The sequence below is a fragment of the Phacochoerus africanus genome, chromosome 6 (genome assembly GCF_016906955.1).
Source record: "Phacochoerus africanus isolate WHEZ1 chromosome 6, ROS_Pafr_v1, whole genome shotgun sequence".
Lineage (NCBI taxonomy): Eukaryota > Metazoa > Chordata > Mammalia > Artiodactyla > Suidae > Phacochoerus > Phacochoerus africanus.
The window spans coordinates 70,436,575-70,508,663 of NC_062549.1; the positions used below are offsets into that span (position 1 = coordinate 70,436,575).

Below are 72,089 nucleotides of genomic sequence, written 5' to 3' on the forward strand. Positions count from 1 at the left end.
CTTAAGAAAATACCATCTAGAATGCAAAAAATCTATTGCATTAGTAAACATCAAAAATTTCCTAAACATCTAGGAAGCTTAAATTTTCAAGAAAAACAGTAGACACTAAATCTATGAGAACGCTCATAAGAAAGTTACTGTGTCTCCCTCCCAGGGTTGAGTTTTATTCCATAAGCCCCCCTTGTGTTATGTCAGCTCCAGAAAGATGTATGTATGAATGCATTTGCATGAATGCCTGGGGCAGAGGTGATAGTGGTGATGTATGAAGAAGAGGAAGAAAAGCTCACCCCATTATGAAACTACCTAAGGTTCATGAACGGAACAAAAATCCAAATAATCCTGCTCAATTTTGATTCATGAAAAAGGCACTGTTGGTTCTGAGTTGTCAAGAAAAGTACTGTAGAATGTGATTTTGGCATGATTTGTACTTCATCTAATAAAGATACTGATCCCTTTCACTCAGTAATGCATGCCAAGAAGCAGTGCTGTGAAGTGCATTTTTATAAACTGGATAATATTTCCTCATTGCAATGTTATAAGCATAGTTTTCTCCTTAATCAAGTACTCAACACCCAACAAATCATAGATTTTATACATAATATGTCATAAAAGCAACTGTAAAACAACTATAAACATCTATAAAAATGCAAAATCATAAAAATAAGCTGCTGCTGGTTATATAAAAAAGCATAAATATCCAGCCCACATTCTTTATAAAATGGACCCCGATGTTCAATAAAATGTACATATGAGATTTAGAAGAAAACTCTAGCACTTGGTAATTTGACCCATAACTAATAATGTTGTTAAAATAAATAATAAGCATATTAATAAAAAAATTGACATGATTATAATAATCATTTTGCTTATCTTAATATTTAGAAGATACTTTAGGAAATAATTTTGTTGAGCTAAGTTTCTTTGAAAAATCTGTCAAAGGATATTTGAACAGATTCTTTGTTCTACTCACAAATGTCCTGGAAGCTAAGGAAACATTTTCAATTATTTCCATTTTAGAATTGTCTATAGGTAGTAGAGTGAGCATGTTAAAGTTGATAATTTGAGGGATGTATTCTGCTTAGAATATTATAATAAGCCAAAAGGAACCTTAATAAATGGATACCCTTTATTTTAGCACTTATGTTGTGCCAGATAGTTATTTTTTCACTGTTATCTCACTTTACTCTTTTATTGTCTTCTATGTTTGCAAATTATTTGTGTCTCTGATCAAGTAATCTGAGACCAAATTAAGACTCCCAAGAATAGGAGTAACAGTTGTGGAAGTAGTTTCAAGAATAAGAACCATTTTCCTTGTATAGGAAAACTTGAAAGTTCCAAAACGTCTCCCTCCTAATATCAAAAGTATTACCGAGTTCCCATTGTGGCTCAGTGGAAAATAATCTGACTAGTATACATGAGGATGTGGGTTCAATCCCTGGCCTCACTCAGTGGGTAAGGATCTGGCGTTGCCATGAGCTGGGTGTAGGTCGGTCACAGGCGTGCTCGAATCTGGCATTGCTCTGGCTTTGGCATAGGCCAGCAGCTGCAGCTCTGATTTGACTCCTAGCCTGGGAACCTCCATATGCTACAGGTGTGGCCCTAAAAAAAATTAAAAAATTAAGAAAAAAGTAGGCATATGTATCACCTTAACTCTGCATGTGGCATTAGAAGAGCGCCCACTGGAAGGAAAAGTCTGAGGTTCATTTGGAAGTGAGCTGTGGTGTGTTTTAAAGTGCTTCCATTCTCATGCTCACCATACATAATAAATTATCTACCAAAACTACACTCAAATGCACCACCATTTAGCAGCACCTTACTACATTAAGAGAATTGTACCTTACAGAAAATATTTAGTTATGAGCATAGGTATCTCCTATTTATCTATTTGTTATGCATGAATTATTTATTTATTAGTATTGACCTCAGGGGCAGTCATCCTTCAGAGAAAAGCAACCCTCTGTCTATTTCACTGTCTCTATAACATCAGACTAATTTATTTCACAGATTTGGAAGTAATCAGTCAAAATCACTGGATTTTTATATTTATCATATTAGGATATGTTGCATGAACAGGGAAGATTGGAATGCTTTCCACCTGTTCTTCCATAAATGAAGATCTTGAAAGGCCCTTTTCAGTATCCAACACTAGTCACCTTCTGCTAATGGCAGTGTTTTCATAAAAATTCCCTCCACTTGGAAACAAGTTCCTTTTTCTTGTGGAGTCTCAAGAGCATCTTGACTCTTGAATATTTGTTTTTGCTTTTTTTCTCAGATGGAGGCCATCTGTGACCCCTAAATATTCAAACTTATAACTTGGTGAGAAATATGGATAGAAAATCGAAGTTGGTATATCAAGTGAGGACAATATTTTCTGAAAATAAGTCTTTCAGAAGATTAGTGATACTCAACTCCATAATGCTATATCCATAGTATTTCAACAGAATAAAATGAAATAGATGTTTTATCTTCATCGTGTTTGGCATTATACTTGAATAGTTGCAGGGTTTTTTGTTTTTTGGTTTTTTTTTAAGCCACAAAACTTGGAAATCCATTTAGACTAATTAATACTACACACACACGCATATATATACTGTGTTAATTTGCTCGAGCTGCCATAACAATACTGCAGACTTTGTGGCTTAAACATAGAAGTTTATTTTCTCACAGTTTTAGAGGTTGGAAGTATAGGAACAAGATGTCAACAGGATTGGATTCTACTGGGACCTCACTCCGTGGTTTAGAGATGGCTGTCTTTCCTCTGTCCTCACATGGCCTTTTCTCTCTGTGTGCATCTTTGATGCCTCTTATTCTTACAAGGACACCGATCCTATTGGATTAGGGCTCTATCTTTATAATCTCATGTAACCTTAATTACCTCCTTAAAGACCCTAAATCCAAATACAGTCACGGGGGTTAGAGCTTCAACATATGAATTTTGGACAGACACAATCCCATAGTATTCCCTTCTCTGGACTCCCAAACTTCATGTCTGTCTAACATGCCTAATGCATTCACCCCATCCCAAACAACCCCAAAATCTTAACTCATTTCAGAATCAACTTCAAGTTCAAAGTGTTACCTAAATATCTAAATCAGGTATGGGTGAGACTTGAGGTATGATTATTCCTGAGGCAAAATTTCTCTCCAGCTGTGAACCTATGAAATTGGTCAATTTATGTCCTTTCAAAATGCAATGGTGGGAAAGGCAATTCTGTTGAGAAATGGAGAAATGGGAATGAAAGGGGTCATGGGTTCTAAGCAAGTCCAAAATCTAGTAAGGGAGAGTTCATTAGATTTTTTTTTTGTCTTTTGTCTTTTTAGGGCCACACCCATGGCACATGGAGGTTCCCAGGCCAGGGGTCCAGTTGGAGCTATTGCCACCGGCCTATGCCCGAGCCACAGTGACACCAGATCCAAGCCACATTGCGACCTACACCACTGCTCACGGCAACGCCGGATCCTTAACCCACTGAGCGAGGCCAGGGATTGAACCCGCAACCTCATGATTCCTAGTTGGATTAGTTTCCACTGTGCCATGACAGGAACTCCTCATTAGATTTTTAAGGCTTGAAATAATCTTCTTTGTCTCAGTGCTCTCTCCTCTTGGCCTTTGGGGGTAGAGGTGATGCCCTCATAGGCCTTGGAAGTGACCCTGTTCTTGGGGCTCTGGGTGGCAGCCTTGCAACTGAGGCAGTGAGCTGCTGCAGCCTGGCCCACTGCAGCCTGGGAGAAGACAGCCTCGCCCCTGAGCGGTGGTGCTTACAGGATCATTCTTCCTTTTTCTTGAAGGATAAGACATGTTTGCAGCTGGATAACTTTAAGGTCCTGCCCTGTAGCATCTCAGAAATATGAAAGCCTTTATTTATTTTGTTCTATCTCTGTTTCCTTTAGTCCAAACTCAAAGTATCTCTGCTGGTATAACACCATCTCTGTTCCTGGCCTTCACTAAGATGCTTGATTAAATCCACAGCTACCTCCTCAGAGAGTGATTGACCAGCCACACACATGGTGTTTTTTTTCAAAACACACATCCTCAGTTTTTGCAATATAGACATAGGCTGAGAATATTCCAGATCTTCAAATTCTGGCTTCTTTTTGCTTGACAATTCCTTCATTTTATCTCATGTCTCATATTTTACTATAAGCAGTGAGGAGAAATCAGGCCATATTTGTAACACTTTGTTTAGAAATCTTGGTGAAGATCCCACTGTGGCTCAGTAGGTTAACAGCCTGACATAGTATCCTTGAGGTTGCAGGTTTGATCCCCAGCCTTGCTCAGTGGGTTAAGAATCTGGTGTTGCCAAAACCTGTGGTGTAGGTCCCAGATGCAGCTTGGATCTGGTGTTACTGTGGCTATGGTTGTGGCCTGCAGTTGCAGCTCTGATTTTACCTAGCCTGGTAACTTCTATATGTTGCAGGTGCAGCCTTAAACAGGAAAGACATAAAATAAAAAAGGTAAGTCTCTTTGGCTAAACATCCAAGTTAATTTCCTTTAACTTCTACTCTCCACACAACGCGGTAACACACTTTAGCCCAATGTTCTGCTACTTCATAAAAAGGATCGCCTTTCCTCCAGTTTCCAACAATGTGCTCCTCACTTCTGTCTGAATCAACTTTAATATCTGTATGCCTGGCAATTTCTAGCTCATGGGCAGCAGGAGAAAGTATGTGGGCAGGACGCAATTTCACTGAAAACAGAGAATGAGCTGGGAACCAAAGATGGGCCCTTGATGTGTCAGGGTTCTGATGGTGGCTGGTGAGAGTAACCTAATGGAGTGAACTTAAGTAACAAGAAAGGGATTGGGGTTAAGGGCACATATGTTTCTCATGGAAGCCCAAGCTTCTACTTCAGCTATGAACTAGAAACAGGTTTATCTCTTTGTCTGTTCATTTATTTCATTTTTTAAAAGATAAGAGGTTATTTATATGTACTTAAGAAGAGACTAGTGAAAGGGAAAGATCGAAATAGGTTAAGATAAAAATAATCGGTGGGAAAAGATCCATGAGGAGAATGGGTTCTAGACCAGTATTTCTCAAACTTTAATGTGCCTAGGAGTTACCTGGGGATCTTGTATAAAATCCAGATTCTAATTCACTAGGTCAAGGGGGGACCTGAGATTTTGCTTCTAACGAGAGCTCAGGTATCCGTCGTGCTGTTGGTCCACAGACCACACCTTGAGTCACAAGGATCAGGGGACAGTTGCAGGATTTTCCAAAAGAATATGTACACCTCTTTCCCTAAAACATGAAGAAATTTCTCAAAGAAGAACTGTGCTTAAAATCTGATCAAATTTATTTTCAATCTCTGGGTAAATAAGCATTTAAAGTTATCTCTAGTTGGAAAATAAATTATTATCTTTTAAAAATACACTTTAAAATGTCCAAACACAGGTGAAAACCCAGATACCCACCAGGCAGTTTTTATCAGCAATAATTATCATCATTTTACAATCTTGTTTCATCATCTATTGCAAGCCCTGCCTTTACTTCTGCTACTACTATAGTATTTTAAAGAAATTCCTGCATACCTATCATTGCATCCATAAATACTTCAGTGTGTATCTCTAACAAATAAGAATTTTAAAAAATAAGCAAAATTCATGATCACAAGGTCAGAATCTATAATTATCTCAAAAATGTATTTTCATAGTCAATTAATTTGAGTCAGGAGCCCATAGGCTTTTGCATAGCTTTATGGTGACTTAGCTCTTAAGTGTGTTTTACTATATAACAATTATAGCTTTTCCTTCATTTTCAAATCATTTTTTTGTTTTTGAATAAAGTGGGTTATTTCATTTTCTACAACATTTTCCCTATTCTGGACATGCCAATAGCATCTTTATATGATGTTATTTAACATGCTTTACTATCCCTCATATTTCTTGTAAAATTATAGTGAATTTAGAGGTTTGATTAATCTGGTTAATTATTTATTGACTAGAATACCTCATAGATAATTCTGTGTAAATTACTTGCATCACATCACAAGGCATGGACTTTTTGCCTCATTTTGATGATGTTAATATTAATTGCGGGTTCAGGTGTTGTCAGCTTCAACTATCCATTATAAAGTTCCCCATTAACTTCTCATGTTATTATTTTAACAGCCATTGATGATTGCAAACTTTGATAGAATATTTGAATTTAATTCTCAAAATGACAGTTTTTTCTATTTTGCCATTTCTTCAGTATTTATTAACTGTAATTCTTCTACTGGGAAGAATTTTCTATGACCAAATATTTCACACCAGGAAGATAAGATAAATAGATGATTTTCCTATGTATTTATGAATTTTCAGAATAGTCATTGATACCCTAACAATTTCTAAAAGTGACCGCATAAGTGCAGTAAGCAAAATTCCCAGACTCCGGGAAAAGTAGAATAACATTCCCAGTTTCTTCAACTACTGAATTGAAAGAGGTGAAAATGAAGGTAGAGGAAGATTAAGAAATCATAGGTTAAAAGAGATGGGTACCCAGGTACCAAACTCAATGTCTGAGTCTTCTTTGGTTCTTAACATAAATAAATTTTAAATATGACACTTGAGAATCAATTAAATTTGAACACTGATGAGATACCTGATGATATTAATGAATTATTGCTAATTTTAGGTTTGATAACTGTATCATGGTTATATTTAGAGATATGTATTGAAATATTTGTAGATGGAATAATATGATGTCTGGATTTTTTTTACAAATAACATGAAAGAGGATATAGGGAAGGAACACTGCCCATGAGCTGATAATTTGTGAGGTTGATGATGTCTACATGTGGATCCATTATACTCTTTTTTTGTATATGTATGAAATTTGCTTAATGATACTTTTGAGAATCTATCCTGCACAGGAAAATTAAAGTAGTGGTCAAATTAAAGTCACAGAGTACATTTTCTTTTTCATTTGAGATTCTTAAACATTTGCAAATATTACTTGGATATTCAGAAATAGTTCTCATCATATACTTAATTCTATGCCAGTTTAAGTGTTTCACAAGGCCAGAAGCTGGTTTTTACTTTTGTATTTTCAGCATCTAGCAATATTTCTGGTACATAGAGAGTTCTCACCAAATGTTTGTTTAATAAATGGCTGATGTTTTCCATATCAGCCTCATATGTAATCGGAATTTCAGTAGGGAATTTGCCATTTGAAAAACCACATGCATATTGTCAAAAAAGGCTCAAGCAAAAGAAAATTAGGTAATATTAAAAATTCAAAAACTGAAATCTGTTTAAAATGTCTGGAACTATTGTAACTGTCCCATAGCCTACCACATGAAGACATCACAGCTTTATCTGTTTAACTGTTATCTTTTTCTTTGGGAATGATTCATATGAAATTTTATGTTTACAAATTATGATGGAAAATGATTGCATTTTATTGTTAAGAAATCACTGTCTTCTTGTACTAATCAGAAGTTGAGAATAAGGACTGATTATTAGTTTCTCTAATGCTCAACTTATTCCATGTTTGTTCGCTCTACAATGCGACTCTCAGGGCAGATTGGAACTCTAATTAGGAGTCTAGTTTCCCTTTGATGTTGACGGCAACTCTTATTAGTATTAATGTATATAGAAGAGAGAATAGATCTTTAAATAATTTAAAAACAGCTTTGTGTATTATGAATACAGACATATAAAAGATTTAATGATGTGACTTTTACATATTTATACTGTGGTGCACATAAACACACACTCCATGTATTGTATATAACTATGTCTTGGGGACTAAATGAAGCTCATAAAATCTTGCCATTAATTATGTTGACAGAGGGAATATCCTTTTGTGTTTATTCATTCATTCCTAGAAATGGCTGAAGCTTCTTCTAGCAGTGACCTGCCTAATTTCCAAATCTTCAGCTCTTAAATGAAAACCCTCGTTTAGATTTTCTAAATTGAGGAACACACATCTTTAACAGCCAGGGCAAATTAAAAGAAAGAGAAGCCTCTGCTTTATGTCTTCATATGTCAGGCATATGAGAGTATACATTTCGCAGTAAAAATGTTTCACAATAGTTGACATTTTCTCCTTTTCTGCGTGCTTCTTTTATAAATATTGTTAGCTATAGCCGTAATCCTTCTCTGGGCACAAGTGACCTACAGTGAGATTGTCCTGTATTGTATTTGTAAGTTGTAAGTGCTGCTTGACATGGCAGTAAGAATAGCTTGTCTGTGACTTCCACCGTGAGAGGCACTGGGGTTTGTTGGTCAGAGGTGTATTTTTCACTTATTATGACACAGCTTCTGTATTTGAATGGTCCAGTTACATTTAACCTACACACTCTGGCTTTATATACGGATTGCTTAACATCTAAATTATATCTTCAAGAAACTTTCCAAAGCAGAAAGGAAAAAAAAAAAGAAAAATGCTAAGTAAGTTTGCATTCCAGGATCACAGAAACAAAGCTAAGAACAAATTCCTTCTAGGGTTTATTCTGTTGGTTTAGATGTAAGGCCAGAGCATTTCGAATTTCCTATATGCATACAGAATTTTTTTCCTTTCAAGACCCTGCCCCTGAGAAGCAGCCTGAAATGGTTGCAGGAAAGCCTCTTTTGAAGGACTCTCAGCACAGGTCAAGGAACAAACAATGCCAAGGGGCAAGGTCTTTGTTATGCCGGAGGCCGCTGGCCATTTCAGAGTAGCTCTGGGTGTCAGGGAACCCAGTTGATGACAGATGGTGTGACTGTCCTTGCAAATTTTTCACCTTAAAATGACAGCCTATGTGGAAATACCCTGTAATCATTGGGGAAAGATACTCTAAAAGCCCCTTGAAAATTACATAAAGGGAAACAGTTTTTATTTCAGGTATAGGGCTGGGCTCTTTTGATATTTAAGAAAGCCAGGATGTTTGTAATGAAGAAATAGGAAAGAAGGAAAATGGCTCAGTTCAAAGGGGACTGTTCCCCTACAAACAAAGCAATAAATAGCAAAAAAAAAAAAAAAAAAAGAGAGAGAGAGAGAGAGAGAGAGAGAGAGAGAGAAAAGATAATCGATATCCTTTCAGATTCTGCCTTTTAAGTGCATATATTGTTTGACTTAACACACTAAGTCTGTAACCATGTAACCATATGCTATGTTCTTTGGATGAAAGACAGGTTCTTTTTTTTTTTTTTTTTTTTGGCTAGCTTCAATTATCAAAAACCAGCAGAAACAGAGAAATAGGAAGATTTCCTAGGTATATCCCAGAACAGATATATAACATAAAATTAAGCAATAAACTGCTTTTAGCAGCTTGCTTTGAAAATTGTTGTCAGTGTATGATGGGAGGGTTAAAAATTTCATTTTCCTTTCTCTCTTTGTTCTTATTGAACCTATGAAAGAAGATGAAGATGGGAGAATTCTATAACTTGGGCAACAATTTTGTATTTCCTAAGCATCTTTTAAATGTTTAATTATGCTGGTTTGTTCAAAATCATCACGGAAATATTGCTAAAATTATGAGTGACAGTGAGGGGTTTCTAGCTTATACACTGTATAGATTTCCAGTGGCAGTCAGTATCATAAAATTAAGACATATTAAAAAGGCTTGGTTAATTCTGAATGCAAACATTGTTTTAGGTTAGTTTTAATGAGAAAATCATAGCTGTCATTTCTGCTTCACATTTTCCTTCATGTACTATAATTTGCTCACATAATGCACTGTGGTCTCAAAGTATATGTCAAGGAGCAGAATGAGTTCACAACAAAAGAATCAATAGTTCATTATTTTTTATTCAATTATTTCTATGTTCCTTTAGCAACCTCATTAAAATTAGAAGATTGAAAATAAAAACAATATTGGGATCAATTCATTAAATTGTTGGTTTATGTTCTTAAATGAGATTTTGCTTTAAGCTTTGTGTAAGAAGAATATTAATTTTCTTTCTATAAAATATAGGACAGTAGCAGTTACTAAGGGAGGTGAGCTGTTGATGGGGTGAGTGGCTTTCTCCTGGATCCCAGACTGCCCAGCTTTGAAAATCATCTTTTCCCTTTGTTCATTGGTCCCTTCATCAGACATCCCCACGTTAACTGACGCCTGCTCTGGTTCTCTGTTGGTGTCATGTTTCTTGAGATATGGAGTTCAGTTGTCCTTTGTAGTTTACTCTCTTATTTTTAGGGTAAGTAAACATGGCTGGGTCAACGAACTAAATTTGGAGGATTCGCCTTTGACTGACTACTGGTATTGTGAAAATGTAAAGAAAGAGGGGGAAGGAGGAAAGAAGAAAGGGGGAGGGGTGAAAGGAAAGGAGAGGAAGAGAAATCAAAGGCTTCCTTATGGAGACGGCCAATTCCAGTCTATGTGTTGACATTCTACATGAACTCTCCTCGCCCATGTTTTTCTAGTATAGCCACTTATGATACTAAAATAAGGATAGAATACCATCAAATTATAAGACTGTTCCTAAAACCCCCAGCATTATCTTCAGAAATGGTCCCTTTGTCTTTTTTTTCCTACACAGAGGACTGTGCCAGGGTGACCAAGGACCCTGGGAGCTCACCGCTGACCTTCTTGCCTGTAGCTCATTCCTCATTTTATTTGCAGTGATCTTGTTATCTTTCCAGCACTCTTCCATCGTCTCTATCCAAAGGGTAGTACATGTCATTAATCACTTTTAATGTGTTAAAAGAAATCTCTCCTGATACTTGCTAAGGTTGAGGTGTGCTATTTAGATGAATTTAAACTGTTTGTGGCTTTTTTGTTTGTTTGTTTTCTTGTTTGTTTGTTTTGCATACAGTACCTCTCAGAATGTTTATATGCCGAAGCAAATTCTGAGCATCAAAATTGAAGCTACAGTTTGGGGAATGTCTCAAACTTAGACTATCGAGGTTTCTTCTTCCCCCACCCAGTTCTGGAAACAGCTCATAAGATTCCTGATCCGGACAGGGTTTGGAGGGTAAATTCTGACAGTGTCATAGTGCCCTGAAGTTGCACAGCTAAGATCAGGGGTGCTTAACAGAGAGTGGCAGAGACAAAACCAGGTTTGAAAACCCAGTCTGACTGCTTTCTCCAGAAGAACATCCTGCACACAGAAGGAATACATTTTTGCCAAATGAGAAGCACCAAATCAGGCACCTGTTCATTTAATACCTAGTCACTTAAGTATGGTCAGCTATAGGATCAGCTAATGCTGTCTGTCAGGCTTACTTTACAGAGTCCTAATGAGTAAATTATGTTTGTAAAAGTACTTGGAAAAATGGCAAAGCATAATAGCAACATGAGGAATTATTATCGTTGGATTCAGTCATATAGTAAATATAGTAAAATCACAGGATCTAACTTCCCAAGTATATGGCCCAGGGTTGCAATTATCAAGATATGCAAACTTAGGCAAGTTGGTGACCTTTTTGAGTCTCAATTTCATCATCTATGGAATGGGGATAAACATGCCTACTTCACAAGCCATCGAGAAAGTCAAATGAAGTAACCCGTTTCAAAGTTAAGATTGAGCAAAATCTTAACCCACACAATCCTAGTGGGGTTTCTTGCTGAGAAATATTCTGGGGACTGACAACTCCTGAAACACACTGAGATAATGCTAAATAAAGTTCCTTCTCAGCCAGGTCTCATAGAGACTTTAGTCCCACTACATTTATCAAAGAAAACTCAAAGACATACTAGTGCCAGAATGAGGAGCTAAGATATTTGAAGTAGGGAAATAGATAAAGAGGTGCCACAAACGTGACTGTCTATTAACTCACTTTGTGAAATGCTCTGAAAATTGTCAAATATTCCTATCTGGGGTGATTGTAGCCATGTACGATTATTTGAGAGAGAAGCGCTTTTATTCCTTCAGTGTCCTGTGTTGCTTGCACGAGTTCTCCAAAAGACTAAAGCAGAGGAACGAATATTATTCAAATCAATTACCTAGATATCAGGACGCGATATTAAGCATGTCATGCTTTTGCATTGAGAGTTGACGATATTTCTTTTCGGTAAGCCCCTGGCAAAACACGGAACACACCCTTCATTAGCAGTATTTGTGGCGAACTGGGCGGGGGGGGGGGGGGGGGAGCCTTCTTTGCTGTTCCAGATTCACGTCTTCCACCACACGTCCCTAGTCCCTAGTCGTGAGCAGGAAGATGTGCCCGTGGCCCCGAGCCACATAAAATGCACAGACGAGAAAGAGTGTGTGACTCGTAAACAACCCCATAGTCATGCAGGTTTTGTTTTATTTTTCTCTAAGGAGATGTTCGATTTTTTAAATTAAAAATGTATACATCCACAAGAGTTGATAAATCATTTCCCAGACAACCAAAAAGGGACAACTTATTGGACTTTTTTCATTTCGGATCCTGTACCCTTATTTCCCGTACTGAGAATTTTCTCTTAGATCTTTCCCTGAGGGTTTTCACCTCTCCTTTTTTTAGCTGTTGGCTCAAATGTCGCCACTTCAGCAGGATTTCCTTTGACTATCCTATCTAATCAGCTCCTCACCTCCTGTGCCCTCTGGGCTTTACTTACTGATTATGTGTCCGCTTATTGATGATTTGTTTATTGTTTGTCTCCTCGCTAGGTCTTTTTTTGTTTCCACTTAAAAATTGGTAGACGTTCTAAAAATTGTTGAGTAAAAAAAGTGTACAGATTTAACTAACAAATATAGTGCTTTATGTTAATAACTATTGATAATAATTATTATTTGATAATAATTTATTGATAATTAATAATTATTATTATAATATTTAAATAATATATTGATAATAATTATATGACAATAATTATTGAATATGTATTATGTGCATTATGTATTAGGTGTCAGATGTCATTCTGAGCCCTTTCTCCATACAATTTTATTTAGTCCTGACAACACTATGATGTAGATACCACCATGATCCTCATTTTGAGGCTGCCTTCATTCAATAAGGATAAAGAACTGTAGAAGGTCAAAATCATTGACTAATGACTTTCCTACTCAGCGCAGTGTGATCTTAGCCTCATAACTTAATTGTATGGAGTGTTAAAGTAGGATAATAATATCTTCCATATGGAGCTTCTTGAAGTTTGACTAGACTAGCACTGCATTTTCCAGGACAAATCACTGTACAAGAAAGTGAACATATTCTTCTCAGGTCTTTATTCCTCTACTTTTCACCCAGTTCTCCCTCAGTGGGGTCTGCTTAGTCTCCAGACAGCATGAGCCTGGCTACAATCCTGTTGTAAGACCTCCCTAAGATGGTAGGTGAGATTCAGCTAAGTCAGATGTTTCCAAATGCAAAGCACCCCACACTCTGAGTGAGTCCTGGCCTGAAGTTGATTGTGCCTATGAAAAATGGGGGCCGAGGCGAGAAGGAAGGTCCTCAATACGTGGGGATCTTCCTGAAAACAGGACTTCCAGATTCTGTGCATGGGAGGTATCTAGGAACTAGTAAACCACACTCATGGAAGGGCCAGCAAGAGCCAGGCATCAGGAGGCTTCTGACTCACCTTCCCTAATATAAGTCCTTACAACATTATGTATCTACACTGGCTACAAATTTAGCAACTGAGCCATAATGCTGAGCTCAGATATAAAACTCAAATTGTGAGCCATTAGAGCTAAATAATAATAAAAGTGTATATAGTTAAATATATGTATATTTATGGATAAGTATATATCTATACTTGATATTGCATATGTATGTATATAAACACATATACATATAAGCATTGCAGATATGTATTTAGAAAGAAAAAAAACAAACTTGCCCAGGATTGTGAGGTCAGTTTGTAGCAGATATGGAATTGTAATTCATGTCTATCTGACTCTAACGCTTGCTCTATATCATGCTCTCATTTGTAGTTAATAACTATACAGCACATAAGATAGTCATTCTTTTTTTAAGCACTCAACTGTCATGAGCTATGCTGTATGCCTCATAGAAGCCTCCTAATAAGTCTACAACATAGGGGTTTTTAGATGTACTTTACAAATGAAAAAGTGACTTTAAAAAATTAATCCTAATTTGCATAGCTGTTAAAACCGTCTCAAGCCAAACCATGTTCTCCCTTAGCCAGGCTTTCCTCTTCATTCTTTTCTTTTCACTATGTTGCTGTTCCTAATTTACTAAGTGTACAGTAAATTGGAACTGAAAACATCTTGACTTTTATAATGTTCCCTCCAACATGATGGAACTCACGTACTTGTCCTAATCACTCATGCTGTTTTCTTTCTAACCACATAAGTATGTGATTTATTAATGGTATGGTGGGATAATGTTAAAAGGAAAAAAAAAATCCAGAGGTCAAGCAGTTTCTGTGTAAACTCCACTATCTCTTCACTATTTGGCGACTTTATAGTAAGTGAAATCCATTTTATATAATGAAGCTTGTCTTTATTATCCCATTATGGTTGCCTTAGCAAGGAGTAGCATGTACATACGTCAGTTTGGGGTCATTTGTAATTATAAAAAGATATGCAGGAAAGCCATGTACTTCTTGTATGCTTTTAAAATCTTCTCTTTTGGTTGTTCTGCATGTTTTTACTGTTTTATAAAGAAGGTGTTAGAAAGCTGTGTTTTTATTGCCCTGATGCCTTTAATAGTACATACTGTGAAACTAAGCTGGATACCTGATTGATGCCATTCCTACCTGTCTAGGAAGATAATGATCAAACATCGAGGGGTCTGTTCTCCAGGTGATGTGTGCATGGAACTCCCATTAATGCTAATGGGAATCCTGCAGCTAAGCACAGTGACTGGAGACAAGAGGCTGAAGGTGTGGTAGGTCCATTAATACTTATTCCTTTCATAGCAGCTGGTTGGAATATAAGTGGTAGGCAGTCCTTTGAAGCTAACAATCAGCCATATTTAAAAAAGTGCAAGATACATAGTTGTATTGTCGATAAACTCTTTGTATAAAGTATATTTATGCTAAATTTACTATGCAAAAAATTCTTATGAAATGCTTGGGTTTTTAAATTATATTTCCACTATTCATCTTCCTGAAAATGACTATAATAATTCTATAAGGAATCCTATTAAAGAATCTTGATAATTGGTGGTTAATTGAAAAATACAGATATGAAATTTGAGCCAAAAAAGAAGTAGTTAAAAAGGTTGATGACATAAACTGATTAAAATCTAGGCCAGAGAAGAAAAGGATAATACCCAGAAAAGATGAAATTCCATCCTTAGGCCAAGTCACATTTTTAAATAAGTCAGAGATAAGATACATGTATTATATGTGTGTATATATATATATGAATTAATCCACTAATAAAAAACATATAAAATTTAATCCTTAATTTACTCTATAATATCTACTGAGGTCAGACATTATTTTAGACATTCAAGATGTTGCAATGACAGACTTGGGTCTTTGTTTCATGAGAGTTATAACTGAGGGGGATTATAAAGAAGAAAGGAAGCTTAGAAACAGTGATATCCATACTCTGAATCAATGTAAATTTAGACAAGAGCAAAATAATATGATATTTAGGTAGCATCAATTTGATTAAATATAAGTCTGTTTAAGCAAAAATAAATAAATAAATAAATAAATAAAAGTACTACTGTTCTGATAGATTAAGTTGCTTTTAAAAACAATATTTTACATAATATATTGAGAGTTGCAAACCAAAAAACCAAAACCAAATAAACAGAAAAAGAAATAGTGATATCCAATCTTTATTTTCTGCAGACAGAAACTGACACTTAGAGAGATGTGTTGACTTGCTCATTGTCACTGAACTAGGTGATGATAGAGCCGGTGTCCAAGTACTGGCCATACATCTGACCACGTATTACATGAGCATGCCTGACTGCTGTGTCCCCTACACCTACCGTGGCATTGGGTTTACAGTGCACACCCAGTAACACTGCTCGATCCATAAATGGAAAAGTCTCTAACTTTTTATTTCAGAACTGTGCACCTCTCCATGCAATAAAAAATATAACTCAATTTAACAAGTAATTTTATTATATAATGCATGTTTTTCTCACTTTAGAAATGTGCAAAGGACCTTCTGCTTCCAATTGCGATGGAGTATCTTTCAGTAGACCAATGATTTTACCAAAACTAATTGAAATAGTCATAAAAATCCAAAAGAAAAAATAAAGCCAGAATTTTATGGGTTAGATTTGCAGAGAAGAGCTCCGCCTGCCATCGAAGGCATTTAGACAGAGAGATAGATGGCAGCGATTAGGCTGAATGGTAATGTTGTAAGACTTGAGGAGAACTTGGAAGTGCTGTTACATACCCAGAAAAAGGGACAGGAGGGAAAATAAACAGATAATATCAACAAGTCCATGGGTAATCCAAATATTGGCATTATCAAACATGAACTTTAAATTAAACTATGATTAATATGTTAGAGAAAGTAATTAAGATAGACAATTTGGGTACTACTGATCTATAAGAAATGACCAAATGGCTATTTTTAAACTGGAAAATAATCGAACTAAAAATAATAACTCAATAGATAAATTTAAAAGCAGGTATGGAGCATAGTAAAAGGGTTCAACACATGTTTACTGGATTCTTAGGAGGAAAAGAGAGAAAATGGGGCAGAAGTCATATTTGAAAAAGGTAATACCTGACAGTGTTCCAAAATTCAGAGAAGCTGAGCCATAAATTCAGGAATCACTTAAGCACCCAAGCTGGAAAATACAAAATGTATTTCAGAGTAAATTTGCTAAAAACTAAAGACAAAGGGAAAAGACTAATAGTAGTAAGAAAAAAAAGACAAATTATCTGCTATGTTACAACAGGGCTGTCAACTGACTTAGCTGAAACAGTGGAAGACAGGAAACACCAGTCAAAAATATTAAAGTGATAAATAAAAATAATTCCCAATCTTGATTTTCATAATCTGAGAAGATATTTTTTTAAATGTATAAGCTTTGTAAGAAGATATCTATAGATAGAGAGACAGGTGTAGTGTCTATAGCCACACAGGGAGTGAGGGGAAGGGAGTCTTGGAGGTCAAGTTGCGAAAGAAAGTTGGAGCTAAGGCATTGAATTCTGTGTTCAGGAATGTGAGCTCAATTGTAATAGCACTGAGAACGTGTTATGTGTTATAAACTGAGGCTACACCAGCAGATTAATGTATTTGAGGGGATGTTTCAATGGTTGTATGAGATGGGGTGCGTCAGAAGAGAGCGATGGGCAAGTCATCGATTTGGAAGTCTATGTGATACTTCAGGTAGTGATGCTAAGGGCTTGCAGAGGCAGAAGTGAGGGAAGACAAATGAATTTTAACTGACAAATAATTGGAGGTGGATTTCCAGGATTTGGAAAATGGGAGAGTGGCGGAGAGTTGAGAAACTGTTTTGAGAGAGAATAGCATTTCATGAGGTGTCAAAACTCAAGGTCTGGATGAACGCTCTCAGGTAAAGTGAAAAGAAACCAGGATACTGAGGAACACATGCATTTATCAGGCTTACAGAGCAAGGGGAACAGTCATGTGGAAATAAATTAGGAAGAGTTAAGTATATGGGGTCTTTCGATAATTTACTTCGTGTGAAGAAAATATTCAATCCTTATGGATCTTAATAATAATGTATGAAATTAAAGGATTGCACTCTGTTGTAGTAAACTGTTGGTTTATTCTAACTTTCAGCATTAAGCCACCTGTATTTAACTTAACCTGCAGTAAATAATAAAGATTGCCGATAGTCATAATCTGAGACTGATATATTTTAAATCTGAGGGAATTTATAAGTGCTCTGAAGCACTTGTGCAATGCAGGTTGTTATTGTGAACAACTCAGGATTACCTTTTGTAAGAAGTCATGCAGCAAACTTCATGTTATTTACCTACCCTGGAATGGTGCTATATGAGATATACTCTCAATTCACTTATTCATTTGAAATCTATCAAACCATAAAGATAAGCTATGTATGAATCCAATGGTATGGGAATTTCAATTTTATTGTGCTTAAAAGAATTCAGATAGTATGAGATGATAGGATATGTTTTTAATTGCCATACCCATTTTAAAATGCATCTATCATAAGTCTTGTCACACTGCAAACTAGTAGTTACGATGACAAAATGATAATTTTTTTTTTACTGTCCAGATAAAAAAGGTAATTACTAATTTAGCCCTTTTCTGGCGATGCCATTAGTTGCCTGGGGTCTTAGTGGCTTCACTTCATTTAACGTGAAGAAGTATAAAAGGGGCATATAAAAATTCCCTGGAGGGGCTATTCATAATTATTATATTTTAACTTAGTAAAAGTTTTTATATTAAATAGAAGACCTTTAAAATATCTGTGTTCTTTTCTACATATACACACTAATTTGTCTTATTGCAGAAGACTGTACATCGAATTTACATTTTCTTCTACATGTACCCTTTTTTTGGAAGTCAAAGTATATCATTTTATCTAGTTTTTATCAAATGCTTTAATAAATATTTAATGAAATACTCATTGGGTTCTTTAAGTCACTGTTGTGCTATAATTCACATAAAATAAATTGAATGCACCTATTTTTAAGTGAAGAGTTTGGTGAATTTTGATTCATGTCTAAACCCATATAACCATCACCCAATCACATTATACAGCATATGATCATTCCAAAATGTTTTCATGCTCCTGTTATCCTTTCCTGGGAAGCCCCTCCAGGCCTACCCAGGCACTATTGATCTGTATTCAGTCAGTATAGAACCTCATAAATACATCCTACAGTATATATGCTTTTATACCTGGCTTCTTTGACTCACCATGTTTTTTTTTAAATTTATTTTATTGAAGTATAGCTGATTTGTAATATTTTGTTAATTTCTGTTGTACAGCAAAGTGATTCAGTTTTTACTTCTTTTCCGTCATGGCTTATCACAGTTCCCTGTGCTGTAGTAAGAACTTGCTGTTTACCTATATATAATAGTTGGCACCTTCTAATCCTAAACGCCCAATCCATCCTACTCCCAGACCCCCTTGGCAATCACAAATATGTTTTCTGTGTCTGTTTATCTGTTTTTGTATCATAGGAAAGTTCATTTATGTCAAATTTTAGACTTCACATATAAATTATATATATGGTATTTGTCTTTTTCTGTTTGACTCACTTCATTTAGTATGATAAACTCTAAGTCCATCCATGTTGCTGCAAATGGCATTATTTCACTTTTTATGGCTGACTAATATTCCATTGTATAGATATACCACACCTTCTTTATCCATTCCTCTGTCAAAGGATACTTAGGTTGTTTCCATGTCTCGGTTATTGTGAAAAGTGTTGCCATGAACATAGGGTGCATGTATCTTTTTTAATTAGGGTTTTCTCTGGCTATATACAGGTCATTCAGCATGTTTTTAAGATTGTTTGTGTATCAATAGTTTGTTTCTTCATATTGATGACTAGCATCCTACTGGATGAATATGTCACAATTTTGAACAGCTGTATGTTACTTTCTGGCTATTACTAACTAAGCTATTGTGAATCTTCGTGTTTGAGCCTTTTTGTGGTTATATATTTTTTCTCTTGGGTAAAGCACATAGAGGTGGGCTTTTTCTGGGTCATATGGTAAGTATATATTTTAACTGCATAAGAAATTGCCAAAAAGTTTTCTAAGGAGGTTATTACATTATAGAATCCAAAGATCATATTTTTCTGTAGGACAATTCTAGATGTCCCATTTCCCCTCTAACTCTTGGTATTATTAATTTAAAAAAAATTAGGTAATCTATTCCAAAGGCAATAGTCTATTAACCCCAAATTCCCCATCCATCCCACTCCCTCCCCCTTGGCAACCACAAGTCTATTCTCCAAGTCCATGAGTTTCTTTTCTGTGGAAAGGTTCATTTGTGCCATATATTAGATTCCAGATATGTGATATCATATGGTATTTGTCTTTCTCCTTCTGACATACTTCACTCAGTATGAGAATCTCTAGTTCCATCCATGTTGCTGCAAATGGCATTATTTTGTTCTTTTTTATGGCTGAGTAGTATTGTCTATATATACCATATCATCCTAATCCTGTCATCTGTCAATGGACATTTGGGTTATTTCCAAGTCTTGGCTATTATGAATAGTGCTGCAATGAGATCCTGCTGTGTAGCACTGGGAACTAGGTCTAGTCACTTATGATAGAACATGATAATGTAAGAAAAAAGAATGTATGCATGTGTGTAACTAAGTCACCATGCTGTAAAGTAGAAAATGGACAGAACACTGTAAACCAGCTATAATGAAAAAAATAAATATCATTATACAAACTAAAATAAACAAATAAAGTTAAAAAAAATTAGCCATCCTAGTGGTAGGTAGAGGTATACCGTCACAATTTTAACTTATTTTTTTCCTTATTATTAATGATACTGGGCCCTTTGTTCATGGGCTTACTGAAATTCATATCTCTTTTGTGAAGTATCTGTTTAATATTTTTGCCCATTTAAAAAAATAATTGTAGGAGTTCCCGTCTTGGCTCAGTGGTTAACAAATCCAACTAGGAACCATGAGGTTGTGGGTTCGACCCCTGGCCTCGCTCAGTGGGTTAAGGATCCGGCGTTGCCGTGAGCTGTGGTGTAGGTCGCAGACGTGGCTCGAATCCTGCGTTGCTGTGGCTCTGGTGTAGGTCAGTGGCTACAGCTCCGATTGGACCCCTAGCCTGGGAACCTCCATATGCCGCAGAAGCAGCCCTAGAAAAGGCAAAAAGATAAATAAATAAATAAATAAAAGTTGTAGGAGTTCCCGTCATGGCACAGTGGAAACAAATCTAAGAACCATGAGGTTGTGGGTTCAATCCCTGGCCTTGCTCAGTGGTTAAGGATCTGGCATTGCCGTGAGCTGTGGTGTAGGTCACAGATGCGGCTCAGATCCCAAGTTGCTCTGGCTCTGGCATAGGCCGGCGGCTACAGCTCTTATTAGACCCCTAGCCTGGGAACCTCCATATGCCGCAGGTGCAGCCCTAAAAAGACGAAAAGACAAAAAAATACAAATAAAAAAAAAATAGTTGTCATTTTTTTTTGGAGTTCCCATTGTGGCTCAGCAGAAAAGAATCTGACTAGCATCCATGAGGATGCAGGTTCGATCCCTGGCCTTGCTCAGTGGGTTAAAGACATGGTATTGTGGTGAGCTGTGGTATAGGTTACAGATGTGGGGCGTGGCTTGGATCTGGCATTGCTATGGCTTTATAGGCTGGCAGCTATAGCTCCAATTCGTCTTCTAGCTTGGGAACCTCCATATACCATGGATGCAGCCCTAAAAAGACCAAAAAAAAAAAAAGTTGTCTTTTTAACATTGAATTGTGTTCTACATGTATCTAGGACATGAGGTTTTTCTTAGGTGTTTGTATTATGAATATTTTCTCCCAGTTTGTGTTTTACCTTTACTTTCTCTTAATAGTGTCTTTTGAAGAATAGAAGTTTCCCATTTATCATTTTATTCCTTTGTAATTAGTATGTTTTGTGTCCTGTTAAAGAAATCCTTGCCTATCTCAAGGTTCCAAAGAGTTTATCCTGTTTTTTTTCTAGAAACTTTACATCTTTACTTTTATGTTTGATTCTATTATCTATTTTGATTTTAATATTATGTATGGTATGAGGTAGGGTTTGATTTTATGGGATTTTTCATACCAATTGTTACAGAATAATTTCTGGAAAAGTTTAATTCTTTACATATTGTATTGCCTTGAAACATTTATCCAAGCTCAATGGACCTTGTATATGTGGGTATAGTTCTGATTTTCTATTCTTTTCCATTGATATATATATACATATGTATATATATACATATATGTGTATATATATCAATTATATATATGTATATATATATCAATTATATATATATATATATCTTTATGCCTATTCCACATTATCTTGATAAATTTAATTTTATACTGCATATTGAAAGTCCCCCAAATTGTTCTTACCTTTTCAAAATTGTTTTGACTATCCCAGAATTTTTGTATCTCCATATAATTTTTTTTTTTCTTTTTAAGGCCACCCACACCTGCTGCAAATGGACGTTCCCAGGCTAGGGGTCGAATTGGAGCTGCAGCTGCCATCCTACGCCACAGCCACAGCAAGGCCAGATCTAAGCCATGTCTGTGACTTATGCCGCAGCTCATGGCAATGCTAGATCCTTAACCACTGAACAAGGCCAGGGATCGAACGCTCATCCTCATGGATACTAGTTGGGTTCTTAACCTGCTGAGCCACAATGGGGACTCCTCCATGTAAATTTTATAATCAGCGTATAAATTTCTACAAAGGACTTACTGGCATTAATTGGAATAACCCTGAATGTGTGCATCATATACACCAATTTGGGGTGAACTGACAGCTTATTAATGTTGAGTCTTCCAAACCACAAACAAGGTATATCGCTCCACTTCTTTGAGCTTTATTCAACTTTACATGACACTGTTTTGTACTTTTCGGTGCATTTGGGGGGTTAAATTTGCCATTAAATTTTGTTGTTGTTGTTGTTATTTGTTTTGGCTGTACCTGCAGCATGCATAAGTTCCCAGGACAGGGATCAAACCCACTCCACAGAAGTGACAACACCAAATCCTTAACTGCTAGGCCACTGGGAACTCCCACCATTAAGTTTTTGACATTATTAATCCTTTTACAAATGGTATTTTAAAATTATATTCCTGGTGTCTATTAGCATTGGATTTTTAAAACTTTTGTCTGACTATGTCTCTCTTCTACTCAAAAACTTCTAATAATTTGAGTTCACTTAATAAAGTCTGTAGTCCTTCTGACCTAAAATGTTGAGTACTATGCAATCTTGTCTTTGCTGCCCCATCCACTTCCTTGTACTTCCCGTTCTCTGCACTAGGCACACCGTGCCCCCTTGCTCTTATTTAAACAAGCTAAGCAGTCTATCACCCCAAGGACTTACTCTGGCTTATTCCTTGAAACATTCTCCCACTCATGTTCACCCAGTTGGGACGCTCACTTTCTGTGAAGTCTTCTTTGACCACCGTCTGTAGAAACACAACCCTCTTCTCTGCAGGTTTAGGCCTTGTCTATTCTCTTATCCTTGCTTGGTTTTATACCACTCCACCTTCTCTGTATCTGTTGGGTTGTTTTCCTTTTCTTGTCACTCCCGCCATAATCTCAGGAGAGAACAAACTTTGTTACGTTCACTGCTATAATTATAACAATTCTGAATGTTGCAGTCTGCACTCAATAAATACTAGGCTGAATGGCCTGGTTAGGAGAATTACTTCAACTAGGAGGACAGAGATCAGATTCCTCTGGATCCCAAGGTGGCAAAGCAGTAGAAGAAAGAATGACTAGTGAATACGGGTACTCGTTGGGGACACTTGTTTGAGAGGAGCAACTGGGTAAATGGAAGCTGCTTGGGGAACTAGTGTTTCTGTCCTTGCTCACTGAAGCTCTGAGGGTATTTGATTTCTGGGTTTCAAGAAAATTATGTTTAAAATATGTGTGATACCAACATGGGAAAAAGAATGGATTAGTCCCTCGCATCTTCTGAAATACACTGAATCAGTTTTAAAGATAATAGTAATCATAATACAGTCTAGTTCTTGCAAAGACATCGAAAATTGAAAGACCAAACAAAAGTGTATAAAATGATTCTCATCTTCATTGGACTGAGATGCAGAGATAAAATGGTGTCTTTTCTAAGACACCCTGAGTGGTCAGGCTTGACCTGTATTTTCTTTCTTTTCTTTTCTTCTTTCTTTTTATATTTCAACTCAGATTCAAGAATTTTCAGAATATTCATGTATATTTTGTCCTACAAAACGGTCAACATGACTTCCCATTTTCCTGTGTAATTTGGAGTTAAATTAGCACATTTGGTTGGAGGTCTGTGCTAATGATACCAATCTAATTAGTTTGTTCCCCATATAAACTAGGTAGCTTTGCTTTGTTTTCTATTCCAAATTGCACCCCAGTGGCCATTATGAAATCTTATGACATTTTTACACAAGGATGTTTTACCAAGGAAACGTGGATGTAGTCATGAAACTCATAACCTTTATTCCCAATAATAAATGTGCTATGCTTTACTGATGCTGAGTCAGTCTAGTAATTGTCACATGTTAATTTTATCTAGTTTACTTGTCTGCCGCTTCATGTGGCATCTCTTTGTGGGTACGTCGTGATGAGAAGCTTGTTTGGGTGATCCACAGGCCAGCTAAAGACTCCTTTGTGTTCTATTTAAGAATACAGCTAAAAAACTATTGTGAGAACTCTGTTTCCTGAGGAATGCCATGGCCTATTTACTTTAGAAATTCACAGATTCTGAGTTTTACATTATGGTGGTGAATTTAAAACTTAAAAAACCCACTATCCTTTTATACATTTCTTATTTTGTGGACCTAAATGCTTTTTTAGAATGTAATGGATGTCTAATTGATAACAAACAACCTTAGACTCCTTGTATGTTGCTTTCATTGCTTCATACTTCAGTAAGTGAAAAAGAGTGGCAGTACCTTTTGTAATCTCATCATGATATACTAAAAAATCCTTGCACTCTTATATAGGATAAAGAAGAAAATAACAGTTAAGCTAATGAACAACAGGAAAAAATAAGAGGGGGAACCCCTTTAAAATAGCCCTTGTTGGAGTTCCCTGTCGTGGCTCAGTGGTTAACAGATCCGACTAGGAACCATGAGGTTGCAGGTTCAGTGCTTGGCCTTGTTCAGTGGGTTAAAGATCCGGAATTTCCATGAGCTGTGGTGTAGGTTGCAGACACTGCTCAGATCCTGCGTTGCTGTGGCTCTGGTGTGGGCTGGCAGCTACAGCTCCGATTGGACCCCTAGCCTGGGAATCTCCATATGCTGTGGGAGCGGCCCTAGAAAAGATAGAAAAAAAAAAAAAGAAAAGGGTAGAATCAACCATTTAAAAGTAACCTTTCCTGGGAGTTCCCTTGTGGCACAGCAGGTTAAGGATCTAGCATAGTTGCTGCAGCATCTTGGGTCACTGCTGTAGTACAGGTCCCATCCCTGGCCCAGGAATTTCCACATGCTGTGAGAATGACCCAAAAGAAGTAACCTTCTTACCTATAATCTTAAATAAAATCTAGCCCTCATCCAATATTTTTAGTATAGCACATATGAGCATTTGATATTTCATGGAAACAAATTTTTAGAAAGCAATAATGGCAGCAGTTAGTAGGGTGCCAAGGACTGAATAAACGTGGGATTCTGGCTGGAGGCTGAATAAACAGAGGACTTAGTGAATGACTGGATGTCAGAACATCAGGCATGATCCCCCAGGATGCTGGTGGTCTGAGTAAGAGCATGGATGGAGTTGCCGTTAACTGAGATGGGGAAGACTAGAAGAGGAATAGATTGGGAAGTGGTAAATGATCAAATATGGTTTTCGATAGAAGTTTGAGATCTTGTGAGACATGTAGGTGGAGATTTCTTTTTGGCAGTTGGTTTGAGAATAGATATAGGCTGGCTATATAAACTGAAGACTTCTTGGCAAATGGATGGTGTTTGAAGCTGTAGGAGTGAATGAAATAATCTGGAGAATATGTTATGGGTTAAATTGCCAAATTCCAAATTCACAAGTCTCCAAACCCCCACACATCCCTACAAAAGAACTGTTGAAGTTGGGAGCTCCTGTCGTGGCTCAACAGTAATGAACTTGACTAGTAACCCTGAGGACATGGTTTGATCCCTGGCCCCACTCAGTGGGTTAAGGATCCGACATTGCTGTGAGCTGCATTTTAGGTCACAGATGCAGCTTGAATCTCGCATTCCTATGGCTGTGGTGTAGGCCAGCAGCTGTAGCTCCGATCTGACCTCTAGTCTGGGAACTTCTATGTGCCTAGGGTGTAGCCCTAAAAAATATATATATATAGTTGAAGTCTTAACTTTCAGTGTTCTGTAATATGGCCTTATTTGGAGATAGGGTCTTTACAACAGTAATCAAGTTCAGATGAGGTCTCTGGGATTCTAATCCAATATGATCAGTGTCCTTATAAAAAGGACATTTTGACACAGACACATGCAAAGTAAGAACACCACGCAATGATGACGGCAGAGATGGGTGGTGCTTCTACAAGCCATGGCACACCAAAAGTTGGCAGCAAACCCCCGGAAGTTAGGAGAGAGGCATGACACAGATCTTCTTTGATGCCTCTCAGAAGGATATCTTGATCCCGGACTTCTGATCTCCAGAACCATGAGACAATACATTTCTGTTGTTTAAACCATCCAGTTTGTGGGACTTAGTTATGGCAGCCTCAGCAAACTCTACAGAATGCAGGTCCAGTGAAAATCAGAGATTTCAAAACTGAGTCCTGAAATTCTCCTGTGAATATAAAGAGATCAGAGAAGAGAAATCCATAAATGAGGCTAAAATCGAAAGGTCAGAAAATTAGGGGAAAAAATGACAATCCCGTGGTATCATGGATGCTAACAAACAGCGAGAGTCTCGAGAAGAGATTGATCAACCGTTCTGCATATTAGGGGATAATAATGCTGTGTCATTTGGTTCCAAAATGCTGATTCTATTCCCTGCTTCATGGAGGAGGTTGATCAAGGGAAGAATAAACTCCTTTTTTATAAGTTACAGCCTCATCAGCAAGTTCAAAGTGTGCCTGTTGGGGCTCAGAGCTAAGCTTGTCATCTCTGGAGGCTCTGGACAATGTTTCAGAGCTTTTTTTTCAGTAGGTAACTCCAGTTCTGACACCAGTTCCCATATGGGAGTTTTCTAACCCCACCAAGCATTTCTCCAACATCAGTGGAGAGACCTACAGGTCAGCTCCATTCTGACGCTCTACCTGGAGATGGAGTCAGATCCTGCAGGTGAAGGGCTGAGTCCCACAGGATTGTCCCCCATGCAGAGGCCAATCGCAAGTCTAGGACATCAACTATAAATAAGAAATTCCCAGGACCCCCTTCTTGGGGTTAATTAATTTGCTACAGCAGCTCACAGAACTCACAGAACCATGTCACTTGCTAGATGACCGTTTTATTATAAAAGGATATAACACAGGAATGTCCAGGTAGAAGAGATGAGTAAGCCGAGGCATGAAGAAGGGATGCAGAGCTTCCAGGCTCTCTGAACACACTACTCTTCCCAAATCTTCATGGGTTCACAAACCTAGAAGCTCTCAGATTGCTGTCTTTTGGGGATTTTATGGAGGTGTCATGACGTAGGATAATTGATTAAATGAATGGCCATCACTGCTTTCCAGGGTTGGGACTGAAAGATCTAACCTTCGCATCACACACAAGGTTGCCTCCATGGACAACCATCTTCCATCCTTCAGCTTCCTGGGGCTTTCCCGAGCCACCTCATTAACATAACAATAGACATCTTTCTGCTCTCCTCACTAGGACATTTCAAGGATTTTAGGAGCTCAGAGCCAGGAATGAGGATTAAAAAACAAAAATATATTCCTTATTGTAAGTCAGGATCATAATAACATAGTCACAAAGTTCAAATTTAAAAGTAAAGTGAAAAGTCCCCTTCCTGTCCTCCCCCTCATCCTTCCATTCCCCTCCCATGGGCACCTATGTCATTCTTTTATTTAGTGTCCTTCCAAAGATGCCTTAGGCTTATACACATATTTATGAGAAAATGTGAATATAATGCAAAAAGTGGCATGTTATAAACACAGTTGTGTGGCTTATTTTGCCCTAAACAATGTATTTCAAGTTTTCTCCACCAATATACAAACAACTTCCTTATTCATGTTTATGGCTATATTATATTCCACTTCCTAGATTAATTTATCTAATCAGTCCTCAGTTGATGAGCACTTAGTTTCCTTCCAGTTTCCTGGCAGAAAATATTCTGTCATGAGTGTACATGTATGTTATTTGAATGTGGTCAAATTTATCTGTAGAGTATATTCCTGATAGCAAGAATTACTAGGTCAAAAGATGGTGAGTTTGCAAGTTCCCTTGTGGTACAGTGGTTTAAGGATCGGGCATTTCCATAGCTGTTGCACAGGTTACAACTGTGGGGCAGGTTTGATCCCTGGCCAGGGAACTTCCAACTGCCACAGGTGCAGCCAAAAAAATTAAAAAAGAGATGGCAAGTTATTAACTTTGATGGATATGGCCAAATTTCCTTCTGTGTGGTTTTCAGCAACTTGAAATTACACCATCCAAGTGTAAGTTGGACCCCTTAAATCATCTAAGATTTAAACCATCCCTTAAATCTTCTAAGATTTTTCTCCAGTCTCATTTCAGCCTTACAGATAGTTAAAAAAAAGGGGGGAGGGGACTTTAACTTAATTCTTAAATTACTTAAATAAACTAGAATTTAATGAGAATTAAATAAATTCTTAAAACATATTTGTTCAGTGTAAATAACATTCCAAATGTTGACTTTTTACTTCCCTCTGGTGTGTATTAAATTACATGTAGCCAGCCAATTTCTTTTTGGTGTTATTATAAAAAGATAAACAAATGCTTTGGAAGTAAAATTTTAAAAAGGACTACATGAAGGAGTCATTTGAATTATGATTAAATTTGTGAATTTTGATATGGAATCAAAGTACATTTTGTTTGTTTTTTTGACAGTCTATTTAAAAGATTATATTGTAAAATAAATAATATTAAAAAAAAAAAGGAGAGACTTGCCTAACAGTTTGCTTCATCCTACTCATCTGAAGATAAGAACTTTGTTGTAATGTTCACTACTGAAGAAAGAAAAGCCATTTTAGGAAGCACATTTCCATGACCAGAGTCCAAAGTGGGAGATTAACCATAGAAGCAGAATCACTGTCCTGTGACTCAGGATGAGACAAGGGGGGTTGTGATTTGGAGCGTCTGAGAGAAAAGATGTATTGATGTCTAAAGGAAGAGTTTTGCAATATCTGATAATGTGATTTTTAAAAAATCTGTAGTGAAGTAGAGAATCCCTTATAACCCACCCAACTTCATTTTCCTTTGACAATGTTTAAAATGAAGTGGATTTTGCTTGACATGACCCAAGTGGATAAAAGGGAAGACAAATGACCAGAATTTATATTAGCTAAGACTTGTGTGCTCCTGCCTGTAGGCTTGTATGGAGAAGTGTTTTTTGTTTTTTTGTTTGTTTGTTTGTTTTTAATGTGCTTTTTTTTTTTTTTTTTTTAAGAGTAAGATACTAGGCTAAACACAAATTCCAAACAAATAAGTTCATTAGGTCTCTGTAAGCCTAAAAGCATTGACCAGATCAACCTTCCAAATTAGCTCTTCTTGAAGAAAATATATAAGACTCTAGCTAGGCTTGGAAGCCCGAGTAACACACTGCCATGCATGATAGGAAGGAGTGAACTTGTCCAATGTCCTATTGCTTGACTTTGGCCAAGTCACTCCACTGACTGTAATTCTGGCCACTTATAGAATCAGCACAAAGGGACTCTATATCCATTTTGCCTCAGGGAGGATTTTACAGAGCTAGGCCTTAAAATTAGTTTAAGTTACTCTAAAATTCTCAACACAAATTTCTGACCATACAGGGTCAGTTTGTCTACTGACAGGATGCACTTAACTTCTCCGTTTTGTATAAGAATGTGCAGATTCTGTTTGTGGACATGATGTATTTTGGTATATTTAAATTCATTATTTTTTTTTTCTGAGAAGTTGACAGTCAGGTTACTGTGATTTAAAAAACCGTAATTCCTTCCCCTGCCACAAAATCTCAGTGACAATCAAAAGAATTTCTCTCTGTTAAAAATGATTCCATGTGGAGTTCCCGTCGTGGCGCAATGGTTAACGAATCCAACTAGGAACCATGAGGTTGCGGGTTCGGTCCCTGCCCTTGCTCAGTGGGTTAACGATCCGGCGTTGCCATGATCTGTGGTGTAGGTCGCAGACACGGCTTGGATCCCGCATTGCTGTGGCTCTGGCGTAGGGCAGTGGTTACAGCTCCGATTCGACCCCTAGCCTGGGAACCTCCATATGCCTCGGGAGCGGCCCAAAGAAATAGCAAAAAGACAAAAAAAAAAAAATGATTCCATGTAAACATCACTCATTAACTTCATGGAATTGATGGAATTTAACACTTCATTTGCTACTCAGGCCACAGTTTTTTCCATGGAAGAGAAAAAAAAAAAAAAAAAGAATGAATATTCACACTTAACTTTTAGCTTCAGGCTAAAATGTATTATGCACCATATTTTGGTTTTTAAAAATAATCACCTTGTCACAGTTCAATGGCAAAGTGAAGTCAACTCTGTCAATAGAGACAATTTGAGGGGGAAAAAACAGTCTTCATTCCCTTGAGTATTATTTCATTTCAATGCTCCTGATTTTCTACCTGCTGCTTTTTTGGGAATGCTCCATGGGACAGTATAATGAAGTCTAAAATACCACCCTCGGAAAGCTCATCTTTGCTGACAGCACAGAGCTGACAAGTACGGATGTTCTCATACATTGTTCCTATTTGAACACTATATTTTATGTACGTAAAATGCATGTCTAGAAGGTTCCTTTTAAACTCCACACGCACAGAAAAAACCTGGATCCCCATATGTCTACCAATGTATTGCATGAATACATTAACGCCATCACATCACCAACTGCTTTCATTGTTTTGCTGTAAAAGGAATCATAGTCAGGATATACATCACTTAAAATGGATTTTTCACCATATCCCAGAAGAAAGCCCAAGTGTTTGTTAGGAAAAACTCAGATGAAAAAAATAAAAGTAGTAGACATTATCTCTGATAGAAGAGATTGCCAGTTGAATGTAGCTGACAACTTTCTTTTTTCGAAGCAGAGAGGAGATGGGGTTGTAGAGGAGGTTTGAATTCTATCACTTTAAAACTTACTCTCAAAGAAAGGCCAAAATGATTTCCACAAGTTTCTGTTGATTCTTTAGAGGCCAGGTGCCTTTCAGTTTGCCTCTGTCTAAAGCAGATTAAAAGTAAACGAGGATTATTTCTTTAGAAAATCAGAATGTCTTTCATGGCCAGAGTGGTTCACCTTTCCTTTTCTGCCAATTATTATTATTACTATTATTATTATTTTAATAGAGATCAAAATCTTTACCTAAAGAATTGATTTTATTCTGGCATATGCTTAGATATTGCACAGCAAGTATAAGTAAGTCAATGAATTAATGCATAAAGACAGATAAGATCTGACAAATTACAGAAAAAAAAGATGATTCCTCATATGAGTGCTGATACAATTAATATAGGTTTTTCTTTAATACTGTATGTTTTTGCCCCAGTCTTGGCACCCTGTGAAAATTGCTTTTTCTCTAAGAGCTTGGAGCAACAGTGACCACAGGAATAATGTTGTCCTGTTTCCCTCTTCTGATAGTGATATTCAGAGGTCAGATGAGATTTACAAAATCTTCGAGGTCCTCAGAAGAAAAGCTTAACGTGAACTCAAGTGACCGTCACTGCCAAAACTACATTTCGCCTAGGAAAATCTTTGGTTTGATACTCTTCTCTTAAATTTCTGGAGAAAAAGTTAAGAAAACTCCTATGATGAGAGCAGGCAAAAGCCTGCAGTAAGTTCAAAATGGTTGATCCAAGAAAGAAATTGAATTGAGCCATGGCAAATGAGCAGAGTGAGGATAACTTCAGTGAATTGCATAAAGGTCAAAGACAGCTTTGTAGACAACAGTCCCAAGCTGTCTGTGCTCTGCAGCTCACCAGGGATTTTTTTTGTTGTCGAATCCCATACATGTGGACCTACTTTTCTAGGGGATTGTCATAAAAGCCACCAAAGCAAATGTGGGCAAGTCTACAAATTAGTAAGTATATCTATAGATCGCTCCATAAATGCCACATAAGCACATGAGAGAGACATACGTAGTTTGTGATTATTTTAAATTCCATTTTACAAACTGATAAACTTTATGCGCAGAGTGAGGAAGAGATGCAGATAGTAGAATACGTGAGAAGGATTAATGAACGAAGAGTATTTTTGTTATGGTTTAAATGGCTGTAGGTTACACATCATTTAACAAAATCCAGTTACGTGGTCAATTACAGACTTGGCTCATTTTTTTATACCATGCCTCCTTTTTCTTCTTTGATGGATTATTAGCAAGAGGAGCTCCTTGTGCTCATTGAGAACAAAGAAAGTGCAAGTCATATCTCATTACATACCTTGAGTCTCCACTCCCTCCCACCCCCCTCAATTCAGCTCACCTTGGATGTACCCCTATCATGGCACTGACAACACTGATTGAGATTGTGTGTTTATAGTCCTTCTCCCAAAAGGTAAGACCTTCTATTCTTGCTATCACTAGTGTTTAAAGATGAAGTATTTTTAGTGAGTTGAACTAAGTGTTGTCTGTGTACTCAAGAAATACCACTAAGCAGATATTTTCAAAGGGAAGGTTGTGCAACTGGCTTAGAGCAGGCCTAGACCTCACTAAACTATTAGGGTTCCTATGGTCTGCATTAATGATAAATACGTAGCATGAGATGTAGTGGTATAGCTGGACTGCAAAGACCACACTTGGAGTAATGTATCTGTTTCTCAGTAATGCACTTGGAAGGTCACCCATGTACAACATAATTGGAGAAAGGTATGAGGAAACTAGAAAAGTTCAACCTCTAGAGAGCTTTTGGGGGCATTAACTTTGTTTTGATTTTGTCAGTTTCTCGGGAAGGAAGATTATATTTGTTTTTTTTGTGACTCCAGAGGAGAGAATTCAATGAATAATGATAGAGAGAAGCACGTTTAGCTGTCTATAAACATTTTTATTTTTTAATATTTTCATATTTTAAATCAAAATAAGTACATAACTCCATCTATCATTGCTGTTTTCTAAGTGTAACAATGTTTTCACAATAAAATAGAACAGACAGAGTTTCATAATAGAGGCTAGTCTCTTAGTAGTAATAAATTGAACTTTAAGAAAAACCCAGGGCATCATCTTATTTCTCTCAGTTTGTCATAGACCAATAAAAATACAGTGAATTGCCGATGATCTAAGAGCTTCTTTTGGGAGTTATCGACTTTGATTATATTCCTCTTTTCCTGAGTTTTAATTCCATGAATTCAATGAAAGGTAAAGGATAACTTGCTGGTAGTAATTTTAAGTCAAAGATTTAAATCAAATTTAAATTATTTAGCGTACGAAAACATCTTTAACCCCTTATTAATGGCTAAAAAATTAATCTCTGTAGAATTGGAAGAGGAAGGTAAGGCTAAAACATTTTTTTCACTTGCTGAAAACCCTCTAAAATGCATCTGGATACTTCTCTGCATTAGGCTTTAACTAGATATTGGTGCAAATTGGTTAGTAAAATGGACTTTTCTGCTTCCTCATTTTCTCTTCAATCTTTTGATGAGCCGACTTGTTTTAAATATCGAGTACTGTAATGATAGACCATAATTTATATATGAGTATTAGCAAACTCTAGACTAAATGGTCCTAAGAATTGAAGAATGTAGTCACTATTTGTCAAATATCCTATAGTCTTTTTCAGCTTAAAGAAGGGTGAAGCTAAAGAGAGATTTACGTCTTCTCTTGGAACATAGCCACCTTTTTATCTAGTTGTAACTAAAAGAAAATGTATTTAATTTATTATTTCAATTTACAGAAGTGCATTCACAGCCCCAACCTCAGTGTAGTACAGAGTATGTATTTCATTTCGGTAAAGAAAGACTAAACTGAGTCAATATTTGAAGGACTGGCACTGTGTGGAGGTCAACAGACTCTGGATCATTTGAACTGCCCAGCAGATATGTGTGTGGCTGTGTGAATGCCTGAGTATGTGTGCCTTATTCAGCGCCTTGCATATTTTTAAATGACTGACCTAGGGGTGTTGTTATCTGAATGCTTAAAAATGCCTATGACATCTGATACGTCACGAATCCTTTGTCCTCCCCTCTGTCATCACACATGTAGCTAGTCTGCTAGTTGGAGCAGAATCATTCATTTCAGGGCCTTAATCTTCACTTTTTGGACTGAACAATTCTTACATTTAAAACAACTAATTTCATTCCACATATAAGTTGTATCCTATGGTATTTGTCTTTCTCTTTCTGACTTACTTCACTTAGAATGAGAATCTCTAATTGCATCCATGTTGCTGCAAATGGCATTGTTTTGTTCTTTTTTATGGCTGAGTAGTTTTCAAGGGATGGGGGAATGAGTGTGGGGGGGAGGGAGTGGGATGGAAGGGGAGTTTGGGGTTGGTAGATGCAAACTATTACGTTTAGAATGGATAAGCAATGAAGTCTTACAGTATAGCGCAGGGAACTATATCCAATCTCTTGGAGTAGAACATGATGGAAGGTAGTATGAAAAAAAGAATATATATATATATGAATATATATATGAATATATATATGAATATATATATATATGACTGTACAGCAGAAATTGACACAACACTGTAAATCAACTATATGCTAATAAAAAAAAAAAACCAACTAGTTTCATTCCTGTTTGCAGGCTAAAGTGGTTTATTGGAGCATTATAAAGTTTAATGTTCCTTTAAAATCTTCCTACAGAAGAGCTTATGCTCCTTAAATTTCTTTTTCAATGAAGTTTTAGGAATTTGAATAACAACTATATCACTCAATACTCTTGTTTAAACATTTCCAAAACCTGGGTTTCAGTTATCCACTAGGTTAATCTTGTTTCTATTTTCAAAATAATATGCCCTTTAAAAAAAAAAGAGTCACCACAAAAGTGACACAGTGATTCCAGCAGAGAAAGATAATAGGTGTTATAGAGGATCATTCCAAAGTAACCGCTGATATGAAGCTCCTGGCCAAATTAGGCAAAAGTACAGCATTAAATGGGTCTTCTACAAGCAGAGATATTCTGAGGTCTAACTTAGGTGTATCAACTTCAAGATCATCCCTCTACCATGACATTCTCTGTGTGTGTGTTTTTATTTTCCCTCTTCCCCAAGTTTTTCTCCAAACCTTCCATATTCTCAGTATTTTTTCTTTTTTTCTTTTTTTACACTCAGAATCAGAGTTGTACCATAGCCCTCAGGAGGACAGTGCAAAATATCTCATTGGAGTTCAGGGACATGATCAAAGTCGTCTGCATAAAAGTTAGTGAAAAGCGTGAGGGGGTCCAAAGGAAGTTTTGATGACTCTTTCATGGCTTGGTGCTGGAGTTCCGTGATAATCACCCAGAATGGGATTAACAAAAATGAAATTGTCTCCAACTGAAGGGTGTATATACTTGCTTTCATCTTTATCTTAAAACTCATTACTGATATTTGCTGAGATGTAGCCAAGCTGTTTGAAATGCAAACCAAAATAATGTGCTAAATCCTCACTAACTAAAAAGACCTCCAGACACAGTCACACCTAGAATAAAACTTATTGCAAAGTTATTTCTAGAGATTTACTTGGAATAAAAGAAGGAATCGTCTAATAAAAAATTATTAAATTTATCATTTCAAGTTGATATGCCTCTTGTGAGAGTGCTTTGATATTCTGGACATTTTGGCTGATCTATGTCATTTTTCTCTTCCATTGAGGGTATTTTCTAAGATTTGAGGCAAAGGTTCTTATAGCAGATGCTAATTTATATTTTCACTTCAGAAATTGAGATTTGGGGGTAAATTAAAAAAAAAAATCCTTAATCACTCCCCTGCTCATATGATTCTAGACTCTAAATAAACTCTAGCTCAATCAGTGAGCCTTAGACCATAAGAACCAATGGAATATCTGACCTGCAGAGACAGAGAGGAGTCGAGAGACTGGTGCGGAAGATATGAGGGTTGCATTTGTCAGCAGAGAAGGTAAAGAATGAGGCACTACCTGGGGATGGTGGAGATGAATACCTACCACTAAGGGGCCAACAGAAGCACTCTTGAAACATTCTAGAAGTATTTTGTTCTTACAAGCAAAATACGACTCTCTATGAGAGCATCACTTCTATGGCCTTTACTAGCACATAAAAATTGAAATTCTGAAGGCATTTTCCCTTATTTTTATTATTTCTAAATTATAATCTGATGTTCTAGGAAATAAAATACAACTATTTTATCTAATTTTAACTAATTTAACTAATTCAACAAATGTCTAACTTTTCTCCCAAAGATTATCTTTCCCTATGTGGGAATGTTTAAGTAGATTATAACTTTTTATTTTACCTGTAAAATATTACCCATCATTGTTAATTTCTTTGGAGCCATGAATACATTTGGGAAGCCCAACACAAAGTTTGGATCCTACCATAGAGAAAGGATCACACACACACACACACACACACACACACACACACACACACAAAATTTTTGAAAAAAATTTATGGGCTTTACAAAATGCTTGAAGTTTGTCTATGAATGCTTAAGAAGACCTAGATTAGAATAAGATAAAATTGTAGCTTAGATGACAGCTCACTATTGCCGAAAGGGGTTTTGTTGGTGACTTGGAAATAAAAAATAGCTGATAAGGTTCTCAATCCTGGTTGTAATCTTTAAAAATGTCATTGTTTATGGGCCTGTAATGAATGTTCAGGATTTTTGGAGTTATACCAACTTCAATTTTAGAATGAAACTTTTCATTGCCATCCTTTGCTGCATTTATTTGAGAAATGAGAATAATTACCAGTGTGGTTTCCAAACGGAATCCAAGTTAATTTCTATTAGTGACAGGATGTGCAGTATCATATGTAAACAAAAAAAGACTACCTAATTAAAAGATTTCTGAAGGAGATTTCAATTTTCTGAATGTTGGTGCTTATCCTAAATAATATGTCTCAATTCAGCCAACTCACATCATTGCCAAGTTTCTGTCATTTGGCAGGTTGTTCCAACATTTAAATTCCAATATTCAATGAAAAGAGCTCTGCAGAAAAGGACATTTTTCTGAATGAACAGTCTTACCTGCCATCAATACATGAAACAAAGTATTGCCTCACCCCAGGTATCACTGGGGTCAGTCAGTTAGTCAGTCATTAAATATTGATTGAATGCTTACTGTGTGCTAAGCGTTCAAGTACAGGGACAGTCTTTGTCTTAAAGGGCTGTAGTCTCCTGGAGAAGCAACTAGGATTTATTCTCATAGGGCAGTATGAAAGCACATCACCCATACCTTTCACCTACAATTTTTCAGTGGCATCCAACTTTCTATTTTCTACTGCAGCCAGAGAGATATTTCTAAACTTCAAAACAGTGCATGTCATTCTGCTTAAAATTCTGCACTAGCTTCACATTGCTCCTGGGATCAAAATCCTTAGCTTTCTGTACATGATGCCTATTTCATCTTCCTCTTAGCTCCCGGAGCCCCTTTTCCATTCTCTTCTTCACTTTCCCAAATACCTTTGCCGATACTACATTCTATTCACCTTTATGTATAAATTGAAAAGTCAATAGGATCAATAAATCTTCCCTAACATCCAAACCCGAATGAGGGACTAGATGTGGTAATGTACAGGAGTGGAGTATTAATTAAATAATTTGTCAAAACTAATGGCTGAATGCTTTTGTAGCAAGAGAGCAAAGAGTTAAAAATGACTCCTCTTTTCTGTTTTACGTAACTCAGTAAATGGCAGACCCATTTAAAGTGAGTGGTGTGCTAAAAGAAGAAGGTTTGGGAAGAAAAGAAGGTTGAGTTGCAGTTGAATATGGAAAAGCCACATGGAGATGCCCAGTTAGTAGTTAAATATGTGGATTTGATGTTGTAGGTGAGACCTAGGCTATACATATAGGTATGGGTGTTATTTATGCAAATACAGATCAATGAAATGATAGAAAAAATGAGATAAACCAGGAAGGATGGAAAGAGAGGAGGGAGGGGTTGGGGAGAGGGTTTAGAGGGAGAGAAGGAAGGGAATGGAAGGGAAGGGAAAAGATAGATGAGATGCGGATTCAAATACATAATTCTATAGAAACCAATCCTACAGGGGATGGTAGAGAAAATACATTTTTGAAAGAAGGCTTAGAAGAAGCAGTCAGAAAACAAAAACTTCCCTGGCTGTCCAATGCCATGAAAAATGAATGTTTCAAGAAGGCAAGAATCAGAGCTATTTCCTATGGAGATGTCACATCCTATTTAAAATAAGCATTAAAAGAAATCATTGAATTTATCAATAAATCCCATGACTGTCGAACAGACCTGAGCTTTTGAGAACAACATTAACAAAGGTGAATGTAGAAGCAGAAGCATCATGAGTTGAGAAATGAAATGAAGCCTGTGAATGGAAACTGTTCTCCAAGTATTTGGCTCTTAAGTGGAAGGCAGACCATACCAGAAAAACATTCACTTAAAAAATACCTTCGGGGAGTTCCAGTCGTGGCGCAGTGATTAACGAATCCAACTAGGAACCAGGAGGTTGCGGGTTCGGTCCCTGCCCTTGCTCAGTGGGTTAACGATCCAGCGTTGCCCTGAGCTGTGGTGTAGGTTGCAGACACGGCTTGGATCCCGCGTTGCTGTGGCTCTGGCGTAGGCTGGTGGCTACAGCTCTGATTAGACCCCTAGCCTGGGAACCTCCATATGCCGCGGGAGCGGCCCAAGAAATAGCAAAAAAAAAAAAAAATCCGACTAGGAACCATGAGGTTGCGGGTTCGATCCCTGGCCTTGCTCAGTGTGTTAAGGATCGGGTGTTACCATGAGCTGTGGTGTGGGTCGCAGACTCGGCTCGCATCCCGCATTGCTGTGGCTGTGGCATAAGCCAGGGGCTACAGCTCTGATTAGTCCCTAGCCTGGGAACCTCCATATGCCACGGGAGCGGCTCAAGAAAAGGCAAAAGGACAAAAAAAAAAAACAAAAAACAAAAAAAACCCCAAAAAACAAAAAAAACAAAAACAAAACCTTCGGGGGTTCCAGTTGCAGCTCAGCAGAAAGGAATCTGACTAGCATCTATGAGGACACAGGTTCAATCCCTGGCCTCACTCAGTGGGTCAGGGATCCAGCGTTGCCTTGAGCTGAGTTGTAGGTCACAGATGTGGCTCAGATCCTGCATTGCTGTGGCTGTGGTGTAGGCCAGCGGCTACAGCTCCAATTGGACCCCTATGTCATGGGTGCAGCCCTAAAAAGACAAAAGAAAAAAAAAAACTAACAGAAAAACCAAAACCAAAAACACCTTCTATCAATTGCTTGGAAAAGCTGTATTTTTTCATATATGCAAAGCAAATGGATACCAATGGTATTATTATTATTATTGCCAAACCAAACAACAGAGGTCTGAGACTGGAACTCCCAAAGGTGTTTTTTTAGTGAACGTTTTTCTGGTATGGTCTGCCTTCCACTTAACTGAATACTTGGAGAGCAGAATGTTCTAAATACTTGGAGAACAGAGCCCATGTTTGTGTCTGAGGTTTATTTGGCTTCGTGTATTATATTTTCCTGTCGTTGTTAGAAAAATCAAGGAGTTTACAATCACTGTGAATACCATTTGGTATTGACAAAATGGTAATTTCAAGATAAGATATAAGAATTAAAGACAAAGGAAGAAGAAAAATCCAAGCATATTTCCCATGGGTGTGAATCAGCTGAGGTTCTTCCTAAAGGATGGAGGTAAGCATATTAAGAGAGAGTGTCTGCTGTATTTTAATTATTATTTCACAGTGTCAGAGCACTGGCTTGAAGCTCTGACCTACTAAGTCTTAATCCTTGAAGGCTCAGGGTAAGAAAGTGACTCGAGTGTGATGAAATCTCCCTGTTCCTCTAGGTTCCAGTGGTCAGAACCATGGTAGGTTAGGACAGCTAACTACAATAAGTGTCAGCAGAAGTGGGTTCCTCTGTATTTCTTTAGCTTTCACCATTAGTTTAGTGTGCAGCGGTATTGCCTACTAAATATACACAGTGCAAATATTCTAATCAGCGAGGTCTTTAATGTTTGTTAGTGAAATGATGGATTGAATTCTGCACCCAGTGTTGACCTGATGCTGTAAATGTGTAAGCTGATGAGCTACGAAATTTGTCAAATTCATGGTAATTATTTTTCAGCTTATGGCAATTTTAATTCATTGGTCATCTCATTGAGTGCACCATACCAAGCTATGACAGCAAAAAACAAACAAACATTTAAGATAATTAGGTAAAAATTCTTTCATCATTTGAGTTAAGAGAAGTGATCTAAAATGTTTTGAAAACTATATTCAGCATAATTAATTGAATTAGTATCAAAATCATATTTTCTGTGCTTTTTATTTAGCAAAACCACCTAGCATATATCATTATAATAGCATTTGCTATCTCTTTTTATAACTAGCATTTTTGGAGTAAGTAACATGGGATGAAGCTATAGTACAGGAGCTAAGAATTTGGGGTCTAAAATCAGGCCATCAGTTCTGCTATTGACTAGCTGAGTAATCTCGAGTGAACTGCTCTATTTCTGTGCCTCAGTCTCTTCATCTATCAAAAGATGATAGGAATGGTACTTATTGTCTTGAGATGTTGTGAGGATTAAATGAGATAATTCAAGCCTTTATATAGTAAGCATTCAATAAGTGTTAGCTCATTTTAGCCTTTGATGATGTCTCATCCTAAAAAGCTGAAATACACAAGGAAGGACTGGTTGGTCAGCCTTGAGTTATTAATTAGGAACCAGTGGTTGGAGAAGAAGTGAAAATATCTCAAAATCCAGACCTTCCTGGTCTGTTCCTGCAGGTAACAGAAACACCAAGACTGCAAGGTCTGCAGGAGAAATAAAAATATTCTGAGTCAATCAAGGACTCCAGTCCTTGATTCAACTCAACTTTATGAGGAAAGACCTGCCCCCTCCTCCCTAATTAAATGGAGCTCACAGTGGATTGATTTAGAGACCAATGTCTTCAGCACAGACACAGGAAACTTTCTTTGGGACCAAGAAGCACCTAGTTATAAATAATTAATAAAAACAAAACCACATTGGTGATGGGAGGAATTTAGAAAATACAAATAAATAGGGAGATTTAAATCACTAGAGGAGAATAAAATTTCTTCACGAAGTGATGACTACTACTACTATTCTGGTGTAAAGAGTGTGTATGTGCAAATTGACATTTATAAAAATAAGATCACCTGGGTCATATTATAATCTGTTTTTGTTTCCCTGAATACTATAGTCATTTTTTTTCCTGGTATGTTTAGGTTCTATGGCATATTTATGCAGCATAATTATAAATAGTTTCCTACATTTATTTAATGCCTACATCATAGTTGATTTCACCACCCTGTTATTGAATATCTGGTCCATTTCCTACTTTTGCTACTATAAATAGCATGGCAGTGAACATCTGGGCCTACTAAATATTAGCGTGTGTGGAAGTATGTGTGTATTTGTATACACACATTTCAGGTTCTCTATTTTCTGTTTCTCTCTCTCAAATGTTTCCTATTTTCTGTTTCTCTCAAATGTTAAATATTTTCATTTCCCCATACTTTAAAGGTAATGTAAAAGATAATGAGGCCAGAAATAAAAGTGAGCTCTATGAAACAACAGCATTTTAAACATTATTTTACATGGTTGCTAAAAGGAACTTGGACAACATTATTTTAAAGGACCAATTTGAGGACATAGTAAGAGCGAAGGCAAGACCCAGGTGACAGTCTTATATAAAGATGCCGTATATACATGTCATTCATATGCATAGATACGTGTGTGCGCTGCTTCCTTAGAAGGAAGTGATCACATTTGATGGCTCACAGCCCATCTTGGAGACTGACTCCTCTCCATCCAGCCCTAAAAATCAGAGGGACTTCCGTTTCAGCAGAAGGTGGTTAATGTCATGTTCTGCCTAAACTGGACACAGATCTGGGTGTCCAGGTGCATTATACAGGTGTCTCTGGTCTTGAGTAATCATCTGAGCACCGTATCTTTGACCTGTTCAGTGTACCTATGGCTGGCTTTTTGATGCACAGAGTTCTGGGGCCATTGAGTACAACTGGGAAACTAACTTATAACCAGCTGGTGGAGACATCACCAGCAAGCCTTAAGGGACACTGACCTCGTGACAGAGAGCATGATGGCAGAGCAGTTCTAGGAGATGACAGTGGCCGGCTGACTACCATGGTCTGCATGAGCTAAGGGCAGCAGCTAGGGAGGGCAAGCTTAGCGTCTTTTCCCCAAACAACCCTTTTAGCACTATGACTAAGCGTAAGGGTCCCTTGCACCTACCTGTCACCAGCCAAGACTTTCAGGAGGAGCAAGCAGTGTAGGAGAGCATGAACAGTATGGATGGAGACAGCTGCTTTTGTGACTGTGATCTTTACCTAAGTCATCCCTTGTGCAAGGGCTCCAGAGGGGAAGGTGTGAGTGGCTCCCCGGAAAAGCAGCAGCAGGCAGACCAGGATGACCTGGTCGCCTTGTCCCTGCATCAGCAATGGCAGCCACCAAGCATGTTGGGTCTTAGGGACTTGGAACTGGCCCAGCAACTTCCATAAGAGGAATGCTGACAGCAGCAAGCTGTCCAGCCTGTGGCAACATGAGTCCCAGCGCTGTGGAGGAGAGGGGCCCATCTGGATGAGCAGCAAGAGTCACACTGTGTCACCTGTAGCCTGCCCAGTGCTGAGCTGCTCTGCTCCTCTTTCAAAGGCCATGGCTCTTTCACTTGCTCCCCCAGCTCAACCCCTGAGATATGTTTCTCTTGAAAGAAAGCTAAAAAGAATCGCTATACCATCGGCTAGTAACTTTGTCATGGCCTCGGTTGAAGGAGGTGTGACAATTGGCAGTTCTGCATTTCGTAGTTATGAAATTTGTGTCACTCTTCTTAGCTCCTTATGGTTATATTTTAGTATTGATTGTTTAAGACGATTTCAATAGGAATAGTGGTAAGGAATTTGTTTCTAAAGATGTTGTCCACAGTTTAAGCAGTTTCAACAAAATTGTTCACAAGTATACACTTCAACAAAATTTCAGAGACCAATAACTTCTTATATGTGTGTGTGTTTGTGTGGGTGTGCGCATGCATGTGTGTTTTAATCCATTAGAAGATTTAGTCTGGATCTGCCTGACATGCGGGTGATAGGTTTCTATCTCTTGGTCTAATTAACACCTTTAATCTTTTTTAGTGGTTAGGCATTCTCTCTTTGGTTTTGAGGCATGCTAAAGATAAAAGCACATGGGATCCTGGAGGTTAATCCTTCCTGTTCTTTATTTCTTAATTTCTGCCAGGGGGATTCCCTTTCCATCATGGCTATTTATTCAGGAACCCTGATGATATATGCTTTGAGTAAGAGAGAGTTGGTTTAGAACTACCATCCAATACTACTAGATGCTAAGTGATAGGGGTTCTAATTAATAACTGCTAAGTCAACACAACTCTAATTTCTTATTTATCTTTTTTATTATTGTGGCTAAGAAAGTAATCAAATTAATGCTTTTAGAATTAATATTGAACCCAGGTAGTACCATTCCTAGAATCATTCTAGTGAAACTGTAACAAGAATGGCAAAAACAAAAAACAAAAAACGGATTTATGTAATCAAATATGTTACTGATGAATACAGCTTATTGGTGATGATTTGCTTTTTTCAATAATATAAAGTCTTGAATTTCCTATGGTGTTGAGGGTGATAAAAATGCATTAAATTTTGGCACTAAATAAGTCATAGAGAATTGACTTTTCATCTTAGAATTCAGATTTTTCAAGTGTTAATATGTTTTACATAAGATAAACTGTTGTGATCATTTGCCCCAGAGCAATATTTTTTAGAATTTTGGAAAATATGCTGAGAAGATTTTATGTGTAAAAATAGACTCTCTTTCAAGATCCTCCATTCGGATTTTTAGGTAAACTACAGATTTATAAGTATTTTGAAGTTAATGTAACATTTTCAATAGATTAGTATGGCTTGAGATTTCAGCTCAGACTAATATACTTTAATAAATTAAATATTAAACATATGTATATCTTTAAATATGACTGTATATAAGATATGTATAGATATGTATATGTATCTTCAACCAAGTTTGTCTGAGCCAATGTGCCTAATCTTCAGAATTATAACCGTGGAGGAGCTTGTCAAAATATGACTTGTTTCCTTTAAAAAAAATGCAAAATTAAAATAGTCTCAATTTGACAAGGATTATTAAATGTTCCTATGTTTCATACACACACATATTTTCTTCACACACATTCTAAAGATCTCTAAGTAACTTTAGGTAGGAAAAACTCATAGGTCAAAATGGAACAAATTCTTTGGAGAAAATACAAATATAGGTAAATTATAAATTCAAGCACTTTCGGAATTCTCTAATAGGCAGGTTTTTCGAGAAGGTTTGGTAAAATATACGTGTGGAACACATTCACAAGAAAAATGTAATAATTAGCTCTACCTTCACTTCTCAGTCTGGACAAGGATTTCATTCTGCATGCATAACCACATAAGGTGAAAATGTACTGGTCTAAAAGAGATTCGTTTTCTTCCCAAAAATGTTCTCTTCAGCAATTTGTGAGAAGAAAAAAAGAGCAATAAATAATATAACAATTGTCTAATGAATGAGTTTGAATGTTACGTGCTTTGTTTCTTTATAAACCTAACTTCTCCAGGGAAAATAAATGATTATTTTTCATTCGCCCCTTTTAAAATATTTTTCTCTTTCTTGCTTTCTTGCTTTTTTTTGGGGGGGGGTGGTGTTTAGGGCTGAACCTGCAGCATCTGGAGGTTCTTAGGCTAGGGGTCAAATCAGAACTGTAGCCACTGGCCTACTCCACAGCCACAGCAACGCCAGATCCAATCCCTTTCTGTGACCTACACCACAGCTCATGGAAACACCATATCCTTAACCCATTGAGCAAGGCTAGGGATCAAACCTGCATCCTCATGGATGTTAGTCAGATTTGCTTCTGCTGAGTCACAACAGGAACTCCTCTTTATTTTTTTCTGACTATGCAACTTTTATATGCTCATTGAAGAAAATCTAAGTTTAGAATGTATTTTTTAAACATTTAGTTATTATTTTATTTTTTACTCAATGAATTTTATTACGTTCATAGTTGTACAATGATCACCACAACCCAATTTTATAGCATTTCCATCCCAAACTCCCAGCCCATTCCCCCACCCCCAGTGTCTCCTTTGGAAACCGTAAGTTTTTCAAAGTCTGTGAGTCAGTATCTGTTCTGCAAAGTTCATTGTGTCCTTTTTTAAGATTCCACATGTAAGTGATAGCATTTGATGTTGGTATCTCATTGTCTGACTGACTTCACTTAGCATGATAATTTCCAGGCCCATCAATATTGCTGCAAAAGCCATTATTCCTTTCCTTTTAATGGCTGAGTAATATCCCATTGTGTATATATATCACATCTTCTTTATTCACTTCTCTGTTGACGGACATTTAGGTTGTTTCCATGTCTTGGCTATTGAAAATAGTGCTGCAATGAACATTGTGGTACACGTATCTTTTCAAGCCATGGTTTTCCTCTGGATAGATGCCCAGGAGTGGGATTGCTGGATCAAATGGTAATTCTATTTTTATTTCTGAGTAATCTCCATACTGTTTTCCACAGTGGTTGCATCAATTTACAATCCCACCAACAGTGTACTAGGGTTCCTTTTTCTCCACACCCTCTCCAGCACTTGCTGTTTGTAGACTTTTTGATGATGGCCATTCTGGCCAGCAGAATGCATTTTTGTTCTGCCCTGCCTCTTATCCTGTCATTCTACTTACTAGCTATATGCCCTTGACCAGAATAGTTGACCTAAACCACTATTAAACTCTATTTTTTAATCTGGAAAATGAGGATAATGTCTGCTTTAAATTGTGTGTGTGTGTGTGTGTGTGTGTGTGTGAGAGTGTGTGTGATAGTGTGTGTGTGTGTGTGTGTGTGTGTGTGTGTGTGTGTGTGAAAACCAAATGTTCATCAAGTTCCTAGGACACGGACTGCACTCAACAAATGTTAAGGACGTCTTCGCATTTTAGAGGTTCCTATTTGGTAAGTAGCTTCACATCACACTACTAGTTATGGTAGTTATATGGACCTGAATAAAAAGTAGCATCTTTAGGAAAACGAGAAATCCAGGATTCAAATACGTATGACTTTTCCCAGAGAAGAGTACTTTCTGTCTTCTTTCGTTTTCTTCATCGTTTTTACTTTAAATCTCTGAACCAGATATTTTTCTATTTATCCAACTTCTTTTCCTTTTCTTTTATAATCATCAACTTATTGACACTACAGCAAGTTCATGTACAATAGAATTCACAGCAGAGGGAGTTCTTATGGCTCAGGGGTAAGGAGCCGGACTAATATCCATAAGGATGCAGGTATGATCCCTCCCTCAGTGGGTTAAGGAGCCCATGTTGCTATTAGAAGGGACAATGGCACAGCCTGCAGTCAAGGCTTGGAGCCTGGCTCAAACGCATCCTTACCCTTGCAATGGGTTCTTGGACTGCTCCCAGTTCCCTGGCTCAAACGCATCCTTACTCTTGCAATGGGTTCTTGGACTGCTCCCAGTTCCCTGAGCTCAGGTGCCTAGTGTCCCTCTCTTGCGCCATGACTGTTGAGGCCTTCTGCCTGGAGTGGTCGCTTGGATAAGATGCTCATTTCTCCCCTCTCCCTTTGACCTCTGTGGGGCCTGGGCAAGGACCTGGGATGGGTTGGGGTGGGTCAGCGGTTAGGGGCCGGAAATGGTGGCAACATCCCTCCCCACTGGCGACCGGCAAGGGTGACTGTGTCACCTTCTCGAATCCAGGATCCCAGTGTGTCCAGGTGCAGAGGCTCCATCCAGACTATAGGGGGAAGTGGGTTATCCACTGTATTGTGCAGTGACCCTGGGAAGGGGAGATGGACTGCCCTACACCACTGGGTCCTGTGCATCTGCCAGGAGGCTGCAAGAAGGGGTCCTGACAGCCTAGGTCACAGGCCTGTGGGGTGCCAGTGGTCCCCGGGTGCCTGAGAGAGTCCACACTTTCTGGGCGAGTATTACCTTGGCAAGGGTGCATGACATCAAATAGCAAATCAAAAGCACTCTGACAGGTCCAGATAGAGACCTCAGGGAAAGGACCACATTTTATATTTTATTACATTTAATGAAAGGTTTATCTTATTTTTTTTAAACAGGGGACATTGCATTTTCAGTTTCCTCCCCCATAAATGATGTAATATGTCCTGCCTGCTGCTTATCCTCTGAATCTTCTGCATTGACCACTGAAGACTGTATTCACCTTCCCTAGTTTTCTTCCCTTTCAACCCAACTGGTTACTTTGCACCCACCTGGATAGAACTGGTCTACTGATGAGATGAGCAGGGATGTTGCCCTCTGACTTCACTTGCCCTAATTGTGCCTGAGTCTTTGTTCCCTAAGAAGTGGGCTCTCGAGTCAAGTATTAAGAACAAATTTTATGGTAATAGAACTAAGAGCTCTCTAAAAGGGTATTCAGGATATTTAGATGCATTCCAAATATTGGCTTTACTATGCTGTTCCTTAATGTTTGCCATTTGTTGTTTTATTCATTAAATTAGTATTTCTTGACAGCTTCTAAACACCATGCACTCTGCTAAGTCCTGGGGATACATTCATTCATCCAACAGATATTTTTTGACTGTTTACTAGAGACCAGACTCTATTTTACTGACTGAAAGTAGATTGGTAAATAAGATAGCCAAAATATTTGTTCTTGTGGAGTTTCCATTTTAGTAGGGTTGAGAAATGGTAGATAGACAGTAAACAACAATATTCAATTTCTGTAAGATTAGTCATATTTAGTGGCTCCTGTAAGTAAATTTTTAAATGACCTTTATAGAACAGCCCCCCACACACTATTCTTTTAGTTACTAGAAAATATGCATTGATTTTCCTAGCATATGGAATTATTTTCTTCTAAGTATCCTATATTATTGACAGACAAAGGAAACTAATGATAGATATAATTACTAAGTCCTATGAGCCTAAATGAACATATAATTTAGGAGAAAGTAAAGTCCCTGCTATAGAATAGCTCAAGACACACTTAACAATTCAAGGAAATATATGCAAGGATCAAACTATTGGTAGAGAAGCAGAACTACCATTGGGTTTCAAGCAGAATGAAATGACCAGGACTCGTCAGAGTGGGGAAGTTGTCTTGGAGTTGTATCCTGAAGAAGGCTGGGAGAAAAGAGCTTGAATGAATGGAGAGGACACACTGGGTAAAGGGGTAGCATGAAGAAAAAGGTGGAGGCTTGCCTGGGTAAAGACAGTGTTGTTCTCTGTAAGGGAGACAAAAAAGCTCCTGCAAATTATGGGGAAAAAATAAGTACTAGGCAAAGAATTTTAGACATCAATGTATAGGTCATATAAGGCACTAAAAACATGGGAAGGAGATATGAGACTTAAAACTCTAACATTGCAGGAGTCTATTTGGTGGCTTTACTCACATAGGATACTAAAGGTGAGGGATCAATTACTATGTTCTTGAAACTGCACAGTTCGTAAAAAGAGAAAAGTTTGAATTAGGATGAGAGCATTTGGAAGAGACATTATAAACATATGGATTGACCTGATTTGAGATGAGTGATATGGGAGACAGAAGGACCAAAAATGACTGAGCTGTTGACCCTAAATGATGGGAAGAGTGGAAATGTTCATAGGATCAAAAATAGGTGATGAATTAAAAGACAAAACAGCAAAAACTGAAAAGCACTGTCTTCCCCGCCCACCCCCCCATGCCATTGAAAGCTGGAGCCCACCTTTCTCCCTCTTCACTCGCTCCTTAACTATGTCAACTCCTAACTTGACAATGAGGCTGACAGTCCCATTTGCCCTAAGAGGCCAAATAGCATTCACTGTCATTGCAAATAACAGCATTTCCTCAGTGAAGGTTGAACTAAATTACTTTAACAAGGCTAAATTAAAAATCAAACATGTTGATGCATTTAATGTGAGGCACAGAGGACACAAAAGATCATCAAAAATGAGTGGCAATATTGATTGTCATAAACAACCCTTCATGGAGTAAAATAGATTCAGTGCTGACCCCTGGAAGTGCAGTTACCCTATTCCTTGTATATTTACTCATAGCTTTTGTAATTTAAGAGAATTATTTCTCTTTTGCCATATTTTATCTTTAATGTGCTATCTTAACCTTTCCTTCCTCACCACAGTCTATTTTTCTTCCAAATGAAGATAATGGTTATAATAATAATTCCATCTTGAAGTTTAGGATTTTGTGAAAGTTTCATTCTTTTATACTGAATGTGTGAAGTAGATAAAACATCTAATTATACTTACTTCACAGAAAAGAATCTTAGGGATTTTAAATATGTTCTTGATAGATAACTTGGATATTGTGAGGCAGCAAAATTTTAATTGCTTCTGTTCAACTTTCATTGTATTTTCATCCACTTCCTAAAGGAAGTATGAGCCATACCTGTGGCTTTACTATTTCAGAAAAGTTTTAATTCTGCTTAATAGCATTGGATGGGCATTTAAATAGGTTGTGCTGCAGAATGTTGGAAAACACCATGGGATTACCTGACATTTGTTTAGATTCCATTTTTACAGCAGACCATCTTAGATTAAATTCTTACAGCTCATATCTAAGAAGAGTTGAGATGAGGTTAAAAAAACTTCTGGCAGAAATACTGGCCATTAATATGATAATTCATTATTAAATTATCATCTGTTGATTTTCTTTCACCAATTTAGGGGACAAAAGTTTTTTCTAATATTAATTTCTCATCTTAATGGACAGTTTCACTAACTCCTAGAATATCATGTGACTATAATAAGGCCCTAAGTAGAAGAATTTTAGATAATTTCCATATACAGTGTCAAATAAGCCATGGAATATATTGCCCTTGGAGTTTAAATATAAATAAGTACAACTTGATCTTTTTAAGTTTATGATTGATCCAGTCATATTAGGGCATTGTAAGAAACTAGAAATATTTTGGGAATAAATGTGTAAGTCTTTTATCTGTTTAATTAACATTAAGTGTGGTAAATGTGTTTCTGCCTCATATCTGTTATTAGAATTGCAGTACTGGGTAGGATATGTCATGGATATGAAGCAGATTAATAGTTTTGGGGTTTTTTTCATACTGTATTTTCAGAATGTAATTCAACCCTGACATAAAACATTACATAAATTATATCCCCATTCTTCAACCTAATACCCCAATAAATCCAAAATTGTGTCTCTAGACTTTTCTGCCTACCCTACAACAAATACATCTTCATGTATTTATACCCTACCCTTCATCCTCAGCCTATCCATTACTCTACCCAAGTTTTCTCTCTACTATATGGTTCGATTCTGTCCCTTCTGTGTTTCAGAGCTGTGTCTATAGAACAAAACTCCTTAATGTGATATTCAAAGCCCTTCAAAATCTGACTCTGGCAAACATTTCATTCTCCTAATAAATATTAAACCTTTGCCTCATGTTAGAGCCTCTGTGGCAGCCAGGGTTGCAGGGGGAAGGAGGAAGACATAGCCTCTGCCCTCATGTAGCTCCTGGGGAACAAGTAATTACAACCCTGTGTGGTCAGTGCATCACTCTTTTGCATATGTAAAGATGAACTCAGATTGGAAGAGGTTTTCCCAGAGGAAGCGCTGGCTGAGACTTGTTTGATGGCTAGAAATTCATCAGACAGAAAAAGAGGTAAAAGGGTCTCCTGGAAAAGGAAAATGACCTTCACAGACCCTCAGAGGCATTACTGAATGGGATATGATTTGAGAAAGGCAAGCAGAGTTCCCTTAGATTGGTTGCTTGGGTTCAGTGAGACCCTTGGAGAGGTAGGATGTTGGAGCCAATTACAAATAGCTTTCTGTGCAAAGGGGCATAGTAGTCTTCATCAACCTATAGGAGGAGGAAACATGAAAGGGTTTTTAAGAAGATGCATGAAAGATTACCTGTGGGGAAATAGCACAAAAGAGAATATGTAGAATAAAATGAGGACCGGTGCATAGGAGAGCAGGTAGTTGAGCTAGGAGACAGTGGCCCACAGGATATGAAGGTAGACAGACCAGGATATGTATTAAACAAAGAACAGTTATAGTCCATCACAGGGTGGACAGAAGAGTGAGGGGAAAGGAGGTATGCAAGATGGCCTCTGTGCTTCCCCCTTGCACTAATGGATCATTGCTGGGTTGGGACTCCAAGAGAGAGAGAACACAGAAAGAAGAGAAAAGCTGGATCAAGCAGGGCAGAGAAGAGATTAAAACATTAGGCTGGTTCCTACTGAATCTAAAGCAAATCTGAGTAGAAGTGTCCCCTAGACAGTTGGGTAGCGATGCTAGTAGATCAGGAGATAATTCTAGGCTTAATTATCACTCGGTACTACTGAGATACAGTTGATACTGAAAATTGTCTTGGCCGAACAGGGGACATAAAAAGGTGGCCAGTGATATTTCAGAAGTCCATATTCAAGACAATTTTTTCCAATTCAGATTTATAGGCAAAGTTGGTGCACCCCTTTATCTGCTCCTAATCTCTCTTTTGTCTTTCTTTATAGCCTCAATGAATCTGCTCATCTTTCCTTTTAGACAGTAGTAAATATATATATTATTGCTACTACATGATGCATCAATGAAGTTAATAGCTATAGGTTAGAAAAAGATTTATGATAAGATATCATAATAATTTTACAAATGATTGTTTTTCTGTTATTTAATTAATGTAGTGTCCATCCCATGATTCACTTTTCCATTTGAGTTGTGGTGCTCTTTGAAGAGGTACTAATTTTACAAAAATTACCATACCATTAATGCATTGTATCCCTAAATTTTTAAGTACCAAAGTGAAAAATTTATGTCTAAGGCAATATTTTTTATTTGGATCATCTCTGAACTATTTGAGGTATTTACTGTTACTATAGATTTATTCTTTTTTTTATTCCCCTTAACTCTCACTGCCATGTACCAGTTCCTATTTGAGTCAATCGTGAAATTACTTTAGTCATTTTTCTTGAGTGTCCTAAATCATCCACAGTGTTAAAAAAGGAAGACAATTCCAAGAGATGAAGTCAAGACTGATTAAAAAAATTGAAGACTGTCAAATTCTAGTTTATAAAATCTAAAACAGTGGTAAATTGTTCTAAGGATGCAGAAGAATTTTAAATGACACATTTAATGGAAGAATTAAAAAATCAATATTTTTCTGAAGATATGAAAAATCTGATAGATATCCTAATATTTTGCAGAAATACACTGTCATAACTAATAACATTATAAAAATACTATCCAAATACTAAGAACCAAATACATAAGAAACATAGCTGTGAATAAAGGAAACTAGTAATTCTTCATTTTCTAAAACTATCCAATTATTAACCAGACAAAAAAGGAAATAATTCAGTGATTCCTACATGTGTCAATATTCTTTCAACCATGAGCCAAATTTTGCACCAGTGCCACACATTTAAAGTAACTGTCTTTATATATATATGTGTGTGTGTGTGTGTGTGTATATATATATATATGTATATATATATATATATATATATATAAAATGATTTTTTTTTCCATTATAGCTGGTTTAAAGTGTTCTATCAATTTTCTCCTGTACAGCATGGTGACCCAGTTATGCATACATGTACACATTCTTTTTTCTCACATTATCATGCTCCATCATAAATGACCAGATATAGTTTCCAGTGCTACACAGCAGGATCTCATTGCTAATCCATTCCAAAGGCAATAGTCTGCATCTATTAACCCCAAGCACCCCGTCTTCCTCAAGTCCTACTGAAAGTTCGTCCATTGGGTGTGCACCACTATGAAGATGATCTTTGTTGTTGTAGGGCTTCCTCTTACTGGGCTTGATTTGCCCACTATAAAGGGCAAATGAACACACAATTGCCCCTAAACTCACAGCTAACCCATTTCCCCCCAGCTTTATTGAGATATAATTGACATATTATAACCTTGTATAAGTTTAAGGTGTACAATAGGATCATTGAAATCAGTCTTATTGGGAGTATTTAATCAGCTAACACTCTAAATCGGGGCTTTCTAAGTTGGCTCATCAGCACGCCAGTGTTTCCATATAATGTGCTAAGTGCCTTCCACATCCACCTTAAACTCAGGTGAGTTTAAGTATGTCCTTGGTAGATGACATACATTTATTCTGCAGAAATCTCTAGTCAGAATTAAGATCACATAGAGGTAGGGCTAGTAGGAGGAAATTTCTTGAGGATATTAGTATTCAAGTAAGTCTTGCTGTGTTTTGCAGGGAGGGAAAGAATGGAATTTCCAGTCAAGTGGAGAAAGATTATTCAAATCAGGGATATGAAAAAAAGCAGAGAATCATAGTGAGACTGCTGCATAGGTATATTGGTTTCCTATCACAGTTGTAAAAAAATTACCGTAAAGTTGGGATTCCCCTGTGGTACAGTGGGTTAAGGATCCCGCATTGTCACTGATGTAGCTCAGGTTACAGCTGTGGTGCAGGTTTGATCCCTGGCCTGGGAAACTTGTACTTGCCATGGGTGCAGCCTAAAATAAATAAGTAAAGGAGGTTACTTAATGTTGGTGGCTTCAATAATATGAGTTTATTATCTTACAGCTCTGGATATCAGAGGAAAAAATGGGCCAGCAAGGCTGCATTTCTCCTGAAAGCTCTAGGGCAGAATCCATTTCCTTGCCCCTTCTAGCTTCTAGATGCCACCCACATTCCTTTGACCGTGGCCCACATCACTCTGACCTTTGCTTCCTATGTCACATCTTTGCTCAGACTCTTACCTCTCCTGCTTCCTCTTTCATTTAGAAGGATGCTTGTGATTACATTGGGCCCAACTGGATAATCCCAGATAATCTCCCCATCTCCAGGACTTGAATTTAATCACATCTGCACAGCCTCTTCTGCCATGTAAAGCAACATATTTAAAGGTTTTGGGAATTAGGATATGGACCTCTTTGAGAGGCTGTTCTTCTGCCTAACACAATGGGTAACAGCAGAGTTGATGATGGGCTTTAAATGGATGACCAAAGAGATTAGAGAATTACTGATATTGAGCAAGGGAGTGATTTAATGAAAATAGTATTTTAATAAAGTCTATTGCAACAGATGGCTCATTGAAACTGGAAACAGTTTCTGTAATAGATTATTGTAGTAATCTATGTAGGAGTGATTAGAGCATGCAATAGGAGATGCCATTGAAATACATGCTAGAACTAGGTATGGTCAGACTTTGACATGGGCAGAGATGGGGAAGTGCCTGATTTTCATAATACAATAGTGCTTTCAAGATATAATTCATGCTTTAAACACAGCCTATTTAAGGTGCAAAAGATAATGGTTTTTAGTACAGCCACAGAAATTTGCAAACATCACTAAATTTAATTTTAGAACATTTCCCTCACTCCTAAAAAAATGAACAAACATCACTTGTTCTTGTTGGCAGTAACTTTTTTTTTCTCTTTAATCCTTCAACCCTATATAACTACTGACCCCTCTGTCTCCAGATTTTTGTATTCTGGACATTTCACATAAATGGGGATTGTATAATGTGTTTTCTTTTAATGACTAACTTCCTTCATGTAACACGTTTTCCATGTTCATCCACTTTGTAGCATGAATTACTCTTTCAGTCACTTTTTTACTGCCAAATATCATGCTATTGTACTGTTTTATGCCACATTTGTTTCTTTACTTATCAGGACATTTGAATTGTTTCCACATTTTGGCTATCATGAATAATTGGGAGTTCGTAATGTTATAACATTTGTGTCCAAGTTTTTGCATGGTCGTATTTTTTTTATTTTTCTTGGTATATACCTAGGAGTCGAAATGATAAATTGTGTCATAATTCTATGATTAGAGAAACATTTTGAGGAACTGCTAGTCTGTTTCCCAAGGTTGAAGGCATCATTATGCATTTCAACCAGCAGCATATGAGGGTTGCAATTTTCATAGTCTTGCCAACATTTGCTATAATCTACCTCTTAAAAAATTGTTTAGCTGGGAGTTCCCATCATGGTGCAGTGGTTAACAAATCCGACTAGGAACCATGAGGTTGGGGGTTTGGTGCCTGGCCTTGCTCAGTGGGTTAAAGGTCCACCGTTGCTGTGAGCCGTGGTGTAGGTCGCAGTTGCGGCTTGGATCCCGCATTGCTGTGGCTCCGGTGTAGGCCGCGGCTACAGCTCCAATTCGACCCCTAGCCTGGGAACCTCCATATGCCACGGGAGCGAGTGGCTCAAGAAAAGGCAAAAAGAAAAAAAAATTGTTTAGCCATCTTGGTGTGTGTGAAGTGATATCTCACTATGGTCTTGAGCTGTATGTCTCTAATGACAAATGATGTTTAACAATCTTAATTTGTGTCGATTGGTCATTTGTATGTCTTCTTTGGAAAAACAGATTCATATCCTTTGCCCATTTTATTTATTTATTTATTTATTGTCTTTTTGCCATTTCTTGGGCTGCTCCTGCGGTACATGGAGATTCTCAGGCTAGGGGTCGAATCGGAGCTATAGCCACTGGCCTACACCACAGCCACAGCAACGCTGGATCCTCAACCCACTGAGCAAGGCCGGGGACCAAACCTGCAACCTCATGGTTCCTAGTTGGACTTGTTAACCACTGAGCCATGACGGGAACTCCTGCCCATTTTAAAATTAAATCTTTTTATTACTTAGGTGTAAGTTTGTATATCCTGAATAATAATCCTTTATCGGATGCGTGTATATGAATACATTTTCCTGTTCTGCAAACTGCTTTTTCATTTTCTTGATGATGTCATTTGAAACACAAAAGTTTTGGATTTGATGAATCCTAGTTTACTTATCCTTTTTTCTTCTTTTTATTGTAGCGTCCTATCTCAGAAGGCTCTGTCTTAATGCGAGTTCATGAAGATTACTCCTATATTTTCTTCTAAGAAAATGAGGCTTATGATCCATTTTGAATCCATTTTGTGTATGATATGATGAAGTGGTCCAACTTTATTATTTTGCAGTGGATATCCAGTTATCCCAACACCATTTGCCAAAAAAAAAGCCTATTCTTTCACAATAGGATTGTCTTTGTACCTGTGTCCAAAATCAGTTAACTGGTAATGTGAGTTTATTTCTAGACTTTCAATTCTATTCCAAAGGTCTTCATGTCTGTCCCAATTCCAGTAACATACTGTCTTGATAACGTACAGCTTTTTTTCATAAGTATTGAAATCATGAAGCATGAGTTTTCTAACTTTGCTTTTCCATTTCAAGACTTTTGCCAATTTTGGGGTCCCGTGAATTCTTACATAATTTTTTTTTTTGCTTACTTTTTCCTTTTAGTAAAATATTCAATTTCACAACATAATCGTACTGATTAGCATCTTGTTCTCTGTACAACATAAGGAAAGAGTTGAAAGCCCTGATTTGCTTCCTACCTCTCCCTGGTTGTAGGTTCCCTCCCTGAGCCCCATCCTCCTACTTTGAAAAGAGGAGATAATAATAGCAGTCTCACATGGGTCAAGGGAGACTGTACAACCTTTGTGGATTTTAAGATCAGCTTGTCAGTCCCTGAAAAGAATCCTACTGGGATTTTTAGATGAAGTGTGTTGAATCTGTAGGTCAGTTTGGGAGTATTGCCATTTTACAACATTAAGTCCTCTGGTCCATGAACTCAGGATTTCTTTGTATTTATTTAGATCTTCTTTGCTTTCTTTCAACAATGTCTTGGGGTTTTCAGAGTATAAGTTTTGCTCTTATTTTAAAATTTTATCCTTAAGTATGTCATTCATTTCGATGTTATAATAAAAGGAATAGTTTTTTTCTTTGATTTCTTAGGGTTTTTTATGTATGAGATCATATGTAAAAAGAATTATTCTTACTTTCTTCTTTCCAATCCAGATGCATTTTATTTCATCTTCTTGCTTAATTGCCCTAGCTAGAAAGTCCAGGGCAAGGTTGAATAAATCTGGTGAGAGAGGACATACTTTCCTTGTTGCTGACCTCAGAGGGAATCACTCAGTATTTAACCATTAAGTATAATGTTAACTTTTCATAGATGCTTCTATCAAGTTGAGAAAGCTTTCTTCTATTTCCAGTGTGTTTTTTGTTTTTGTTAATTGTTTTTTTGTCTTGAATGTATATTGTTTGTGATTTGTCATTGATTTTTATGAAAGTATTGAAATGAAAATCTGGGTTTTTGTCCTATTTTCTATTGATATGGGATATTATGTTAATTGATTCATCTATTTATTTACACGGCATATGGAAGTTCTCAGGGTAGGGGTGGAATTGGAGCTTCAGCCACCGGCCTATGCCACAGCCACAGCAACTCAGGATCCAGCCACGTCTGCAACCTACACCACAGCTCAGGGGAACGCCAGATCCCTGACCCACTGAGTCAGGCCAGGAATCCAACCTGTATCCTCATGGATAGTAGTCGTGATCGTTTCCACTGCACTGCAGCAGGAACTCCCATTAATTGATTTTTGGATATTAAACCAACTTGCATTCCTGAGATAGATCCCATTCAGCCATATGGTATAATCCTTTTTATATGCTGCCAGCTACTATTTGCTAGTACAATCAATCCTCAGGTGTAATTTTTACATTTGTGAATTCACCTACTCACTAAAATGTACTTGTAAACCCCAAATCGATATTTTGTGGCACTTTCATGATCATGAACATGCACAGACTCAAGGTGCACATTCTAAGCTAAAACTGAAAAAGGCAACAGTTTGCTATCTTGTTTCAGCTCTCATACTATAAACAAAGAGTGCTTTCGGTGGTCTCTTTAGCCATCACATTTCCCCACACATTTTTTGTTGATCTTGGTGTTTAAAATGGTCTCCACCATTAATTCTTAAGTCCTGGCTAGTGTTTCTAAGTGCAAGAAGACTATGATGTGCCTTACATAGAAAATAGTTTATTACATAAGCTTTGCTCAGGCATGAGTTATAGGGCTCTTGGCCATGAGTTCAGTGTTAATGAATCAGTGATATATATTAAGTAAGATGTCTTTAAACAGAAACACACATAAAACAAAGCTATTATTGATTAGTCGATGTAAATGTTGTGACCAGAGGCACTCAAGAACCTAACCCTATATTTCTTTTATGAGAAATGATCTGCAATTCAGTGTTCTTAGTGATTTTATAGTACATACTTTCTGTGAATAATAAGAAAATGAATTTTAAAAGAATTTTTGCATATATATTCACTATAGACTTGGGAGTTTTGGGTTGTTGTGTTTTCTTTCTGGTTTTGGTATCAAGATAATACTGGCCTAATGACTTGGAATGTGTTCCCTCCTCTTCTTTTTTGGAAGAGTTTGTGAAAATTTGATGTTAACGTCATTTTTCAAATGTTTGGTAGAATTCACCAGTGAAGAGTTCCCAGGTGGCACAGTGGGTTAAGGATCTGATGTTTTTATGGATGTGGCACAGGTTTGATCCCTGGCCCCAGAACCTTTGCATGCCACAAGTGCAGCCAAAAAAAAAAAAAAAAATACTGCGTCTCAGCTTTGTTTTGTAGAAAGTTTAAAATTTTCTAATTTTACAGAAAAAAGTTAACATAGCAAGCCTAAGAACCTTAGAAAAGTTAGCTTACAGTCAGTTGGCTGGAGTCTGGGAATTTAGATTTTGAGAGTTTCTACCATTCCCAGAATTGGTAAGAGTAACGTGCTGTGCCTTATCTGTTTGTGCAAACAGTGTGGTTTATGCTGAATACCTGCTTTCTTCTAGGGTTTAGACTTTTCAGATGTACTGGGCTGCCTCTGGATGCCGAGTCACCCGCGAGCTTTCGTGATCAGCAGCATTTCACATGCTCCATAACCTTTTGGTCATAGTAGTCTCTTATAATCCTTTGTACTTATGTCGTATCGGTTGTAGTATCTCCTCCTTTATTTATTATTTTATTTTTATTTATTTGAGTTCTCTATCTTTTTTTCCTGGTGATTCTAGTTACAGATTTGCGTATTTTGTTTGTCTTTTACACTAGAGGCATTTACAGCTATATATTTCCCTCTCAGCACTGCTTTCTCTATATCCACTAAATTTTGAAATGCTGTGTCTTTTTAAAAATAAATCTCAATTTTTTTCTGTGATTCTTCTTGGATCTATTGATTATTTAGGAAGGTGTGGGTTAATTTTCACAGCTTGAAGTTCCTGATGGCATATCAGTTAAGGATCTGGAGTTGTCACTGCTATGATATGGGCTCAGTCCCTGGCCTGGGAACTTCTGCATACTGCAGGGGTGGCCAAAAATTAAAAAACAAAATTATTTTCACATTTTGCAGAATTTACCAAATTTATTTATTATATTGATTTCAGTTTCATTCTCTGATGTCCAGAGGACATGCTTTGTATAATTTCAGTTATTTTAAATGTATCGAAGCATATTTTATGACCTAATTTGTGTTCTATATTTGAGAATTTTCTATGTGCATTTGAGAGGAATGTATATTCTGGGGTTATTGAGTGGAGTTTTCTATACAGCTGCAAGTCTATTTGATTATAGATTATATCATCACTCTCAAGTGATGCAATTCTCCTCTCATTGTTTTAAATACCATTTCTATGTTTATAACAGCAAAATTAATATTCTCCATCTAGGACATTACTCTTAACTTCATATATAAACTTCTTCACTCTTTTACCTTTATTGGTTAAAGACTGAATTCTTCCAGTTACTTGTGTCGAAACTTTGTTATCAGTCTTGATCCCTTCCTCTCGTATCTGCTACATCAACAAATTATGTCTACTTTATCTTCAAAATAGATCTGGGCTGAAACCTCATGTCACTTCACTCCAGCTGTCCCAATTCTTCTCTATGATACTATCATCTATCTCTTGGATTATTAAAAATTGGTGTCTTCACTTCTGCATTGCCCCTGTAGTCTACCCTTCAACACCTAGTTAAAATTTTAAGCCCATCTCTGATACTCCATATACCCATCCTTTGCTTGTATATTTTCTTTAACTCTCATTTTCCATAATATTAATATTCTACTTCTGTTATGTTTATGTTTCCTTCAATATTATGGCATGATGCATGAGAATAGCTTTTGGTTTTTTTTCCTTTTTATGGCTATATCCATGGTACATGGAAGTTCCCAGGCCAGGGATTGAGTCCAAACCACAGATGTGGCAACACTGGATTCTTTAGCACACTGATTCAGGTCATGGATCACACCCACAACTCTGCAGTGCCCTGAGCCACGACAGTTGGATTCTTAACCCACTGCACCACTCTGAGAGTAGGTATTTTTTTACTTTTTTTTTTTTTTTTTAAATCACTGCTCTATCTTCAGTGCCTATAAGCATGCCTGGTATATATACAAGTTAAAAAAAAAAAAAAAAAGGATGTCCAGGAGATAGGAAGTTTTGAGTTGTGAGTATGGAGATGATTAAAACACTTGAATGTATAAATTCTATATGTTAAAGGAAAGTTATCAGAGGGACAACAAAGAGAATCACTAAACTGGGAGATAGAAGGAGCAGCCTGGTTAGTGAGAGATACAGAGGAAAAAAAATCACAGCCATTGTCATGGAAATTAAAAATGAGGACAGAGGTGTCCCCATCATGGCTCGGTGGTTAACGAATTCGACTAGGAAGCATGAGGTTTTGGATTCAATCCCTGGCCTTACACAGTGGGTTAAGCATCTGGCGTTGCCATGAGCTGTGGGGTAGGCCAGAGGCTACAGCTCCGATTGGACCCCTAGCCTGAGAACCTCCATGTGCCCCGGGAGCGGCCAAAGAAATGGCAAAAAGACACACACACACACAAATGAGGACAGAGTTTCCATCATGGCGCAGTGGTTGACGAATCCGACTAGGAACCGTGATGTTGCGGGTTTGATCCCTAGACTTGCTCAGTGGGTTAAGGAACCTGCGTTGCTGCGAGCTGTGTGTAGGTCACATTTGCGTCTCGGATCCCACGTTCCTGTGGCTCTGGCGGAGGCCGGCGCTACAGCTCCCATTGGACTCCTAGCCCAGGAACCTCCATGTGCCATGGGTGCGGCCCTAGAAAAGACAAAAAGACAAAATAAATAAGTAAATAAATAAAAATAAAAATGAGGAGACAGGCTATGTGAAGTGTAGTGGGGATTTTGAGTTGTGTCAGGATAAACTCAATTCCATTTGGAAAATGATTTAATTGAGCAGTCTCAGGACATTGACATGTCCATAATTCAGATCATAAGGGTTTAAGGAAGTAGGGATGGCTAGTGAGAGCAGTGGGTGTGGAGTAGGTTGCTTGTTTGAGCAGCTTAGCTATAAAATAACATCAAAAGCTAGGAGGGTGACTACAATGGAATAGTGGTTTCAAAGAAGAAGAATATTTAAGATTTTGGAAATGCAAGCATCACTCAAGAAATGAAAGAGTTAAAGATTAAAAACTAAAGTAGAAACTATGAGCAATAGTACAGGAATGTGGTCACTTTGGAGGAATGGACCCGATTCAAAACAAAGGTGGTCAGGTTTTATTCTGAGAGTGGGTGTCTTGTGTGTATATGACTTAGGAAGAACTTCAAGAAGAGGATGTTGGGTTAAATGAACACATTCAACTGATGGGTGGTACTCTTAGGATGATTTGAAAATTCACTATGGGGAGAATACAGTTTCAAGTAACTAAGATTAAACTGATGAATTGTGACTTGTCTTTCAATGTTTGTGGTGGTCTCTGAGAAGTTTGGTCGTCTGATTCCCCAATATCCATTGCATATGTTTGAATCTACAAGCCAGTAGAGTGATTTTGTGGCCAGTGCCCCTCTAATCCAAAGACTGAAAGCTCTCAGACTCTGAGTAGAAGTTAATAATTGGGGCTTGGTGAATAAAGTGGTGGGGCTCTCCCTGCAGGCTGGCTGCTCCCGGTGAATTCTTCCTTTGACTCTGCCTGAGGCAGGCCACCAGTCTGAATATAACCTGGGAGAAAAGGACCTGCTCGAAAACCCTTGTTCTACCACTTTTCCTTCTCTGATCTTGCCCCCTTAACCTCTAGATGCCCCAGGTTTTTGGAATCTGTACCTTAATTTCTCACTGCCCACCCGAAGAGCTGAATAATACGTGGGTAATTTTTATAGCAACTAAAAAATATAAAATGTCAATACGGCTAATATTGTGGGTTAAGATAAAGGATTCCTCAGTTTATTGGAAAAAAATATTAGTAGTGATGATTTTATTGTTGAATGCTCTGATTTACTTCCAAAAATGTATGTGTTCTCTTGTGAGTTCCATTGCAGTAGTTACTGTCATACAAAATTCAACATTATTCCTGACTCGGGAGAAAAAAGGTTGCTCATTTAAGAGGTCAAGAGTAATACTTTATGGTTAAGACTGATGTTGGTTTAGTGCTATTCATTCATTGTTATTGCTATTGTTATATTATGTAAATAAAACTGGCCTTTCCCTTCACTGTGGTTGTGTTGTGGATTTAATTAAATGTGAAATTAGGGAAGGGCAGGAAGGCTTATCAGTTTTAGAGAAATTAAAAATGAGTTCTAACAATTTAGAGTTATAAAGCATTGTAGTCTGTTTTAAGTTAAGATATTAAAGTAGGTTCTTTAATCAACCACTGTTGTATGAACAGATTCAATCCATTAAAATCATTCAATAGAACTATATTTCCTATATAAAATTATCACGTCAGCATTGCTGCACAGTATGCAACTGACCAATGAAATGATTTTTTACTTAATTGAAGGTAGGAAAAAATTCAGATTTCTGAATAGGATACAGAAGTAGTTTCTGGTCAACTATATTACCTGGAATAATCTCAAGTAACATAATGGGATAATGACCATTTTGCTATTTAAAATCTTTCTTTCAAAGGCATTTTGGTTTTCAACTAATTAAAATTCTACTTTTTTTTTTTTTTTGGTGATGCTTTTCTGAGTTGGGTGTTTACCCTCCCAGAATACAGGATGTTTCCTCAGGAAAGAAATAAATGTAGTTTTTATTTTGTTTTGTTTTGTTTTGTTTTTTCCTTCACTTGAGCACTAGTATAGAGGCATCTGTGTTCAATATTCAGTACTTATATATTAAATACAGTTCATTCATTACAGATTATTTTCCTCCCTTTCTAATTACAGAAGATTTGTGCCTAGTGAAAAGTCATTATTTATAATCTTTGGCCAATTTACTTAGGGCATTAGTTAAATCTTTATTCTTTCATAATATGGGGAAGTAATTATGATAGAAGAAAGAAATGCCAATTTAAAAATAGAGGCATTCTTATCATGTTTTTTATATGAACAAAAGGCTTTTAAAAATAGTTTTAGTTTGGATTAATTTATAGTGCAGTGTACAGCTAAGAAAGGAGTTTACATTTGGGACCAAAACGTGGAAAATCCATAAGCACTAACAGAAATAATGATGCCTAGTTGATTATACAAATTTGACTTAATCAGTATTTTTGTCTTTTCCTATAAAACTGAACAGACAGTTGGTCATATCAATTATGGTATAAATAATGATCAGTTCCATCACAGGACAGCCAGTAAAATCTATTGTTTTCAGTAAAATGAGCTAGAGATTTTTACTCCAAGTAATAGGAATTATCTTTTCTTCATTATAGTTCATAGCTACGATTTTACTTTCTTTTTTTTAAAAAAAGGCTGTTTTTTCCACAATTGAAAAAAAATTTTTCAACATTATTTAAAGTAAACGAACAAAATCTGGGATTAAAAAAAGAAACAGCTGCCCATCTGTCCCATCCCCACACAATTGTTCAAACTGACAAGCTGTATTCTGAGACCTTATTCCAGCAAATGTGGGACACTGTGCACTTGGAAATGCTAAAAATCCATACTGATATTTTAGTAGCATTTTGATATTGCCTCCATCATAGATGAAATATGGTATTCTTTTCTTAAAATAAAAAGAGACTATGTCACATGATTGATTGCTATGGAGTTTTTCTTTTAAAAGACGTATCTGACAACACAGAATAGCAGATTGCATAGATGGTATTCATATTGTTCTGTTTTATAACATAAAACTTGTTTAGTAAAGTATATTTTAAAAATGGGGACTGTGTGTCATGTAGAACAGTGTTGCAAAAGCAGCTAGAAAATAGGCAATGTGCAGTTGCCTTTGGAAGAGAGCTGTAATATGGCTACCAGAAGATTTCTGAGAATGTCTGGTGTACATTTCAGCTGCTGACCATGTGACGGTCTCAAATGAGAAAAGAGAAAATTCCTTCCATATTAATGTATTTCCACTTCAAACCTTCTGAAGAGACAAGCTCACCTTGGTGGGGTATCTCATGAATGTGATTTTATAAACAGAGAACAGAGTCCAAGTACCAAGTTAGAGACATAGTGTTCAGAATATAACTCCAATATCTTGCAGGTACATGTGTATGCCTTGCTTCTTAACATGCATATAAAATGGCTACATGTAAAAAGGCGTTATAACCATGGTAATTGTCGAGAAAGATGTATACTGAATGCAAGAATTGTCACTCTGACATGTTTTGCACTACCTACATGTTAAAATCCCTTTATGCCAATAATTTGCATAACATGCTTAGACAAGCATATGTTATCCATCGATTTCTTAAAAGAAATGACCCAAGTTAACAGTGCGGTAAGAAATGTGTTCATATTTCATTATATACAGTTAACAAGGGCTTTAAAAGATCCCACATGAAATAAAAGAAAAATGATAGAAATAAGGAATTTAGGGAATTATTATACGGATAGTTCAACAAGAACTATATGTTATCTATATCACATACACTGTATATGTAGCAGTTTTACAATTTTAGGAAACTATTCTTATGATGAATGTCCTTCATGTTCTGTTTCTTTTAAGGCAAATTCTAGCCTAGAAGGTGAAAACATCTTTTGAATATTTATTATACCCACTTAATATTTAAACTGAAAGATTTAATCTACTACTTCAAGGATCTGTAACCAGTACAGTTATTTTCTAACATGAACATTAAAAGCACTTGTCAAATCTGAAGAAAGAGCAGACTTTAGGGACCCTTGCAATTTTTTTTTAACAGCTGACAATCAATTGATTTAAGCATTAGCAGTGGTGACTTTAACCTTGAGTTCGGGCTATATATTTGTTTATATTTCACCTATCACGTATTTTTATCACAAACATCATCTAAAAAGTATGTTACTTTAATAGACCTATTCCAATAATATAAAATGTGTTGCAAAAAGAAAGAATTTCTGCCCAGAAGCGCTGGCTGACTGTGCTGCACCGAAGTCATCACAGTCTACAAAATAACACAGCTGACCTTATATGCTTTAAGAATTCATACCCAATGGAACTGCTACATTTACCTTTTTCTTACTTTCACTGTTTACCTAAATTACAATATGAAAGTGCCATTTATCAACTCGAGTTTGAAATTGCAGACCACTTTAGGTGAAGAAGGGTAGCAAACACAAAGACTCATCAGAAAGAGAAGAATCACTGTCAGTATTTAACAGAATGAAGTATCATGGGGAGGAGAAGGTTGACCCAGATACCTTGTTTTGCCAGAGATTTTCTATATCACCCGGGAAGCTAGAAAGTTTAGTGATTTTTGTTTTCAGATATTTCAAGCTGGTTTCTTACCTGCACAGGTTCTACTCAGGTAGACTCGGTTAGGATTCAAATGTCAGGTGATATATATACATGACACCTTGTTGCATAAAAAAGTGAGTTTTTAATAAATGTTAAGTTCTTTCCTCCTTTGCTATTTCAAATTTATTTTGAATATTGTATGTGTGACACCTGTAATATTTGGCTTCAATTCAATTGTTCTAGATTTTGTATGAATTTCTATTTCTTTTAATTAAGCTTCTGACTGTAATCTCAACTCTGCAGTAAGCCACATCTTTCTTAAGTGAGAAGAGTCGTCTGGATGAAAACTAATCTTGCTTTTCCTCTGCACTTTGGAAGTGAGTTGCAAATACCTCCACCCCATCTCTCCCCCACCCTGCCTAGATCCCTTGTATGAATCAAGCTTATCTCTAGGGAACAAGAGGCTAAGATGAGATGCATGGATCTGAATCACAAACTGGAGAAGAAAAGATCTAGTTAAATAGGTGTTCTCAAACATCCAGGGTAGATGTTACCTGATTCATATGTCTTAGGCTACGCTCATCCATCTCACACACCTGTATGCAGCCAACAGATGTCATCCTTGGGAAGCACACTGGTGGTACCTTCTTGACAACACTGCAGATAAATCCGTAGAAGGTACTTTATTTGGTACCCACCACTCTACTTCACTATCAGTTTTTCTTTATGGTGAAAAAAAAGAAGTAAAGAAAAAAACAGAGAGAGGAAGAAAAACATTCTTTATCATATCTACATACATTAATTTTGATAACTTCCTTTCTCTGTCTTAGTGGAAATGGAAAATAACTGGTTATATTGAACTAATTACCTTCCCTTTGGGATCAGCTCTCATATGGTAGATCCGACACTAGACTAAGGTTTTGGCTTCATCACTGTTCTATCTCCTTGTTCAGGGAAAGTTGCTCACACTCTCAAAAACTGTTTTCAGCCTATGAAACTGGGAAGGTCATATTTTTGATTGCCTGGAGTAGCGCCTGTCATATAAAATACGTTAATAGTAAATGGCAAGATATTGTATTAACTCAACAATCTAGGTTCTTTCAACCTTCCTGTTATGGAAAGTCTCCATACATATACATACACTGATCTAATGTAATACTAATATAATATTGTACTGTACCCTGCCTTTTGTCTCACTGACAATAATATGTTGTAGCTAATTCCCATGATATTACATACTACATTACATTACAACTTTAGCTTTAATTTTAGTACAGCATTTTATAATGGGTATATACTATAATTTAATTGATTTGATTATATTTTATATTTAACGATAAAATAGAGACTAAAATTTTTCATTATAAATAACACTTCAATAACAACATTGTGTCATCTTGTTTTTTGTTTGGTTCACTTGTTTTTTATCTTATTTTGCAAAACAGAGCTTTCTATTGAAACATATCTGATTTACAGCATTGTCTTAGTTTCAGGTGTACAGCAAAGTGATTTCATTTTATATATTTATAGACTTTTTCAGAGTCTTTTCCTTTAGAGGTTATTGCAAGATACTCAATATGATCCCCTGGGATAAATTCAATAAATAAATACAATAAATACAATAAATTCTTGCTGTTTATCTATTTTATATGTAGTAGTGTGTATCTGATAATCCCATACATATAATTTATCCCTTCCCACATTTTCTCCTTTGGTAACTGTAATTGTGTTCTCTATGTTTGTGAGTCTACTTTTGTAAATAAGTTTATGTATATCATTTTCTTAGATTCTATGTATAAGTGATGTCATATCCATCTTTCTTTCTGACTTATTTCTCTTAGTATGATCTCTAGGTCCATCCATGTTGCTGAAAATGGCATTACTACATTCTTTTGATGGCTGAGTAATATTCCACTGTATATATTGCCACATTTTCTTTATCCACTCATTTGCTGAAGAACATTTAGATTGCTTCCATGACTTGGCTATTGTGAATGGTGTTGCTACGAACATGGGTGTGCATGTGTATTTTTGAATTAGAGTTTTCATCTTTTCCAGATATATGCCCAGAGGTCAGATTGCTGGATTATACAGTAACTCTATTTTTAGTTCTTTAAGGAACCTCCACACTGTTTTCCATAGTGAATGCACCAATTTACATTCTCACCAACAGGATAGGGGGATTCCCTTTTCTCCATATCCTCTTCAGCATTTATTATTTGTAGAATTTTTAATGATGACTCTTCTGACCAGTGTGAGGTGATACCTCACCGTAGTTTTGATTTGCTTTTCTCTAATAATTAGTGATATCAAGCAATTTTTCATTTGTATGTGTCCTTTGGAGAAATGTCTGTATGTCTTCTCTGAAGAAAAATCTATTTAGGTCTTCTGTCCCTATTTTGACTGGGTTGTGCAAAACAGAATTTAGATGTAATTGAATTTGACCATTTTCATTTATTTTTTCTGGTTTTTATGACAAGGTTAGAAAGATGTCCTTTAAAGCCAGTTTATACATATTTTAAGCATTGTTTTCTTGAAAAAAAATTCATTATTTCATTGATGCAAAAAGAATTATTACTATGTATATTCTTGTGATTATTATTGTTAGATGTAAGTAATGAGGTATTGATCCCATTTTATATTTTCCCAAATAGCTAACCAGTTGTTCTATCATTATTGAATAATCTATTTTCTCACAAATTTGAATATTTTCTTATCACCTATTATTAAATTTATCTTTAGATTGTCTATTATTTTTATTGGGTTTGCTAAAGTTTGCAGTTACCACACTTTTTAAAATGCTACAGGTGTTGTGAATAAAACCATGGTTTATGAATTACGAACAAAGGATTTGGGGGTTTGTAGGGAAAATCTCCAGCTCAAAGTATAATTGGAAGTATTGGTTCTATGGCTTCGGGAGTTTGAACAACATCTGGAAAAGGTAGATGGCGACAATGAGAGAGGAAACAGTTGAAGGGTGAAGAAAAATACAGATGAATAGCATTGCAATTCCAAAGGGGGTTGGAAACCATATATATATATGGACCTATTGGTTTGTACTTCACCATATGGAACTGCGTACGTTTGTATCACAGTGGCAAAGGGAAATGATTGGATTGTTCCAGCACCGAGATTTAAATTCTGATATTTATGGGACTGACTATTATGGGCTTGAAGTCTAGGAAAAATGATGACCTATGAGGCTGAAGCTAGAAGGGCATAAAAGCAGGAGAACATGGATAGATTGAGAAGAGAAGTAAGAGTAGTCATGAAATTGTAGATATTGATGAAATTCAAGAGTGTGTTAAATATTAGAAAGACTTAGAGAGTAAAAGAACTGAGCAGGGAGAGTTGTGGTCAGAGAAGAGAATTTGAAGTTTATGTGGCTTCAAGTATAAGGAATCTACTGTCATTTTTTTGTGCTGCTGAATTTTATACAAGAAAATTATCAGAGGGATGGGATACAAGTTAGATAAAAACTTTGTGAACAGAGAGAACATGAAACTCTTTTGCTATAATGAAGCAAAAAGAGGTCTAGAGGAAAAGGAAGGCAAACGATACTTAAAAAAATAAAGTCTTATTAGGATTGGGGGTAATATACCTAATACAAAAAGAAGAATGGCCAGTATTTTGGAAAAAAATTGAAAATGGATCTGATCTAAAAGGTAATGCAGAAAAGATGATGGGGCAGGAGGAGAAAGAGAAAGTGGGTATAAATATTTGAAAGGAGTTCTCCAAGTTCAATTAAATGCTTAGGCAAGTCCCCAAATTAAATTAGATGCCAAGAAACAGTTGGCAAGCGAAGTGGAGTGATTAAGTGCCATTGGGCTAGGAACGAGGCTGAGCTCTGGCCTCATTGTGCCATCTCACCGTGGTCCTGTTCAGCGTTCTTTAATGGGAACTTAGTCAATGAAACAAATAGATCACAGTCCAAAATGGAACAAAAAGATAACTGAAACTAGATACTAAGGATAAACACAACTGCGGCCAGAGATGTGGATTCCAAGGGCAGCTCTGCTTTGGCCAAATGGGCCTTTACACGCTGGTCTAAAGAACATGCCAGGTTCCTGGGGTCTGGCCTGAATGAGGGAAGATGCAGTATTCACAGATGGAAGAAAAGCAGACTGTAAATTAATACACTGTTCATGTCTTTCAAATAAAGATGTGTATGGGTTTGTAGCCTAGACAATAACCAGCGTTTCAAGTTTGTAAAATAAGTTCTGGTATGCAGACATCAGGCTCATATTTTAGTCCTGGAAATAATTCTCAAGTTCCAAGGGAATAAGGCCAACTGGAACTTCAGGTTAGAATATAAAGATTAGAATCCTGAAATATCTAAGAGCTCTTACCAAAGTTCCAAATTTAATTCACTATCTGCCAATTATGTGAATAAATACATATATTCATCTCACAGTTTGCTCTTATTTTAATTTGGTTGTTATAATGGTGTTTAATTCAGTGTGGAAAATCCCACCTCCAAATAATTTATTTTATTTTACTGTATTTTATTTTATTTTTTTGACCACACCCATGGCATGTGGAATTTCCCAGGCCAGGGATCGAACCTGTGTCACTGGAGTGACAACGCTGTATCCTTAACTCACTGAGCCACCAGGGTACTTCTGAAATAATTTATTTTATATAGTTGTTTTTGAACAGTGGGTTGGCCTGTCTGTTGGAGAGTTGAGGAGACATTCTAAATGATTGCAATTTTCAGAGGGAAGTAAATTGGAGTTTATTTGTACCTAAGATCTAAGTATCTAGCAGACACATTCAGTTACTCCATTTCTAATGGATAGCATTAGTTTTGCTGTATATGAACACAAAATAGAGGAAGTTTAGCAGCTTTAAAGAAATTCTGTTGCTACCTAGAGCATTTTGCAGGGAAGAGAAACCTGTTAATCAAAGGAAGTAGAATTATAAGATATTGTAAAAAAAAATAGAGATTCAGAAATTACTCTTTATGATTATAAGAACTAATAGAGGATCTACAGGAAGTCCTCTGCATTGTGGTTGTAAAGTAAGAATAGTTTTTCTTTCATTCATTTTTTGAAGACAAATTATTGCATTCATTCACACAGCATCCTTTGAATAAAATCGATTCAGGGACCGTGATCCCCAGTTCAGGAATGTCCATGTGGATGCAGAAAGCTCTCGATGCTGCTGGTCTAAACATCTTTCTAACTGGTCCAGGCTGTCTTTCATACTCCTTAGAGTCTTAAAGCCAAATGGTCACTAGAATATAGTCTTTAATAAAGAAGATTTGACTATTACAGTATTTTAAAAATGTAAAATGAGATTGCTCAATACTTGATAAATGTAACTAAATCACCAACAGCATCCTAAATTTCAGGTTATAGCCTCAGATGTTTATAATTGAGTTGTATAAAGGCATAGAAGGCAGAAAAGTTTTCCATTTTTGTGACTAACAGCCAAGATACAGCATTGTCACTGCAGTGGCTCGGGTCATTGCTGTGACACAGGTTCGATCCCTGGCCCAGGAAATTGCTGTCGAATGGCATTATATGTTATAGAATTTTGCCTAAATGAATAAATTATCTGTGAAGTGGGAATAAAGCTCATGACTGCTTTGCTTCATATAGAGTGAGGATTTTTTTTAACTTCTAAATGCTTCAAAAAATATTTAGGTTCTTTCATATTCTAAACTTTTGTGGTCAAAAATAACAACTGAGCCCAATGATAAAAGATATTTTTAACAACCCATTTTCCTGGAATGGGGAGCAAAAGTAAATAAAATAGTACATGGTAGAATGATTTCATTTTACAATTAAAGTTAGTTTTAGTATGTCCTTTAATCTAGTTTTTATTCTGAATTGAATTTATTCAATTCAATTCAATTCAATAGGGATTATTCCTAGGGAAAAAGCAATCATGTGGCTTATAGTTGTTATGTTGTTAACATTTAAAATTTCATAATGGTATGTTCTGCAATGAATAGATGTGTGAAAATAAAATTTTTTGAAGACATTTTAGACATGCACATCAGGAAGTGGACCCTCAGAATTCTAGTCCCTTCAAATAGTCATCTAAGCCAATGAATGGAAATCGAACAAAGTATTACTATAAGGGATTTTGGAATTATTTTCACAACCTGTGACATATCGTTCAAACTACAGACTACCATCAAAGATTAAGAATCTTTTTTCTTTGAGGATTCCTTTGGTTTGAGAAACAAGGATGGTTCATTCAAAGCCCCCTAATACATACATTGAAGATTCCAAAGTGGATAATGCCATTTTCTGGATCTAAAGTATTAATGGTAAGACAGCAAGACTGACTTTCTTAGGTCATTTCTCTCTTCTGGGACTCTGTAGAAAATGACTCTGTAGAAAAAACCCAGTGAGCTAGAATGAAGTACAAAAGTTCCCCACTTGCAAATGGAAGTCCAGGGAGAAAATAGTTAAGTGACTGGAACCCAAGCTACAGAATATATTGAAGCTCCAGTTTATAATGGCACCTCTCACAACTTTTTCCTGCTTCAAGGTCTAAATGCAGTGAAAGTCATGCAGTGTCCCCTTAAAGTAAGGATAGATATATTTAAACACAGCAAATTAGCAGCATATGTCCAAATGAATACTGTCCTTTAAATGAGAAATCTTGGAACCCACATATCCAGTTCATGACTTGTTTTCACTCAAGTTTGATAGATCTTTTAGTACTATCTCCTGAAATGTTCATGAATCACTCAAGAAGGCTGGTTGCATTATTATACCACCCAGCCTCTTACAGTCTTTCTTTTCTTCTTCTTCTTGACCTAAAAGAAGCTAGATCACCTGTCCACCAATATTGGCACTGAATGGTATTACAAATCCTCTCAATACATGATAATTTGACCTCACTGCAGATTTGTAAACAGGATACCTATCAAGGTAATTTCAAAGAGAGGAGTGGCCACACAAAGGAGACTTTTGAGGTGATGCCTCTAAGTGAAAAAGACTTACCTGAAAATGTGAGTTTGGTGGGTTTTTTTGTTAAACTGCTTTTATTATTTTCTGCTCAGGCCTCTATGTTCTATGTAATTTTGGTACCTC

General features: G+C 36.8%; 1 pseudogene; it reads left to right on the forward strand.

Moving 5' to 3' along the window:
• Nucleotides 1-25,874: 25,874 nt before the first annotated feature.
• Nucleotides 25,875-42,140, forward strand: LOC125128681 (ubiquitin carboxyl-terminal hydrolase MINDY-1-like; annotated as a pseudogene).
• The last annotated feature ends 29,949 nt before the right edge of the window (nucleotides 42,141-72,089 follow it).